The sequence below is a fragment of the Kogia breviceps genome, chromosome 1 (assembly GCF_026419965.1).
Source record: "Kogia breviceps isolate mKogBre1 chromosome 1, mKogBre1 haplotype 1, whole genome shotgun sequence".
In the NCBI taxonomy this organism is placed as follows: domain Eukaryota; kingdom Metazoa; phylum Chordata; class Mammalia; order Artiodactyla; family Physeteridae; genus Kogia; species Kogia breviceps.
In genome coordinates, this window is record NC_081310.1 from 106186190 (window position 1) to 106247137 (window position 60948).

Below are 60948 nucleotides of genomic sequence, written 5' to 3' on the forward strand. Positions count from 1 at the left end.
TGTGGAATCCTCCCAGACCAGGGCTCAAACCCATGGCCCCCTGCGTTGGCAGGCAGATTCCCAACCACTGCACCACCAGGGAAGCCAGTTTGGGGGGTTTTTTGAGGTTGAGGTAGAGGTTTATTTTATTTTATTATTTTATTTCATTTCATTTTATTTTATTTCATTTTATTTTGCATTTGGATATACAATTGTTTTTCCCTACCATTTGCTAAAAAGAGCATCCTTTATCCATTAAATTGACTTTGTACCTTTGTCAAAAAGCAGTTGACTATATTTGTGTCTATTCCTGGACCCTATTCTGTTCCACTGATTATATGTGTACACTTTCACCAATATCACACTGTGTCGATTACTATAGCTTTATAATGATTCTTAAAATTGGGTAGCATGGGACTTCCCTGGTGGCGCAGTGGTTGAGAGTCTGCCTGCCAATGCAGGGGACACAGGTTCGTGCCCAGGTCCGGGAAGATCCCACATGCCGCGGAGCGGCTAGGCCCGTGAGCCATGGCCTTTGAGCCTGCGCATCTGGAGCCTGTGCTCCACAACGGGAGAGGCCACAACAGTGAGGCCCACGTACCGCAAAAATGTGTCCAGTTCTATTAGGTTTAACACATGCATAGATTTATGCAACCACCACTACAGTTTTGTTCTTCAAATATTCTTTTCTGCACTAATTTCATTCTCCTTTCCTCCTGCCTCTGAAATGCATTAATGTTAGACAATTTGATATCATCCTACAGTTCCCTGAGGCTCTGTCCAATTTTTTTCCAATATTTTCTCTCTGGTTCAGATTGGATAATTTCTATTGATCTTCAAGTTCACAGACAATTTCCTCTTTTCCATTCTGCTATTGAGCTATTGAGTCTTGTTCTGGTAATTCTGACATCTGAGTCATCTCAGCCTGGGATATTTTTTTTCCCTTGTGAGTTGCTACAATTTTCTTGCTTCTGTTTTATTTATTTTTTTAACATTGAGTAACATTGCATTATATCCTGGATGTTTTAACTGCTATGTTATGAGACTCTAAGGTCTGTTAAAATCCTCTGGAAAATGTTGAGTTTTTCTTTGTTTTGTTTTAGCAGCTAGTTGTCTCAGTTGGGTTCAGGCCAAATGTCTTAGCCTGCATTCTTTGGGCCATGGTTCCAATGTAATTTCAGTTTTCAAACATTTGCAGTATTATTTGGATCTGTTCTATATGTTTCCCCCAGGGGCTAAATGGGCCTGGGTAGTAGTCTTTACCATAGACCAATGTTCAAAGCCTTTGGTCTTCTTTATCAGATTAGTTTCACACATGAGTTCCTGGGGTGATCCTAGAACTTCACACACGTATATCTATAGGATTCACTTTTTGAGCTCCCTCTTCTCAAAATCTCCACAACATTCTCTGGCTCCCAGGGTTTCTCCCCCTGGTCCTCTGGCCAGAATGCCTGGCTTTCAGTCTTCTGTGCTATCAGACAGACCTACCTCCCACAACTGGATCTACCTTCAAGGCAGATCAGCAAGCTCAGCTGCTGATGCACTCACTGCCCTCAGCCACTGCCCAGAGAGAGTGCAGCTTTGGAAGTGGAGCCCTGCAGAGCCAATAGAGGAAAACAAAACCAGGATATTTCCCCATTCTCTCCATTCTTCAGGGGTCCCTTTTCCTATTCCTCTTATTTGAGAGAGTGATTTTCTCTTGGCTGTTCCCATTGCAATGTTCCAGAATTTGGGTTGCCTTGAGACTAAACCAGGAAATAATAGAGGGAAAAAAATAGGGAACTCACTATTGGTCTTACCTTGAGTTTTGATTTCCTCCCTAATTTGTCTGCTATTATTTACTTTTCAGAGTCCTTAGTTTCTTTATGTATTCTGTTCAGGATTTTTATTATAGTCACTGGGAGAAATAGAATAGAGTATGCTTATGCCATTTAACTAGAGCTGGAACCTATACTTTTAATAATAATTCAATAAATTTTGCTATGTGGGTGTGACCTATTGAGATATACTTCCACAAGTTGTATGTTAGGTAGGCTGTATTGCTTTAAACATATTTGAAGTAGAATTCTCCTAGCTTAAAACTAATGTCTTTTGTGCTAACAAGCACTTTCATTTTCACAAGTCTTGTTATAAATTTGTCTTTTTACAAATTATGGCAATGCTTAAAGTCACATGAGTAGACATTCTCTCATACCATACACTTGATTTGTGGTACATAGCAGCAGGCAGAGATTTTAAAGATGGTTATGAAAGAGATATGCTTGACCTGATCCTTGCCTAAAGGCCTAGTTCTAATAGCCTTTTTTTGTTTCAAAGCCTACTCAGTTTTATAGTTTACCAATTGGAGACAAAAAGCCTATTCAATTTTGTAATTTACCAACTGAGGTGAAAAGCATTTGCCACTCCCAACCCTGAAAGTTCTTGAACTTCTCTGTTCTCTTTATTCCTTTCCATTTCTGCTTATAAAAAAGTCAGTTATTTTTTGAGTGCTTCTCTTTCGTGAAGCATCTTGTTAAATGCAGCCAACACTAACCAACATATACAATTAACATTTGTTTTCTACTTTCTTCTCCCAGAGCTACAAGACTACTACTACGTTCATTATTTACCTTCCAAGTTATTGTAGGTGACAGTTTTATCAAATATTCCAGTGCATAACATAATCATTCTTCCAGCCTATGAAATCAGCTTACCTGAACGCTAAGCCAATTCTACAAAAGGAAGGTTTTTATTAAAACACACCCCATCTCTGGGTATCAATTTCTGTATCAATCAATATATGCCAGGTTTTGTCAAAATTTTAATGACATATAATAACAAAGATTTATTTCTTGTTCATGCTGAATGTCTGTTGCCGGTTGCTGAAGACTTCACTTTATAGCTCCTCACTCTATGTAGGTTCATGGAATCATGATCATGAACATTGCCAGACTCAAAGCAGACAGAAAGAGAGTTCCAGAGGATTACAAAATAGCAATTCAATGCTATAGCCCTTGTTGACACACAATCTGCTTACAACTGATTGGCCATGTCGGGGAGAAAGAAATTTTCCTCTGCTCTTCCAGGTTCTTCTGGCTGGTCTAAGAATTAAAGTTGACACGAGAGAGATTAAAAGTAGAAAATCGGGTTTCCTTGGTGGCGCAGTGGTTATGAATCCGCCTGCCAATGCAGGGGACACGGGTTCGAGCCCTGGTCTGGGAAGATCCCACATGCCGCGGAGCAACTGGGCCCGTGAGCCACAACTACTGAGCGTGCGCGTCTGGAGCCTGTGCCCCGCAACAAGAGAGGCCGCGACAGTGAGAGGCCTGCGCACCACGATGAAGAGTAGCCCCCGCTCACCACAACTAGAGAAAGCCCGCGCACAGCAATGAAGACGCAACGCAGCCAAAAATAAATAAATAAAAATAAATATCTCATCTTAAAATAAAATAAAAGTAGAAAATCAAACCAAAGTTTAATAACATGTATACATGGGAGAGACCCAGGAAAACTGAGTAACACACCCAAATGGCTGAAATCTTCACCTTGGACATCATCTTCATCTAAAGATAAAAGAGGGTGTTGGGAGTTAGTGGTTTGGGACTTCAAAGGGGAGGAAAGCAATTGCCGTGGAGGTGGAGAAGCAAATGTTTGGTAAGCAAATGTTGCTGGATCATGCAGAGACAGTGGGACACAGAGAGAAATTTTAACGAACAGACTTTGCTAGGTTCCTCCCTGTCTACACGCCTAGTTCATACTATAGTCCTCTATCTATATTCTTCAGGCAGCTAGAGGGTAAATCAAAGTTTCTTCCTGAGTTTTTTGGGCCACGATTGTTTTCAACTCGAAATTATCCACATGCCAAAGAGAAATTTTGAGGTGGTAAATTTTGTTCCCCTATGCTATGGCCAGAACTAGTCATGTGGTCCCATTCAACTATAAGAGAGTCAGAAAGCACAACCTACCATATGTCCTGAAGGTAGAGAGCAGGAAGTATTTGTGAACAGCATAATCCAAGGGCATATGAACTGTATAATCAAATGTACTCTAGGACTATATAGAGGCCAAACTTCACTCAATTGCACCCCCTCATCCATTCTCAGACTTAAGAGGCCCCTGACCAGCTTTAATAGCACAAGTACATACTATGTACCTTTCTCCTAGACTTCCACAAAAGGATCTGTGGTGATTTTGTCAGGTAACTATGACAGGTAAAAGAGAATCTCCTGACTCTGAGATAAAACCAGTTCCTTGATGCCCAGACCACCAAATTTATCTACCAATCAGAGACTTAAAAGAACATCAGGTTATAACTGACACTTTGACCAGAATCAACAAGCTCCATGGGGCAGCAATCATCCAGGTTAATTTTCCCAGTTTCTGAATATATAGAGCAAATGGCATCACTTCCATTAAAACACCCCTTGATCCACTCCCCCCAGACAAAAGTAAGTCTGTTATAATAGGAAAAGCCAAGCAGAAGCCCCTCCTTGGAAAAGAAGGAAATAAAAAGTAAGTTCCTTTTTCAAACCTGTCAAATAGCTGTTCTATAGAGTGTTAAACTCTACAGATCTATCAGGAAGCAAAAGAATCACATGACTATTGAGCTATTGATGATATGGAAGTGACCTCATTCAACTTCTCTTAGAGGTAAATGATAGACAAGCAAATAACCTTTGGCTATTCTTTCCACACAGGTCCTTTGCCCTGAAGAACTAACAAGAACATGCCAGATTCAGCTAATTTGGTAGCTTGAGAGAACAACTGGTTTTTCCTGTTCGTGAGCTATACTTTCAATTCAATAGTTTTAAGAACTATAATAGCATAGGAACAAAGTATAAGTGACACCTGGAAACCTGAAGTTTAATTCCCTAAGCACTGAAATTTTTTGTATTTTAACTGTTTTGGTAAGCAATTCTTTAAAAATATAAATCGCCATAGTCCCTGCTCTCTTTCTTTCTTGTTATCTTTTCTTTTTTTCCTATGGAGTCTTAAGCCATTAAAGATTATAAACTATCAGCCTTGACTCTGCCTGAAGATACTGATCTGGGGAATGTCACTTTGTGTGCATAATGCTTGCAATATCATCTGCACCGCAAATAATTTAATTTAGTCTTAATTTCTCTGGGCCACTCTTGGAAACTGCAGTTATTGTGCAATATTATAACGCACTCATGCTTTCAATAGGTTTGCCAGATTTAGAAAATAAAAATATAGGATACCCAGTTAAATTTTGAATTTCTGATAAACAATAAATTCTTTTTAGCATAAGTACTGTCACTTGCACAACCTAAAAGTTGCAAGTTCAGTTTTATTTGTGGATCTTACTGAGGACTGTAGCCTGGGAGACAGCCTCTTCAGATAGCTCTGGGGAACCGCTCTGAAGAGGTAAGGGAGGAGCCAGGATATATAGGAAGTTTCTGCTGAAAACAAAACAAAACAAAATATGCAGTCTAACATCAAAAGATTACTGCTGATCACAAAAAAACAGACATCTAAAGTTAATTATGTTAGTGCTTTGCTCTCTATGAACCAATGCATTGAAATTATTCCTTAGATTTACATCTCAACTATTTAAGGCCAGTATCCAGAAGCCTAGACTGCTTCCTGTCTTTCTCCATCCTGAATTACCCTCAGGGTGCTAGGGGTGGGGTGCTCTGCATTGACTGGTGGCTTGATCCTTGTGCGGGCAACACTCTTTGTTTACTGGAATGGCAGGCAACATTCCCTTTCCACAGTATACACCACATTTTGTATATACTAAATAATTATTCATTGTTTACTTGGAATTCAAGTTAAACTAGGTGTCCTGTATTTTATCTGGCAGCCCTAAACAAGTACCAGTGAGATACATAGTCCTGTTTGGCTCTGGCTGCCCTTAGACTGATATGTTATTCTAATTTGTCTGTCTTTAGGGTGTCAAAGTTTGGCCTTTCAGACGTGTTATCATAGAAAAACCAAAGCCGGTCCTCTGCCCCAGTGCCCCCAGATTGTTGTTTTTCTCTCTTCCTTCACGGCCATCTCTGTTCTTCACTGATACTTCTACCCCTATTGCTACTTTTGCTATCTGCCACCTTTTTTCTATACTGTGCTCATTCCTTTTCTGTTCCATTTTTTCTTCCTATGACAGCTAAGTGTACTGTTTTAAAGCATTGACTTAAAGGCAGAAAAATTAAGATTTGAATCCCAGTTCACCTTTCAGTAGATATGGGAACTTCAGTAATTACTTAATGTCTGTAGGCCTCAGGTTCTCCTTCTGTAAAATACAGGTACTAATGTCTACTTTATAGGGCTGTTGTGAGGGTTAAATGAGATTGATACAGGCAAACTACTCAAAGGTACAATCCTTATTGGATTATTATTGCTAAAAGAGCTTCAGGCCTTGGGTGCTGACTTGAATCTTTAAATGTGTTGGATGCCTAGACTTGCAGTTTAGGCTCCGCTGGATGCTCTTCCCTGGTGAGCTTTTGTACTGTCTGCCTTGTGTTCACCATCATTACCAACCAGTTCAGGTCGGTTCAGGAAATACGTGTTAAGTTTCTACTATGTGCTAAGCACTGTGCTAGGTGCTGGAGATCCGGAGATAAATAGGATAGCACTGACCTCAAGGAGAGTGTTGCGCAGAAAGGATATATATAAATCAGATCACAATACAGTGAAGTAAAATATTTTGATATGCACAAGATGCCTCAAGATGTTATGGAACCACAGAGAAGGAGTTCAGACCCCTGGGAGGAAGGAAGCAAGAAAAGGCTTGAAGTTTGTGATTATATCTGAACAGAGAATTAAAAGATGAATGGGCTAACTTAAAAATATATAGGCAGGAGCAGTGGAAACATATTCTACCTTCAGTGAACAGCATGAGGAATAGGAAAAGGTACTATGAATGGTATATACAGGGAAACTCAAAACTGTTCAGTGCTGTTAGAGTATAAATTGTAAAGCTAGGAGAAGTTAATGAAAGTATTACTTTCTTTGGTCATCAGTTTTGGGACTCATATCTACATCACTTGTGGGTCTCATATATTTAACCCTCTATTTTCATTGTTGTTTTTGTTTGTCTGGAGTTTTGGTCATTTTCCAAGATGCCAAAGCACATGTTACTGTTTCGTAATTAATAAGTGCCTCCATGTCTCTTTTTTTCATTTTAAAGCTTTCTGAACAGACTAAAAGGTCTTTCTTTTCTCTAAAAAGCTGTACTTATGTCATAAGGTATACTTTTCCTGCTGGTGTATTTTTAAAATATTTAAAATCTTTTTTCCCCTTACAACCACACATAATTACTACTATTTAAAAATATATATATTCATTATATATTATCTGTATCTATCTATCTATCTATCTATCTATCTATCTATCTATCTATCTATCTATCTCTTAATCTTAGAATAGTGCCTAGCTGTTATTATTATGCACCAGGCACATTTTACTTCCAAAATATATGGACAAACATTAAGCATTTGATATATATTCCACCATCCAGGGAATTTCTCAAGATCATATTACAGAACATTTTAAAGCTAGTTATTCTACTCTAACACAGTTATTTAATTTTATTTTACTGCTCTCTCTCCGTTTGTCTTTCTTGGACTTAGTTTTAATCATTTGCAATATAAAGAGACACAGGCTTAATTCATAGCGGCATTGTGTTAAGAGGAAAGGGACAATCCTACTCTATCTACTATTTGGTGGCGCTGCTTTGGGTGCGGCTCAGCCTCAGGGTCTAAGCCAGGGTGGGAGAATTGGTCGTTTCCAACCGAGCAAGCTTTCCAGATGACTGGGTGGCAGCCTGCGCCACAGCAAATCTTGTTGGTTTTCACTGTCAGTGACAGTCATTTTTAGAAGCGGGTTTGTTTCCTTCCCGAATCCACCTCCTCACTCCCTCTCCGGGTCCTTTGCCCCCAAAGGAGTTTGACTTTACTTTCGCAGTCTGACACCCTGGCGCCCTCCGCCACCGGGCAGCCCGGCAGAGGCCCGCCGCTGGAGTTACTCCGTCCGCCAGGTCCCCTCAGGACACACCTAGCAGGAGGCACTGCCCCGGGCGGTGACACGACGGTAAAGCCGGCACCGGGGGTTGCCCGCGGGGCCGCCCTGGTGCCTCGCCTTCGGGATGGAGCCGGCCAGTGCCGAGCTGGGGCCACCAGAGCGGAGCCGGGAACGGTGTTCGCCCGGGCCGAAGAGGAAGCCGGAGCATTTGGGGGACCGGACCGCGGGAACCCGGAAACGCCTGGGCCGCACCGGGCCAGCGGCAGCGACGGCGGCGGGAGCGGGAGCCGCTGCGCTTCAGGGGTCGCGGGGGACCCGGCGGGCGCCGCAGCCTGGGGGGCCCGGCGGAGCTGAGCCGCCGCCCCCAGTGCGCGCAGCCGGCCGAGCGGCGCGGGAGGTGAGTCTGGAGCACTCCTGGGCGGCTGCGGGCAAGAGGAGGTCGGTGACCGCGGTTCCAGCCAGGGCAGTGCTGTGAAATCCGTCTGAGTGAAGGGGACGGTGTGGAAGACCTTAAATACTAGCTAAGTAGGGGTGAGAGTGGATGAAGTGGCACGTTGTTAAGTCCGAGGGAATATGTGAGGAATGTGCTGGGTGGAGGAGGAAAAAAGGGCCCGGGGAAAGGGGTGTGTCACGCGAATGAAAGCCGCAGTGTGTGCCTTAGAGGCTGGGGCGTGGGGAGCCGCGGCCGGAGGGCCAGGCTGGCGGTCATTCCGTCAGCGAACTGCCTCGGAGCTCCTGCTCGGTGTGTGGCCCTGTGGTAGGTACCGAGCCACCAGACGGGGACCCTGCGCTGAAGAAGCCGCAGGGACTTAAAAAAATGGAAAAGCAGTCCTTGGTAAGGCTAATACATAGGCAAGGGCTGTCTGAGGCCAGGTGGGATTCCTATCAGAACAGGTGTGTGTGTGTTGGGAGAGGGTTCTGAGTGTTTAGGAAGGGAGGAACCAACTAAACTCCGGGGAACGCTGGTTCAATAGTATTAAATGTAGTACTGGGCCTTGCTTAGTAAAACACGTGTCATTACTTTATGGTAGAAGACTGAATCTTTTATTATGTTCTATTACATGTAGTATTTGAAAATGGAACCAGAGTTAAGTTTTCTGTTTTCGATCAACATTCAACTTTGGTAGTTGAAGATGAAATTTTGGTACAGTTTCTCACTTCCTGCGCTTACTCATTTTCAGTGGTAAACTCAGGTTGTTTCCTTTAAAGGCATGACTTCTAAATTTACATTTCTGGTCCTAACTTTCCTCCCAAGTATTGATTTTACTTTTTCAGCATCTCAGTTTGCTTCTTCCCTTTTTCATTCCTGTACTGAACGTGGCTTCTCTTTCCTCTTCTTACTTGCACTATAGCAGTGGCTAGACTTGCTGCCCTTAGCCTGTCTCCCTTTCAATAACTCCACCCCATACTGCTTTTTAAAGCCGGAGGTTTTGTGTATTTTTTTCCCTCAGAAATACTCGGTGACTCTCTATTGAATCCAGAATAAATTTAAAATTATTTAGGGTAGTATCCAAAACTCTTCAAAATTTGTAGCTGTCCATGGCTCCAGTCAGATCAATATGTCCCTTTCATTCTTTTTTTAAAAATTACTTTAACCCACGTATTCTATTTTTAGCTAAACCATAGTAGTTACTTTGAAATGTAGTTTCTGAACATGTTCTATGCCTACCTGCCTTGGTCTTTGTTTACATCCTTTCTTCCTACAAGGAAGGCCTTCCTTAACATCTTCGTAGAAATTATACTTATTCTTTAATGCGACCTCCTTCTTTAAAAGTGTTTTAAAAATTGAGATGTAATGACATATAACTATTAGTTTCCAGTGTACAACATAATAATTTTTTAAAAATAAATTTATATATTTATTTATTTATTTTGGCTGTGTTGGGTGTTCATTGCTGCACACAGGCTTTCTCTAATTGAGGCGAGCGGGGGGCTACTCTTTGTTGCAGTGCGCTGGCTTCTCACTGCTGTGGCTTCTTGTTGCGGAGCACGGGCTCTAGGCGCGCAGGCTTCAGTGGTTGTGGCTCGTGGGCTCAGTAGTTGTGGCATGTGGGCTCTAGAGCACAGGCTCAGTAGTTGTGGCGCATGTGCTTAGTTGCTCCGCAGCATGTGGGATCTTCTGGACCAGGGCTCAAACCCGTGTCCCCTGCATTGGCAGACGGATTCTTAACCACTGTGCCACCAGGGAAGTCCCTCAGTTTTTTTTTTTTTTTTTTTTTGCGGTACGCGGGCCCCTCACTGCTGTGGCCTCTTCCTTTGCGGAGCACAGGCTCCGGACGCGCAGGCTCAGTGGCCATGGCTCACGGGCCCAGCCGCTCCACGGCATGTGGGATCTTCCCGGACCGGGGCACGAACCCGTGTCCCCTGCATCGGCAGGCGGATTCTCAACCACTGCGCCACCAGGGAAGCCCCATCCCTCAGTTTTTAAATCTGTAAAATGAGTGGTACCTCCTTTTACAGATTAAATGAGATTTAAATGAGATGATGCCTGTGAAGCACCTAGCACAATGTCTGATGGGTTGTAGGTGCTCAGTAAATGTTATTTCATTAATTTAACTTCTCTTGTGAAGTTGCAATTATTAGAAGATATTTAATGAGAACCAGTTTCAGCGTGCACTTGTCTTTTATGTACATACAGAGAGACTTGATTGATGAAATCATTCTTTCCTTCTGAGAGTTTACATATTGTGGAGTTTATTTATTCTTTTATAAATCCAACTAGAGTAAATGACTAATATGTGACAGGTACTGGTAAGGAAATACAGGAAATAAAATGATGAATAAATGTCAACAAATTAGTTTGGTATTATGAAAGATACCTGCAAAATGGCATGGGAGTATAGTAGAGGGAAGGCTTCAGTTTACTTACAAGACTTAGGAAAGCTTCACTAAGAGGAGTCTTGTATTGTGAGGTCTGTAGGATACATAGAAGTTCTACAGATAAAGAAAAGGAGGGTTTTTTGTTTGTTGTTTTTTTTAGTGAGGGATATTGTTCAAAGGTTGCATGAAGAACAACTGTTTGAGATCAGTAATATTTTATGACAGGAAATTTAGGTTGGGGCCAGATTATGAGGGGCTGTTTTAAGTGAAGGAGTTTGTACTGTATCTTTTATTTGGTAAGGAGTCAGTTTACCTTCGCAGTTAGGGAAGGCATGTGATCAGATCTACATTTTTTTAAGATACCTGCTGTATGCAGGATAGATTTAGAGTTGGAGGAGTCTGAAGGCTGTCCCCATCAGTTAGGAAGCAGGGCATGAGATGTATTCATAAACAGAAACAGAATCAACAGACACAGAAAACAAACTTGTAGTTACCAAAGGGGAAAGGTGGGGGGAGGGATAAATTAGGAGTTTGAGATTAGCAGATTACAAACTACTATATGTAAAACAAATAAACAACAAGGACCTCCTGTATAGCACAGGGACCTATATTCAATATCTTGTAATAACCTATAATGAAAAAGAATATATATAAGTATAACTGAATCACTTTGCTACACACCAGAAACTAACACAACATTGTAAATCAACTATAGGTCAATAAAAAAAAGTTTTTTAAAAACAAAACATTTGGAAACAAAATAACAAGAAATAAATAAAATAAAATGTATTCATATTCTATATAGTTAATAAGCCCATAGTATATCTAAACTTCTAAGACTATAGGTTTACCTGGGAGTGGTTGTACTCTCAGATTTAGGAAGGATTTGAATTTTAATATTGGAATTTTGTCCTTAGGGGAGTGTGGTAATCTTTCATTAATTACCCAAACACAATTAACAGCTAGGATTTTTAAAACTTTAAAAATCCTTGATAGTTTGTCAGGCCATAAATAAATAACAGCTCATTTTATGTGTTTTATTAAGTTTCAGTTAAATTATTTTCACTGATAAATACATTTTTCTAAAATTTTTACCATTTGTGAAGGCTGTAAAGAAAAATATTTTAAGGCCCCTTATCTTAAAGGTTTATCCTCAGGCTGAATTAAATAAATAGCTAAACATTATTCTTGATTACCCTAGTACATTTTAATAAACATAAAAAAATTGTTAGAAAATGCTAGAACCCTATTATTAATGTTACTGCTTGAGAATCAATACTATCTTATAGAATGATTATGTTTGACTTTCTGCATATAGGTAGATATATTTCAGATGGCATGTTTTGACACATGTAGTATACCTGAAATTGGGCAGTAAATCATGTTTAAAGGAGTCAATTTGAGAATAATCGAATATGGACAGAAAAGTTAAAATTGGAAATTGTTTTCTAGCTTATAACTTTTATCTCTGATTACCTACTCTTACTATTTCTGGTTATAAAAACAGACTAATAAAAATATCATCTGTACTTCCTTTTGCCATTATGTTCTTTAAAATAAATTGATGCTTTCGAAAATTGGCTGTAGTAGAATTACTTTGTAATGTTGGTCAAGTCTTTACCTTCCCTGTAGAAGTGTTATTATTAATCATTTAGTTTTGGGCTAAAGTGAATGGGCTTCAGATTTCCCTGATGGATGATCACTAGACTAATATCTCATTTTTTTTGGTATCCTTGATTTGTTACTGAGTTTGGCATTTATTTAAAAAAAAATTTTTTTTAGCACATACTATGTGCCAGGAACTGTTCTATGCACTTTTCAGTATAACCCAGTTTTCCTGATAACTTATTAATTCTTTTGAGTACTGAAAACTTAATTTTAACCAGTCTTCTTCCCACACATATTAAATGCATTCCTCCTGACTAGACATGGACTAGGGAACAATTACATTTTTTCAGTATAGACTCAGATGCTTGTATTGGTTTCCTGGGGCTACTGTAACAAATTACCACAGATTTGGTTGCTTAAAATAAGAGAAATGTATTCTCCCACAGTTCTGGAGGCCAGAAATCCAAAATCAGTATCATTGGGCTGATATCAAAGTGTCAAAGGGACTATGCTACCTCTGGAGGCTCTAGGAGAGAATCTGTTCCTTTTTCATCCAGCTTCTGGTGGCTGCCAACATTCCTTGGCTTGTGAGTGCATCACTCTAGTCTTCAAGCCTAGCATCTTCAAATCTCTTTTTGCTCCATCTTTACATTGCCTTCTTTTGAGTATCTGTATTTTCCTCTTCTGTCTCTTAAGAGGACACTTAACATTGGCGTTTAGGCCTCACTTAGCTAGTGCAGAATAATTTTCCCATCTCAAGATCCTTAACTTAATTTCATCTGCAAAATTCCATTTTCCAAATAAGGTAACATTTACAGGTTTTAAGGATTAGGACCTATTGCTCAGTAGGGTCAGCAGTTGGGAAGAGTTGACCTAAAGCAGGGAAGGGAGGATAACTGGAACCTGCCGGCACCTTTCTGTTTCACCACATTTAACTGAGAATCGTCTGGAGTAATGGCTGTTGCTTCACTTCTGCCTTCCAGATCATGTGCAGGTTTTGTGTTTAGCCAATTCTGACCTGGAACCATATAGAGAAGGGGATTTGTGGAAATGTGTTCGAGTTTAACCAAGTTGATACAGTAATAATACAAGGACCATAATTTCCTTATGATATTTTCCTATTATACACAATGTCATAGCAGTTTACACCCTTCTACTGTTTCTTAAATTATTTGAATAATATGTGTCTTCCATGCTAGAGGATAAGCTCTATGAAGAAACAGATTATATTTGTTTTGTTCATCATTGTGTATATGGTGCTCATCATAGTTCCTAACCATAGTTAGTATTTAAATATTGATGGTGAATTATGTGATACCTTTATTTTCTTTTTTTTTCTTTTTTTAAATTTTTTTAATTTTTTAAAACATCTTTATTGGAGTATAACTGTTTTACAATAGTGTGTTAGTTTTTCCTGTACAACAAAGTGAATCAGTTATACATATACATATGTTCCCATATCTCTTCCCTCTTGCATCACCCTCTCTCCCACCCTCCCTATCCCACCCCTCTAGGTGGTCACAAAGCACAGAGGTGATCTCCCTGTGCTATGCGGCAGCTTCCCACTAGCTATCTAATTTACATTTGATAGTGTATATATGTCCCTGCCACTCTCTCACTTCGTCACAGCTTACCCTTCCCCCTCCCCATATCCTCAAGTCCATGCTCTAGTAAGTCTGTGTTTTATTCCCGTCCTACCACTAATCTCTTCATGACATTTATTTTTTCCCTTAGAGTCCATATATATGTGTTAGCATACGGTATTTGTTTTTCTTCTTCTGACTTACTTCACTCTGTATGACAGACTCCAACTCCATCCACCTCATTATAAATAACTCAGTTTTATTTCTTTTTATGGCTGAGTAATATTCCATTGTATATATGTGCCACATCTTCCTTATCCATTCATCTGGTGATGGACACTTAGGTTGCTTCCATGTCCTGGCTATCATAAATAGAGCTGCAATGAACATTTTGGTACATGACTCTTTTTGAATTATGGTTTTCTCAGGGTATATGCCCAGTAGTGGGATTGCTGGGTCATATGGTAGTTCTATTTGTAGTTTTTTAAGGAACCTCCATACTGTTCTCCATAGTGGCTGTATCATTTTACATTCCCACCAACAGTGCAAGAGTGTTCCCTTTTCTCCACACCCTCTCCAGCATTTATTGTTTCTAGAGTTTTTGATGATGGCCAATCTGACCGGTGTGAGATGATGTCTCATTGTAGTTTTGATTTGCATTTCTCTAATGATTAATGATGTTGAGCATTCATGTGTTTTTGTGTTTGTTGGCAATCTGTATATCTTCTTTCAAGAAATGTCTATTTAGTTCTTCTGCCCATTTTTGGATTGGGTTGTTTGTTTTTTTGTTATTGAGCTGCATGAGTTGCTTATAAATTTTGGAGATTAATCCTTTGTCAGTTGCTTCATTTGCAAATATTTTCTCCCATTCTGAGGGTTGTCTTTTGGTCTTGTTTATGGTATCCTTTGCTGTGCAAAAGCTTTTAAGTTTCATTAGATCCCATTTGTTTATTTTTGATTTTATTTCCATTTCTCTAGGAGATGGGTCAAAAAGGATCTTGCTGTAATTTATGTCATAGAGTGTTCTGCCTATGTTTTCCTCTAAGAGTTTGATAGTGTCTGGCCTTACATTTAGGTCTTTAACCCATTTTGAGTTTATTTTTGTGTGTGGTATTAGGGAGTGTTCTAATTTCATACTTTTACATGTAGCTGTCCAGTTTTCCCAGCACCACTTATTGAAGAGGCTGTCTTTTCTCCACTGTATATCCTTCCCTCCTTTATCAAAGATAAGGTGACCATATGTGTGTGGGTTTATCTCTGGGCTCTCTATCCTGTTCCATTGATCTATATTTCTGTTTTTGTGCCAGTACCATACTGTCTTGATTACTGTAGCCTTGTAGTATAGTCTGAAGTCAGGGAGCCTGATTCCTCCAGCTCCATTTTTCGTTCTCAAGATTGCTTTGGCTATTCGGGGTCTTTTGTGTTTCCATACAAATTGTGAAATTTTTTGTTCTAGTTCTGTAAAAAATGCCAGTGGTGTAATTTGATAGGGATAGCATTGAATCTGTAGATTGCTTTGGGTAGTAGAGTCATGTTCACAATGTTGATTCTTCCAATCCAAGAACATGGTATATTTCTCCACCTATTTGTATCATCTTTAATTTCTTTCATCAGTGTCTTATAGTTTTCTGCATACAAGTCTTTTGTCTCCTTAGGTAGGTTTATTCCTAGATATTTTATTCTTTTTGTTGCAGTGGTAAATGGGAGTGTTTTCTTAATTTCCCTCTCACATTTTTCATCATTAGTTTATAAGAATTCAAGAGATTTCTGTGCATTAATTTTGTATCCTGCTACTTTACCAAATTCATTGATTAGCTCTAGTAGTTTTCTGGTAGCATCCTTAGTATTCTCTATGTATAGTATCATGTCATCTGCAAACAGTGACAGCTTTACTTCTTCTTTTCCTATTTGGATTCCTTTTATTTCTTTTTCTTCTCTGATTGCTGTGGCTAGAACTTCCAAAACTATGTTGAATAAGAGTGGTGAGAGTGGGCAACCTTGTCTTGTTCCTGATCTTAGTGGAAATGGTTTCAGTTTTTCACCATTGAGAATGATGCTGGCTTTGGGTTTGTCATATGTGGCCTTTATTATGTTGAGGAAAGTTCCCTGTATGCCTACTTTCTGCAGGGTTTTTATCATAAATGAGTGTTGAATTTTGTCAAAAGCTTTCTCTGCATCTATTGAGATGATCATATGGTTTTTCCCCTTCAGTTTGTTGATATGGTGTATCATGTTGATTGATTTGCGTATATTGAAGAATCCTTGCATTCCTGGAATAAACCCCACTTGATCATGGTGTATGATCCTTTTAATGTGCTGTTGGATTCTGTTTGCTAATATTTTGTTGAGGATTTTTGCATCTATGTTAATCAGTGATATTGGCCTGTAGTTTTCTTTCTTTGTGACGTCTTTGTCTGGTTTTGGTATCAGGGTGATGGTGGCCTCATAGAATGAGTTTGGGAGTGTTCCTCCCTCTGCTGTCTTTTGGAAGAGTTTGAGAAGGATAGGTGTTAGCTCTTCTCTAAATGTTTGATAGAATTCGCCTGTGAAGCCATCTGCTCCTGGGCTTTTGTTTGTTGGAAGATTTTGAATCACAGTTTCAATTTCAGTGCTTATGATTGGTCTGTTCATATTTTCTATTTCTTCCTGGTTCAGACTCGGCAGGTTGTGCATTTCTAAGAATTTGTGCATTTCTTCCAGGTTGTCCATTTTATTGGCATACAGTTGCTTGTAGTAATCTCTAATAATCTTTTGTATTTCTGCAGTCAGTTTTTACATCTCCTTTTTCATTTCTAATTCTATTGATTTGAGTCTTCTCCCTTTTATTCTTGATGAGTCTGGCTAATGGTTTATCAATTTTATTTATCTTCTCAAAGAACCAGCTTTTAGTTTTATTGATCTCTGCTATTGTTTCCTTCATTTCTTTGATATCTTTATTTTCTACTTCTGACTGCCATCTCCTGAGTCTTGAAACTTTACTCATGTTTAGTGCCCGTGGACCTGTCATGGAGGAGGAATTTTTCCTCTACTCTTCTAGGTTCTTCTGGCCCATCTAAGAATTAAATTGACCTAAGACACATTGAGGAGAAAAATCACACAAAAGTTTTATAACACGTATACACGGGAGAGACCCAGGAAAACTGAGTAACTTGTCAAAATGGCTGAAACCCTCACCTTACATACCATCTGCAGCTAAAGACAAGAGAGGATGTTGGGGGTAGTGGTTTGAGGCTTCAAAGGGGAGGAAAGCAATTGACACGGAGATGTGAAAGCAAAAGTTTGATAAATATTTGCTGGGCCATGCAGAGACAGTGGGACACAGAGTGGACTCTGATCTCTAGGCTCCACCTAGAGTTTCCCCCCACCACACATAGCCCATATTCTTAATTCTTTGCAGATATCTCTGGTGATACTGTGGGAACAGGTCCTCTATCTAATTTTTTTTTTTTTTTTTTTTTTATCAGTTAGGGGAAAGGTCAAAGATCTTGCTGAGTCTTTAGGGACTTCACTGTTTCCAGCTTGAAATAACCCACATGCCAAAGAGATAGTTTGGCATGACAAGTTTTGCTACCCTACAGATCCTACCTGGATTGTACAGTAGTCTCTGTTCTTTGTAGAATACCTTTAACATCAGCCTTTAGCTAAAAGTGGTGGGAAGTGACCATAGCAGAAAGTGGTAGAGCAGAATGGCACAGGGGTGGGGAAATGAGAGGGTGAGAAAGGAGTACATTTTTACATGGTACCTCACATTAGAAGGGGATCTTAGGGCTATATTTATTAGGTCTTTATGTTTTCCCAGTCATTGACATTATGTAAAGAGTACAATAATACTGAACAATTGATAATCTAAAAATTAGAATGCAAATATGTTTTATGTTTGTTAAGTTGAAGGAATATTTGAGTACTATTGATTTTATCTGAATGTAGGAGTGGAAATTCTGCAGTCTGTAAAAGAACAAGTTAAAAATTGACAGTACTCTAACTTACATCCAAGTGATATTGTCTTATGTAAACAGATACCTGACACCTTGAGGAAGAAAAGGAAGGAGAAACAATGAAAAGTTGTTTAACTAAGAATGTAATAGGAACCATAGAATGTAAAGAGTCAGTTGTTAAATGTTATGGAACAGGATTTTGCTTTTCTTAAGCACTTAAGAGTGAACTTAAGTTCACTAACTTAGTGGAGGTTATTATTTTTATCATAGAAACAAAATTGACTATGTCAATAATATAAAGTACCTTTAATTCATATTTCTTTCACTTTTATAAATAAGATTTTGGGTTTTCCACAGGATTATTATGGACTTCAAGTACAACATATTGTTGCTACTTTTGGAGAATACTGTCTCTACTTCTGAGATAGTTTGGCGAGAAGATATATAAATGCCAGTGTCAGAAGTAAAGCCAGTTGTGATGAATTTTGTCATTATTTAGCACACAGTTATAGGTTGCAGTTTTAAAGTTTTGGCATCATGGAAGATAATGAACAAAAAATTGCAGCTGAGGTCAGCATTACTTTTTCTGTTCATTTACTTGGAAAAACTTTAAAAGGTTTGTTTTTATACCAATAGCTGTTTCTGACTAGTGTAATGTGAATTTATATTTGCATAGCACTTTAAAATGTGTGTGTTTTCATATGTACTCTTGTGTCATTAACCTGAAATCGATTATAATATTATACTTAGGGAGTATATTTCAGAACTAATGTTTAGAAAATGTAAATATAGCTCACTCTAAAAACCTTAAGTTAGAAATTTAACCTTTTGTTTTTATAACAGAAGGAAAATCGATTTGCAGAATTACTTAGGTACTTAGTAGTCTTTAAAAATCTGTATATTAAAAAAAATCTGTATAAATTTTTTTTTTTTTAAGTTGCTAGTCTCTTTCCTGCCTAAAGGAGTTCCTTTAGCATTTGTTGCAAAGCTGGTCTGGTGATGCTGAATTCTCTTAGCTTTTGCTTGTCTGTAAAGCTTTTGATTTCTCTGTCAAATCTGAATGAGAGCCTTGCTGGGTGGGTTATTCTTGGTTGTAGGTTCTTCCCTTTCATTACTTTAAATATATCATGCCACTCCCTTCTGGCTTGCAGAGTCTCTGCTGAGAAATCAGCTGATAACCTTATGGGAGTTCCCTTATATATTATTTGTCATTTTTCCCTTATTGCTTTTAATATTTTTTTGTCTTCAATTTTTGTCAATTTGATTACTGTGTGACTCTGTGTGTTTGTTTCTCCTTGGGTTTATCCTGCCTGGGACTCTCTGTGCTTCCTGGAGTTGGTTGATTGTTTCCTTTCCCATGTTAGGGAAGTTTTCAGCTATTATCTCTTCAAATATTTTCTCGGGTCCTCTCTCTCTGGCTTCTCGTTCTGGGACCCCTATACTGTGAATGTTGCTGTGTTTAATGTTGTCCCAGAGGTCTCTTAGGCTGTCTTCATTTCTTTTCATTCTTTTTTCTTTATTCTGTTCGGTGGCTGTGATTTCCACCATTCTGTCTTCCAGGTCACTTATCCAGTCTTCTACCTCAGTTATTCTGCTATTGATTCCTTCTAGTGTATTTTTCATTTCAGTTATTATATTGTTCATCTCTGTTTGTTCTTTAGTTCTTCTAAGTCTTCATTAAACATTTCTTGCATCTACTCAATCTTTGCCTCCATTGTTTTTCTCAGATCCTGGATCATCTTCACTATCATTATTCTGTATACTTTTTCTGGAAGGTTGCCTAGCTCCACTTCTTTTAGTTGTTTTTCTGGGGTTTTATTTTGTTCCTTCATCTAGGACATAATCTTCTGCCTTTTCATTTTGTCTGACTTTTTGTGATTGTGGTTTTCATTCTGCAGGCTGCACAATTGTAGTTCTTCTTGCTTCTGCTGTCTGCCCTCTGGTAGATGAGGCTATCTAAGAGGGACTGGGTCTTGCTCTGGTGGGCAGGGCTGTGCTCAGTAAAACTTTAATCCACTTATCTGCTGATGGGTGAGGCCATGTTCCCTCCCTGTTAGTTGTTTGGCCTGAGGCAACCCAGCACTGGACCCTACAGGCTGTATGGCAGGGCTAATGGTGCTCTCTGGGAGGGCTCATGCCAATGAGTACTTCCCAGAACTGCTGCTGCCAGTGCCCTTGTCCCCACGGTGAACCTCAGCTGCCTGCAGCCTCTGCAGGAGACCCTCCAACACTAGCAGGTAGATTTGGTTCAGTCTCCTATGGGGTCACTCCTCCTTTTCCCTGGGTCCTGGTGCACACATGACTGTGTGTGCCCTCCAAGAGTGGTGTCTCTGTTTCACCCAGTCCTGCAGAAGTCCTGCAATCAATCCTGCTGGCCTTCAAAGTCAGAGTCTCTGGGGATTCCTACTCCTGTTGCCAGACCCTCAGGCTGGGAAGCCTGAAGTGTGCCTCAAAACTTTCACTCCAGTGGGAGAACTTCTGTGGTATACTTGTTCTCCAGTTTGTGGGTTGCCCACCCGGCGGGTATGGGATTTGATTTTATTGTGATTGCACCCCTCCTAGCATCTCACTGCGGCTTCTCCTTTGTCTTTGGATGTGAGGTATCTTTTCTGGTGGGTTCCAGTGTCTTCTCTTGATGGTTGTTCAGCAGTTAGTTGTCATTTTCTGTGCTCTCGCAGGAGGAGGTGAGCACATGGCCTTCTACTCCACCATCTTGAGCCAATCTCTCTATATAAATTTTATTACAATTTAAAGACATTGGGGGGACAGAAGATGGCGGAAGAGTAAGACACGGGGATCACCTTCCTCCTCACAGATACATCAGAAATACATCTACACGTGGAACTTCTCCTATAGAACACCGACCGAACGCTGGCAGAAGACCTCAGACCTCCCAAAAGGCAAGAAACTCCCCACGTATCTGGGTAGGGCAAAAGAAAAAAGAATAAACAGAGAGAAAAGAATAGGGACGGGACCTGCACCAGTGGGAGGGAGCTGTGAAGGAGGAAAGGTTCCCACACACTAGAAGCCCCTTCATGGGCGGAGAGTGCGGGTGGCGGAGGGGGAAGCTTCAGAGCCACAGAGGAGAGCGCAGCAACAGGGTGCGGAGGGCAAAGCGGAGAGATTCTGCAGAGGATCGGTGCCGATCAGCACTCACCAGCCTGAGAGGCTTGTCTGCTCACCCGCCGAGGCTCGGCGGGCGGGGCTGGGAACTGAGCCTCGGGTGGATCCCAGGGAAAGGTCTGGAGTTGGCAGAGTGAAAACAGCCGGAAGGGGTTAGTGCACCATGGCTGACCGGCTGACCCGGAGGGAGTCCGGGAGAAGTCTGGAGCTGCCGAAGAGGCAAGAGACCTTTTCTTCCCTCTTTACCTCCTGCTGCGCGAGGAGAGGGGTTTAAGCGCGCCACTTAAAGGAGCTCCAGAAACGGGCGCGGAGCTGCCACAGAGACAAGAGACTTTTTCTTGCCTCTTCCCTTCCTGGGGCGCGAGGAAAGGGAATTAAGGGCACCACATAAAGGAGCTCCAGAAACGGGCGTGAGCTGCGGCTGTCGGCATGGACAACAGAGACGGGTGTGGGACGCTAGGGTTGCTACTGCCGCCACCAAGAGGCCTGTGTGCGTGCACAGGTCACTCTCCACACCGGCCCTCCCGGGAGCCTGTGCAGCCCGCCACCGCCAGGGTCCCGGGATCCTGGGACTGCTTCCCCGGGAAAACGTGCGGTGCGCCTCGGGCCGGTGCAGCGTCACGCTGGGCTCTGCCGCCGCGGACTCGCCCCACATCCGTGCCCCCCCCACCCGCCTGAGTGAGCCAGAGACCACGAATCAGCTGCTCTGTTAACGCTGCTCCTTTGACCCCGCCCTGTCTGAGCGAAGGGCAGACGCCCTCGGACGACCTGCGCGCAGAGGCGGGGCCAGGTCCAGGGCTGAGCCCCAGGACCTGTGCGAACAAAGAGAGGGAGAGGTCCCTCCCAGCAGCCTCAGAAACAGCGGGTTAAAGCTCCACAGTCAGCTTGAAGTGCCTTGCATCTGTGGAAAACCTGAATAGACAGCGAAATATCCCAGGTGGAGGAGGTGGACTTTGGGAGCAAGATATACTATTAATTTCCCCTTTTTTCTTTTTGTGAGTGTGTATGTGGGTACTGCTGTGTGAGATTTTGTCTGTGTAGCTTTGTTTTCACCATTTGTCCTGGGGTTAGACTGACCCTGTTTTTTTGGGGGAGGGTTTCTTTTTCTTTAATAGAAATTTTTCTTCTTAATAATTATTTTTTAATTTTAATAACTGTATTTTACCCTACTTTATTTTGTCTTCTCCCCTTTCTTTCTTCCTTTCTTCCCTCCTTTCTTTCCTATTTCCCTCCTTCCTTCCTTTATTCCCTCCTTCCTTCCTCCCTTCCTTTCTTCCTCCCTCCCTTCTTTTTTTCCTTCCTTCCCTCCCTTCCTCCTTCCTTCCTTTCTTGCCTTTCTATTTTTTTCTCCCTTTTGTTTTGAGCCGTGTGGATTAAAGGCTCTTGGCACTCCAGCCAGGGGTCAAGGCTGTGTCTCTGAGGTGGGAGAACTAACCTTAGGACACTGGTCCACAAGAGACCTCTCAGCTCCACGTAATATCAAACGGCGAAAATCTCCCAGAGATCTCCATCTCAACACCAAGACCCAGCTTCACTCAAGGACCAGCAACGAACAGTGCTGGACACCCTATCCCCAACAAAGAGCGAGACAGGTCTACAGCCCCATCCATTAGCAGAGAGGCTGCCTAGAATCATAGTAAGGCTACCGACATCCCCATACACGCCACCAGACATGGACCTGCCCGCCAGGGAGACGGGATCCAGCCTCATCCACCAGAACAGGGGCACTGGTCCCCCCAACCAGGAAACCTGCTCAACCCACTGAACCAACCTCAGCCACTGGGGACAGCCACCAAAAACAGATAGAACTACGAACCTGCAGCCTGCAAAAAGGAGACCCCAAACACAGTAAGATAAGCAAAATGAGAAGACAGAAAAACACACAGCAGATGAAGGAGCAAGATAAAAACACACCAGACCTAACAAATGAAGAGGTAATAGCCAGTCTACCTGAAAGAGAATTCAGAATAATGATAGTAAAGATGATTCAAAATCTTGGAAATAGAATAGACAAATTGCAAGAAACAGTTAACAAGGACCTAGAAGAAATAAAGAGGAAGCAAGTAACGACGAACAACACAATAAATGAAATGAAAAATACTCTAGATGGGATCAGTAGCAGAATAACTGAGGCAGAAGGACGGATAAGTGACCTGGAAGATAAAATAGTGGAAATAACTACTGCAGAGCAGAAGAAAGAAAAAAGAATGAAAAGAACTGAGGACAGTCTCAGAGATCTCTGGGACAACATTAAATGCACCAACATTCGAATCATAGGGGTCCCAGAAGAAGAAGAGAAAAAGAAAGGGACTGAGAAAATATTTGAAGAGATTATAGTTGAAAACTTCCCTAATATAGGAAAGGAAATAGTCAATCAAGTCCAGGAAGCACAGAGAGTTCCATACAGGATAAACCCAAAGAGAAACACGCCAAGACACATAATAATCAAACTGTCAAAAATTAAATACAAAGAAAACATATTAAAAGCAGCAAGGGAAAAACAACAAATAACACACAAGGGAATCCCCATAAGGTTAACATCTGATCTTTCAGCAGAAACTCTACAAGCCAGAAGGGAGTGGCAGGACATATTTAAAGTGATGAAGGAAAAAAAACCTACAACCAAGATTACTCTACCCAGCAAGAATCTCATTCAGATTTGATGGAGAAATTAAAACCTTTACAGATAAGCAAAAGCTGAGAGAGTTCAGCACCACCAAACCAGCTCTACAACAAAATGCTAAAGGAACTTCTCTAGGCAAGAAACACAAGAGAAGGAAAAGACCTACAAGAACAACCCAAAACAATTAAGTAAATTGTAATAGGAACACACATATCGATAATTAATTAAATGTAAATGGATTAAACGCTCCCACCAAAAGACACAGACTGGCTGAATGGATACAAAATAGGACCCATATATATGCTGTCTACAAGAGACCCACTTCAGACCTAGGGACACTTACAGACTGAAAGTGAGGGGATGGAAAAAGATATTCCATGCAAATGGAAATCAGAAGAAAGCTGGAGTAGCAATTCTCATATCAGACAAAATAGACTTTAAAATAAAAACTATTACAAGAGACAAAGAAGGACACTACATAATGATCAAGGGATCGATCCATGAAGAAGATATAACAATTGTAAATATTTATGCACCCAACATAGACGCACCTCAATACATAAGGCAAATACTAATGGCCATAAAAGGGGAAATCGACAGTAACACAATCATAGTAGGGGACTTTAACACCCCACTGTCAACAATGGACAGATCATCCAAAATGAAAATAAATAAGGAAACACAAGCTTTAAATGATACATTATACAAGATGGATTTACTTGATATTTATAGGACATTCCATCCAAAAACAACAGAATACACTTTTTTCTCAAGTGCCCATGGAGCATTCTCCAGGATAGATCATATCTTGGGTCACAAATTTAGCCTTGGCAAATTTAAGAAAATTGAAATCATATCAAGTATCTTTTCTGACCACAACACTATGAGACTAGATATCAATTACAGGAAAAGATCTGTAAAAAATACAAACACATGGAGGCTAAACAATACACTACTTAATAATGAAGTGATCACTGAAGAAATCAAAGAGGAAATCAAAAAGTACTTAGAAACAAATGACAATGGAAACACAACGACCCAAAACCTATGGGATACAGCAAAAGCAGTTCTAAGAGGGAAGTTTATAGCAAAACAATCATACCTTAAGAAACAGGAAGCATCTCGAATAAACAACCTAACTTTGCACCTAAAGCAATTAGAGATGGAAGAACAAAAAAACCCCAAATTTAGCAGAAGGAAAGAAATCATAAAGATCAGATCAGAAATAAATGAAAAAGAAATGAAGGAAACAATAGCAAAGGTCAATAAAAGTAAAAGCTGGTTCTTTGAGAAGATAAATAAAATTGATAAACCATTAGCGAGACTCATCAAGAAAAAAAGGGACAGGGAGGGTGACACAAGAGGGAAGAGTTATGGGAACATATGTATATGTATAACTGATTCACTTTGTTGTAAAGGAGAAACTAACACACTATTGTAAAACAGTTATACTCAAAGATGTTAAAAAAAAATAAAAATAAAAAAAAAAAAAGGGAGAAGACTCAAATCAATAGAATTAGAAATGAAAAAGGAGATGTAACAACTGACTCTGCAGAAATACAAAAGATTATTAGAGATTACTACAAGCAACTGTATGCCAATAAAATGGACAACCTGGAAGAAATGGACAAATTTTTAGAAATGCACAACCTGCCAAGACTGAAGCAGGAAGAAATAGAAAATATGAACAGACCAATCACAAGCACTGAAATTGAAACTGTGATTCAAAATCTTCCAACAAACAAAAGCCCAGAGGCAGATGGCTTCACAGGCGAATTCTATCAAACATTTAGAGAAGAGCTAACACCTATCCTTCTCAAACTCTTCCAAAAGATAGCAGAGGGAGGAACACTCCCAAACTCATTCTATGAGGCCACCATCACCCTGATACCAAAACCAGACAAAGACGTCACAAAGAAAGAAAACTATAGGCCAATATCACTGATGAACATAGATGCAAAAATCCTCAACAAAATACTAGCAAACAGAATCCAACAGCACATTAAAAGGATCATACACCATGATCAAGTGGGGTTTATTCCAGGAATGCAAGGATTCTTCAATATACGCAAATCAATCAACATGATACACCATATCAACAAACTGAAGGGGAAAAACCATATGATCATCTCAATAGATGCAGAGAAAGCTTTTGACAAAATTCAACACCCATTCATGATAAAAACCCTGCAGAAAGTAGGCATAGAGGGAACTTTCCTCAACATAATAAAGGCCATATATGACAAACCCACAGCCAGCATCATTCTCAATGGTGAAAAACTGAAACCATTTCCACTAAGATCAGGAACAAGACAAGGTTGCCCACTCTCACCACTCTTATTCAACATAGTTTTGGAAGTTCTAGCCACAGCAATCAGAGAAGAAAAAGAAATAAAAGGAATCCAAATAGGAAAAGAAGAAGTAAAGCTGTCACTGTTTGCAGATGACATGATACTATACATAGAGAATACTAAGGATGCTACCAGAAAACTACTAGAACTAATCAATGAATTTGGTAAAGTAGCAGGATACAAAATTAATGCACAGAAATCTCTTGAATTCTTATAAACTAATGATGAAAAATGTGAGAGGGAAATTAAGAAAACACTCCCATTTACCACTGCAACAAAAAGAATAAAATATCTAGGAATAAACCTACCTAAGGAGACAAAAGACTTGTATGCAGAAAACTATAAGACACTAATGAAAGAAATTAAAGATGATACAAATAGGTGGAGAAATATACCATGTTCTTGGATTGGAAGAATCAACATTGTGAACATGACTCTACTACCCAAAGCAATCTACAGATTCAATGCTATCCCTATCACATTACCACTGGCATTTTTTACAGAACTAGAACAAAAAATTTCACAGTTTGTATGGAAACACAAAAGACCCCGAATAGCCAAAGCAATCTTGAGAATGAAAAATGGAGCTGGAGGAATCAGGCTCCCTGACTTCAGACTATACTACAAGGCTACAGTAATCAAGACAGTATGGTACTGGCACAAAAACAGAAATATAGATCAATGGAACAGGATAGAGAGCCCAGAGATAAACCCACACACATATGGTCACCTTATCTTTGATAAAGGAGGGAAGGATATACAGTGGAGAAAAGACAGCCTCTTCAATAAGTGGTGCTGGGAAAACTGGACAGCTACATGTAAAAGTATGAAATTAAAACACTCCCTAACACCACACACAAAAATAAACTCAAAATGGGTTAAAGACCTAAATGTAAGGCCAGACACTATCAAACTCTTAGAGGAAAACATAGGCAGAACACTCTGTGACATAAATTACAGCAAGATCCTTTTTGACCCATCTCCTAGAGAAATGGAAATAAAATCAAAAATAAACAAATGGGATCTAATGAAACTTAAAAGCTTTTGCACAGCAAAGGATACCATAAACAAGACCAAAAGACAACCCTCAGAATGGGAGAAAATATTTGCAAATGAAGCAACTGACAAAGGATTAATCTCCAAAATTTATAAGCAACTCATGCAGCTCAATAACAAAAAAACAAACAACCCAATCCAAAAATGGGCAGAAGAACTAAATAGACATTTCTTGAAAGAAGATATACAGATTGCCAACAAACACAAAAACACATGAATGCTCAACATCATTAATCATTAGAGAAATGCAAATCAAAACTACAATGAGACATCATCTCACACCAGTCAGATTGGCCATCATCAAAAACTCTAGAAACAATAAATGCTGGAGAGGGTGTGGAGAAAAGGGAACACTCTTGCACTGTTGGTGGGAATGTAAAATGATACAGCCACTATGGAGAACAGTATGGAGGTTCCTTAAAAAACTACAAATAGAACTACCATATGACCCAGCAATCCCACTACTGGGCATATACCCTGAGAAAACCATAATTCAAAAAGTCATGTACCAAAATGTTTATTGCAGCTCTATTTACGATAGCCAGGACATGGAAGCAACCTAAGTGTCCATCAACAGATGAATGGATAAGGAAGATGTGGCACATATATACAATGGAATATTACTCAGCCATAAAAAGAAATGAAACTGAGTTATTTGTAATGAGGTGGATAGACCTGGAGTCTGTCATACAGAAGTAAGTCAGAAGGATAAAAACAAATACCATATGCTAACACATATATATGGAATCTAAAACAAAAAAATGTCATGAAGAGATTAGTGGTAGGATGGGAATAAAACAGACCTACTAGAGCATGGACTTGAGGATATGGGGAGGGGGAAGGGTAAGCTGTGACGATGTGAGAGAGTGACAGGGACATATACACACTACCAAATGTAAATTAGATAGCTAGTGGGAAGCTGCAGCATAGCACAGGGAGTTCACCTCTGTGCCTTGTGACCACCTAGAGGCGTGGGATAGGGAGCGTGGGAGAGAGGGTGACACAAGAGGGAAGAGTTATGGGAACATATGTATATGTATAACTGATTCACTTTGTTGTAAAGGAGAAACTAACACACTATTGTAAAACAGTTATACTCAAAGATGTTAAAAAAAAAATAAAGACATTGACTAAAGATTTAGTTTTGTGGAACTTTTAGGGGCTGAAGACATAACAGCAAAATACATATATTATTGTCTCAGTAGAAAAATGGACTTCATACACTGACCTAAAGATTATACTTGTAACCTATTGGATATAATGTAGCCAGACTGATTTTCACATTTACCTACAAGTACCTATCTCTATTTGAAAAGATAAATAGGAATTATTAGTATATAGTGTTTTGAATATTTCAGAACTTAGTTAATACATATCTAGTGCAATAATGATGGTATAAACAACTAATTTCTCACTAACTCTGATTAATATAAGGGTGGAAGTAGTAGTAGTGTGCATTAATGATACATATACTTTATGTAATTTATATTTTTTAAATGTTTAAGGCCTGTTAAGTAACTCAGAATTGGCTGACAAAGCATTGTAAAAGCAAGGATCTTAGGGAGCAACTTTAATGGAAATGAGGGATATGTAATTAGCATATCAAATGTACTTAAATTATACCTTCTAGCATGTTTGAAAAACTTTTTTTTCCCCCTTAAGAGTAATAAATAATTACTGAGAATTTTTTGAACTCTTAATAAGCTTACTAATATTTTTTGCACACAATTCTAACCAAGTCATTATCAAATCCAAATGAATGGAGCTTATTAGATGAATGAAGTTTTTGTTGTACATTTTTCTTTCAAGAGGTGAGAAGGCATTTAAAAATAATAAAATTCAACTTCGTAAATATCAAACTTATCTAACAATACAGGAGAAAAATAATGATTGGAAAGCAAGTACAAGATCTTTTATAGTGACTAACCAAATCCTGAAATATTCCTGTGCAAAGGACTTTTAGAAGTACTAGCAGTGTGACTGTATCGAATAAGTATGATTATAGTATACACACATACACAAAAATTATAATTATACATTATTATGCAATAATCATACATTAATAATTTTACAATAGTTAATGATTACATATGTTACGTATTACTATATGTATACTCAATATTTACAATTTAAAAATTGAGACACTTATATGAAAAAATTGAAATTACTTTAATAAAATTGTGTGTGTGTGTTAGAATTGGAAGAGACCTGAGAAATCATATACAATATTAAATTTTAGCAAAATGGCTTGAAATATTTGTAGCTTATATAATATTTAGGAGCTACTTGTTGAAAATTTTTAAGAAAACTTTAAAATAAATATTTAAAAGGAAAAGAAATGATCTTAAATGTTCATCAGTAGGAGAATGGGTAAATAGAAGGTCTGTTCATTTGTTGGAACAATATAGAGTTATCAAAAGCAATGAACTAGGTCTGTATATCAATGTAGATGGCAAAACAATGCTGAATAAAGTAAGGAAGATGCTGAATAATGTATACAGTTTGACACCATGTATGTATATTAAAATATTTAGGCTTACGGATATTTCTATATAGGTGTATAAAATTTAAAAAGTGCACTGAAATACATACTCCAAATGCATGATAATAGGGGAGGGGAAAAGTAATAGGACTTAGAGTTTGGCTTAAAGGGGACTTTAACTGTAGTGTTTTATTCCTTTAAAAAAGGAAAGGTAAGCAAATGTGACAAGATTGACACTTGTTCTGGGTGGTAGAATCATGGATGTTTGTTATATTCTTGGTACTTTATTGTATTTTTAAAATCCATTTTTTCCCTCAAGAAAGATCTATTATTTTTTAGGAGAATTTGGAACTTTGTGATTACAAGACTAGTTTCTATATAACTAAGAATCCCCAAAAGTTGTTGAAATCCTTTCAGTGGGAATATGAAATGGTCTAGGTACTTTATTTTACCTTTGCTGCTAATGTCCTTGAGTTTAGGGATTTCCAAAAAACTTAAGAAAAATTGACAGAATCTATATCAAAATATCATTATATGTCTTTGAGTGGTGAGATTATGGTTCAGATTTTTACTTATTAATATAATTTTTAAGTTTATTAATTTTTTCTCACTAATAATATACTACTTTTTAAAGTAAATAAAATAATAAATGCTTTTGTAGAAAAACCAGAACAAACGAAAACAAAGGAAAGCAATCCGAATGAAATAGTGCCATGTACTCTAGTGATCAGGAAGAATACATTTTTCAGGTCTTAGCTGTTAAGGTAGAAGTGGAGCATCTAAGCATCCTGTCTCTTTGACACTGCTATAAATCTGAGAGCCTCTCTGAACTCCAAGTGGGTTTATGGAGCTTAGTAATTGGGGTCTTTAATGGAACATGGGTAGTAATTCGTTGACTGGTTCATGATGTTTTTGACGGTAAACTGAATGAGTCTCCATTTGTGAAAGAACCTAACAGTTTTTTATTATTGATATAAAAATTCCTTGGATAGGAAATTTTTATGAAACAATAATCTGGAAACCAGAGGATTGGCAACACCTGAAAGGATAAAAGAAGGGGAATTCGGTGGTAAGAGAAAAAAATGTAGGAGAGACTGAAATTAAATCTTAAACATGAAATTGGTAAAAGATTGTTTTCAATTATAATGAGAAAATATTGTAGACTTTAAAATGAAGAAACAATGTTAATCTTGTAAATTATAGAGGTAGAACACAATCTTTGTTTTGGTCTATTTTGTGTTTATGTATTTGCTTTGCATTTAGGGGTTGTATTAAGTGAAAGTACTAACTTTTACCTATATTGTACTCCAACCAAACTAAGTATTTGTATATCTTAGAAATGCTAGTATTTTGAATTTTTTCATTTTGAGTTTTTTCTTCCCTTAGGCAGAATTGTAAATTAAATTGTAATTCTTTACAGGTGATCTAGTGCAAATGAGCGTGTGTTTGCATGTATTTTACTTCTTGACTTCATATTAGAAAAGCAACGCCGTTCTTTCTTCCTATGTGTCTCCTCTACTCCTCATACAGAATACTTCACTTCTGACACTTCTGGTCATCACATGTATGTGAGGTTTTTCCCCACACCAAGCAATTCTCTGCAACACCAGCTGGATGTCTTACTTCAGTTCTCACACTGTCTGTCTGGAGATGGTATCAGATCCCACACATTAAGGGTTCAGCCCCACAAGACTGCTCCCACCCCACTTCATATGCCAATCACAAGTAGTAGGTGGGTCCTCAGGTTACGCACAACTTCTGTCTGACTTGGACTTGGCTACAAATCAGAGGTTCTCACGACCTTCTCCTCATGTTTGATTAAATTGCTATAGTGGCTCACAAAACTCAGGGAAACACTTATGTTTACCAGTTTATTAAAGGATATGATAAAGGATACAGATGAACAGCCAGATGAAGAAATACGTAGGGCAAGGTCTGGGAAGGTCCCCAGCACAGGAACTTCTGTCCCCATGGAATTGGGGTGCTTCACCTTCCCTGTGTGGATGTGTTCACCAACTTGGAGGCCCTCTGAACCCTATAGTATTGTGATTTTATGGAGGCTTCATCATGTAGGCAAAATGGATCATTAACTCCATTTTCAGCCCTTTTGCCTTCTCAAGAGAATGGGGAGTAGGGGAGCTTGGGGGATGGGGCTGAAAATTCCAAGCTTCTAATCATGGCTTGTTCTTTCTGGTGAGCAGCTCTCTTCAGAAGCCATCCAGAAGCCTGCCCAAATTTGCCTCACTAGAACAAAAGACACTTCTATCACCCAGAAAACTACAAGGGTTTCAGGAGCCCTGTGTCAGGAGCCAGCACCAGAGACCACTATATATGTTTTTCTATTATCTCACAGACTTAGAAAAACAAAACAAAACATTGTGAGAGACTAAAAATATTACGAACTGTATTATCACAGTGAATGTTTATATTGATGTTGTATGTACTTGGAAATGGAAAAGCAAAACTATACAAATAGTGTATCCTGGCTTAGAATCTGACCTTTAAATTTTCATTTGAAAAGAAATCAGAGTATTGCTGTTATAACACATACATTATGGTCTTAGTTGTACAGAATAAACAAGACTTTCTTGAACAGGTTTGAAATAATTGTTTGACATTTTCCAGGAAAATCAGATGCATGTGCCAAATGTAGATTGCTGGCAACTTGTTCTCCTTTTACACAGATAAAGGCCACCAGGAAGTCTTTTGAAATTCTACAGTAGCTTGTAATGGGATCTGTGGAACTTGATATTTAACTTTATAACTGTTACTTTCAGTTAATATAAGACCTTGAACAAGTCATCTAACTTCTCTGTTCACTATTTTCTTTATTTTAAAATGAAGATATTGTACTAGATGATTTCTAAAGCATCTTCCACTTCTAAAATGCTATAATTTTATTTCACATTAGGATTCTTCTGCTAATGCAGATTTATAAAAATGAGATAGTTGGTTGATAAAGTGGTTGTGGCATTTTACATTCCCACTAGCAAAGCTGAGAGTTCTATTTGCTCTAAATCCTCTTAAACACTTGGTAGCATCAAATTTTTAAGATTTCAGCTATTCTAATAGGTATATAATGTTATCTCATTGTGGCTTTAATTTGTATTTTTCTAATGACTGTGATGTTGAACATCTTTTCATGTGCATATTAGCCATTCATTTATCTTTTTTTGGTGAAATATCTATAGAAATCTTTTGTCCATTTTAATTTGGGTTGTTTGTCTTCTACTCATTGTGTTGTAAGAGTTCTGTATACATTCTAGATACAAGACCGTGGTCAGATTTTTGTGTTGAGAATATTTTCTCCCATGATGTGGTTTGCCTTTCATTATTATTATTATTATTATTATATATATTTTTTTGTGGTACGCAGGCCTCTCACTGTTGTGGCCTCTCCCATTGCGGAGCACAGGCTCAGCAGCCATGGCTTACAGGCCCAGCAGCTCCACGGCATGTGGGATCTTCCCGGACCAGGGCAGGAACCTGTGTCCGCTGCATCGGCAGGCAGATTCTCAACCACTGCGCCACCAGGGAAGCCCCAGCCTTTCATTATTTTTACAGTGTCTTTGGAAGAGTAGATTTAAATTTTGATGATGTCCAATTTTTCCATATTTTTCTTTTATGGTTTGTGCTTTTTGTATCCTAAGAAATCTTGGCCTATTTTTATGTGGCTGTGATTTTCTCCTATGTTTTCTTCCTGAATATTTATAGTTATAGCTTTATAAAAAATAAATTTATTTATTTAATTTATTTTTGGCTGTGTTGGGTCTTTGTTGCTGTGCGTGGGCTTTCTCTAGTTGCAGAGAGCAGGGGCTACTCATTGCGGTGGCTTCTCTTGTTGCGGAGCACGGTCTCTAGGCGCGTGGGCTCAGTAGTTGTGGCACCATGGCGCACGGGCTCTAGAATGCAGGCTCAGTATTTGTGTGTTGCACAGGCTTAGTTGCTCCGTGGCATGTGGGATCTTCCCAGAGCAGGGCTCGAACCCGTGTCCCCTGCATTGGCAGGCGGATTCATAATCACTGCACCACCAGCTAAGTCCCTGTTCTGGACTTCATTCTATCCCATTGACCTATTCTTCTGTCCTTATGTCAATATCAGTCTTAATTACTAGGGCTTTATAGTAAGTCTGGAATTTCAGTAGTTTAACTCCTTCCACTTTATTCTTCCTTTTCAAAATTGTTTTGCTGGTCTAGGTCCTTTGTACCTTCCTATAAATTTTAAAATCATTTTCTACCAAAAAAAACCTTCAGAGATTTTGTTTGAGATTGAATCTTTAGATGAATTTGAAGCAAAGGATGTTACCTGGGGTGGAGAGGCAGTTGACTGATCATGCACACTACATTAAGTCCTTCCTTGAAGGAGGATCTTAGTGGAGCATCTCCAAGTTTACAGAGTTACAGTGGTTGATAGTGTTGTTCAAATCTTCTGTATTCTTACTGGGTTTTGTGTGTGTGGATATTCTATCAATTACTGGGAAAGGTGGTTAAAATCTCACATTCTGACTGGATTTACCTGTTTTTCCTTTTAGTTCTGTCAGTTTTTGCTTTATGTACTTTGAAGCTATGTTATTAGCACATATACATTTATAATGGTTTTATCTTCCTGATGTGTTGATTCTTTTATCATTACAAAGTATCCTTTAATTCTAAAAATAATTCTTATGTATTCTGTTTCGCCTGCTATTAATCTAACCCCTCCAACTTTCTCATAGTTATTTTCCTCATGGCTTTTATCATTTTCCATCCTTTTACTTTTTAACATATTTGTATCTTCATATTTAAAGTGAGTCTCTTAGAGTTAATATTAAATTGCTTTAGGAAAAATACAGAAACTTTGCTACTTTTATTATTGGGGGAAGCCAGGTGGAGGGTACCTGAGAACTCCTGTACTATTTTTTTCAGCTATTTATAAGTCTAAAATTATTTCAAGAATGTTTATAATTGCCTGTTGATTGGCGTATTTTTGTAGTAACTTCTCTAAAATTCTTGTCTGATAATTCCAACATCTGTATCAACTATGTGTTGTTGTTTGTTGATTTGTCCTTATTCATCATAGTTGAGATTTTTTCTTCCTGTCTTTTGGAATGATGAGTATACTCATTTTGGATTGTATCCTGGACGTTTTGAGTGTTATGAGACCTTGGTTCCTACTTAAATCGTCTATATTAGTAGGCAGCCACTGGAGAGGGAGGAATGGTGCTGCGTCTTCGCTGACATTCACCTTATATAGGGCAGGAATGGTTGGTAGGGCTCTGCCCCCATAGTCTTTGTGGCTGCATCCTGGTGGGGGATGGGAGGGCCACCACCTCTGTTGTCATTTGTGCAGGGTTGGGATGGTCAGCAAGGCTCTGCCCCACAGATTATACAGCATTCATTTGGGAGGGTTGCATCCTTCAGGGCTGCTGTCTTCCCAGTCCTTTGGTTGGAGACAGTGGGTTTTTTCTTATGGCTTTTTTGTTGTTGACCTACACCTGTTGGTGGTTCCAGGTTGTAAACTGCTGTCACACCCAGGGTGAGATACATGAATGGCAAAAAATCTCAAGATTTTTAAATCACTCAAGATTTGCAGTCTCTAGCCAGTTTGTTTTATTTTTGTCAACTTTTCAGAGTCTCCTTGTAGTTCCTTTGTCTTTGGGCCAAGGTTTATAGTTGTAATTAGCAGGAAGAATAGGATGGAATGCACTTAATTTATCTTGTTTGGAACCAGACATCTCTTACTGGTTTTTAAAATATTTATAATTTCTGTATTTTCTAACTGTTTATTTGCCCTGTGTATTTTGTTTTTCAGGCAAATGAAGATAAAACAATGTCAGCCAACCTAAAATACCTTTCCTTGGGAATTTTGGTCTTTCAGACTACCAGTCTGGTTCTAACGATGCGTTATTCTAGGACTTTAAAAGAGGAGGGGCCTCGTTATCTGTCATCTACAGCCGTGGTTGTTGCTGAACTTTTGAAGATAATGGCCTGCATTTTATTAGTCTACAAAGACAGCAGTAGGTATCTAGGTCTTTTAAGTCATTGCAATTTATTTAATTATTTTGGAGTTATTCACATATTATATATATATATAGTATATATGTATAGGTACCTATATATATGACATATATATATAGGTAACTACACATTTGAACACTTGCATTATTTAAGAACATTTCAATTTTCATTTTATTAAGATGCTTTTAGTCTAGTAATAAAGGTATTGTATTCTTATCTATGTTATGATTCATGTCCTCTGGTTAATGCTATAAATATGAAACAAAGTTTCTTGCATTTATAATAATTTGAGAATAAGTAATTTAGAGGAGTAATAATTTTTTACAAAAGTCAAGGCTTTTTTATTTGCTGCATGATTAGTCCAGCAGTGACTAATTTGATATAGTTTTTTTTTTTGTTTTGGTTTTGGTTTTTTTTTTGCGGTATGCGGGCCCTCTCACTGCTGTGGCCTCTCCCGTTGCGGAGCACAGGCTCAGCGGCCATGGCTCACGGGCCTAGCAGCTCCGTGGCATGTGGGATCTTCCCGGACCAGGGCACAAACCTGCGTCCCCTGCATCGGCAGGCGGACTCTCAACCACTGCGCCACCAGGGAAGCCCTGATATAGTTTTTTTTTTTTTTTTAAATCTTTATTGAGGGAATTCCCTGGTGGTCCAGTGGTTAGGGCTCCATGTGGTTAGATTATTTGGGAGTACATTAAAATGAAAAACAGACTTTTTCATGTTTCTATATATCAAACCAAATGAGAAGACAAGCAACAGATTGAAAGAAGATATTTATATCACAGGTAATCACTAATAATTAATATCTAGAATGAAAAAAGAAGTCCCACATCTCAATAAGAAAAAGATAAGAAACTCAACGAAAAAAGGGACAAAAGATATAAATAGGCAACTCACAGAAGAGAAAACCTGGGTGGCCAATCAATGTATAAAAAGATGTTCAACCTCTAGAAATCAGAGAAATCAAATTAAAGCCACAAGACTCAATTCCACTACCCTCATACTGCTAATGAGAAAAATATGTGACAGCATTAATTATTTAAAAATTTAATTTTAAAGATGAGCTAATATTTTACATTTTTTCTGCTAAAACTAAAATCATCTTTTGGTAATTTCTGTTTTACTTACATAATTTTTTTTACCATTATTTTAGTCAGGAAAGGCTGAATATCAAGTAGCATTCTTTAGTTATTTATGTTTTGGAAACTAACACAACATTGTAAATCAACTATACTCCAATAAAAATTAATTTTAAAAAAGGTATTTTCATTTAAAAAGTTTTCATAGGGCTTCTCTGGTGGCGCAGTGGTTGAGAATCCGCCTGCCGATGCAGGGGACACGGCTTAGTGCCCCGGTCCGGGAAGATCCCACATGCCGCGGAGCAACTGGGCCCGTGAGCCACGGCCACTGAGCCTGTGCGCCCGGAGCCTGTGCTCCGCAACGGGAGAGACCACAACAGTGAGAGGCCCGCGTACCACACACACAAAAAATAATAAAATAAATAAAAATTTAAAAAAATAAAAGTTTTCATAAAGTTTGCAAGTTTTATGTTGGGAGAGAAAATCATCTGTGAAGTGTATATTGGTAAAGTGGCAGGGTTCCTTAGAATTTCTCCTATCTTTGGGGGTTTATATATCTCTTAAAGTTCTTTGGACATTTTTTTGTGATTGATACTGTGGGTTGGCTAGCTCAGAGTCCATTTTTAACACCTTTCTCCCTTTCTTATCTCTAATGTGGAGAATATAAAAGAAAAGAATTGATTTTCCAGCTCCCTTGCATCAAGGGGTAGTTATGCAACACACAGTCTTGGTCAGTGAGAGGGAAGAAGATGCCTGCTAGGCCACTATTTCCTCCTCCTCTTTCTTCCTTCTGGAAAGAAGAACCAGAGGTGCATCAGTAAGTTGGTAATCTGTTGCAAAAAATCACGTAGACAATACATGAAAAGCATGAAAATAAAAAGCCAATATATATACAGAGAGAGCTAGGTCCCTGATGTCATCACAGAGCTGCTGTAGCAGCTTTTGACCTGGACTCATGACATGTGAGACAAATCCCTATGGGTTTGAGCCACTGTTGGTGGGTTTTCTGTTGTTTGAGCCAAACCCACTTCCTGATATCCTTCTTTTTATGATTAAAGTCTTCATAATTATTAATTGGCATTAATGGCTAATGATAAAATACATTATAAAATACAAGTTATCAGTATTATAATATTGCTATGATAAAGTAAGAATACTTGGTTGACAAATTAATACTTTGAGGTTTTGGTTATCAAAAATACATGTGTATATATAATCAATTTATTTATTTCCCAATGAAAGATATATATATATAAAGATAATGCTCTTAATATGCTACCTTATAATATTTAATATTTGAAATATTAGCATCATTAAAGGTATAGGTATACCTTATTTTATTGCAGATATTGTGTTTTTTACAAATTTAAGATTTGTGGCAACCCTCCATTGTCAGATGATGGTGAGTATTTTTTAGCAATAAAGTATTTTTTAATTAAGGTATGCACATTGTGTTTTTTTTAGACATAATCTTATTGCACAGTTAACAGACTACAGTAAAGTGTAAACATAATTTTTATATGCACTGAGAAACCAAAAAAATTCTTGTGACTCACTTTATTGGGATATTCACTTTATGGCAGTGGTCTGGAAATGAACCTGCAATATCTCTGAGGTATGTCTGTATATTTTAGGCCTAAAAGGATCTTAACATGTAGCCAAATTTCCATTTTTTACAGGTGAAAGAAACTGAGGACTTGAGAGAGAGTATGTAACTTATTTGGAGTTACTTAATTACTGATTTTGCCCATTTCATGTTTTTTCTAGAATGTAGTCTAAGAGCACTGAATCGAATACTACATGATGAAATTCTTAATAAACCTATGGAAACACTTAAACTTGCTATTCCATCAGGGATATACACCCTTCAGAATAATTTACTTTATGTGGCACTGTCAAATCTAGATGCAGCTACTTATCAGGTATTTAAAATACATTTCTAGTAGTGTTTCTAAGAAAGAAAGAAACAAACAATAATATTAGCTGTTTTGTTTTTCAGGTCACATACCAGTTGAAAATTCTTACGACTGCATTATTTTCTGTGTCAATGCTTAGTAAAAAATTAGGTGTGTACCAGTGGCTCTCCCTAGTAATTTTGATGACAGGAGTTGCTTTTGTACAGGTAACTATTCAAGATAAGTATAACTCTTACTTTTATCACAGTTTCAGAACCTCATTTTGGAAAATACGGTTCTGTTATTTGTTGAAGAAAATTAATGCTTATTCTTACAACTGACATTTTTTGAGGGCTTCCTTAGAGCAAGATACTACATTGGAACTGTAAATGACACGAAGTAAAATCAAATTATCTGACGTAAATAATTGAACAGTCTATTTAGGGAAATAAGACACTGTGTGTAAAACAAAGCTGATTTTTACTGAGTATCTGGACATTTGAGATCAACCACTCCCTGTTGTCTCTCAGCTTCCCTGATACCACTCGCTCCTGCTTCTTTTCACATCTTTCTAATGATTCCTTATTGGTTTCCTTCCTGGGGTCCTCTTCCTTGATATTCCCATTAGATAGGCTTGTTATTTCTCGTAAATTATTTCCTTATTTTTGGAGATTTCATTCTTTCTGAAGGTTTTTATTAACACATATGCTGATAGCTTCTTGGTCTGTGTCATCAGCTCTGGTTATCACCTCTAGTTTCAGATTTATATATCTAAAAGCACATTGGACATCTTTGTTTGGTTGTTCAATAGGCCTTATAAACTCATTGTATCCAAAGCTACACTTTACCTTTTCCCCACCAAACCTGTTCTTTATTTCTGTTTTCTCCAGTCATGATTTACTTAGACTGAGAGTTGTCCTAGACTCTTCCTTTAGCCTGTACATCCAGTCAATCACTAAGACTTTCTGATTCTACTTTCTAATACTTGTTGATTCTGTCCTTGTCTGTCTCTACTAACACTTCCCCATTTCATGCCTTCTTTGTGTCTCATGTAATCTTTTACCTCCTAATTGATTTTTTTTTTTTAAACTTCTGTCTTACAATTCAGCCTCCACTTAGTCACCACTGTGGTCTATCTAAAAGAAATCCAATCATGTCAATCTCCTGCCGTCCAAAGCCCCCTCCCCTACAATCACTTTCCTCAGAGTGTGGTATGTATATTTTGAATAAATATTTTTAATAGTTATTTAAGTGGTTATTAGAAAAATATAATTGGCATATCAAACCCTTATTTTCATAGATCCTGCTTAAGGTAAGGTAAAGTCGGTATTCAGTTTTTAAAAGTGAGGTATTTTAGGGCTTCCCTGGTGGCGCAGTGGTTGAGAGTCCGCCTGCCGATGCAGGGGACACGGGTTCGTGCCCCGGTCCGGGAAGATCCCACATGCCGCGGAGCAGCTGGGCCCATGAGCCATGGCCGCTGGGCCTGCACGTCCGGAGCCTGTGCTCCTCAATGGGAGAGGCCCGCGTACCGCAAAAAAAAAAAAAAAAAGTGAGGTATTTTAAATTAAAATATCAAGTAGTAGTTTAGGGAGAACATACATTTGACAAAAACCATGAAGATGATAGGGAAATAAATGAAGTTTTAGGAACACTGATCTACAGAATAAAGCTGAGAATGGTTAGCATGAAATGGACCTTCCATAATGAAACAACAGCTCCATACTCATTTTTGCTGCTCCAACACTTCACACTCTGAATTTCTACAACTGTACTGCTTGTGGAGGCAATTTTATGCATCTGTGCGTTTATTATACTTGTTCTCTTTTTTAGGGTATTTTTGAAATTATAAATTATAACAGTAATATCACTATGGGAAAAAAAAAATGATTCTAAGTTTTTCTTTCAAAAGCTCTTCTCTGCAATCCCCAAGAATGGTATTGGTTGCATTTTTACCTTAAGGTCTAAAAGTGGACTCTATGTATTTTGTAAAATATTATGGGAATTAAACTTCAATTTTGTTTTTCTTTCTGTTCAGTGGCCCTCAGATTCTCAAGAGCTTAATTCTAAGGAACTTTCAGCTGGCTCACAATTCGTAGGCCTCATGGCAGTTCTCACAGCATGTTTTTCAAGTGGCTTTGCTGGGGTTTACTTTGAGAAAATCTTAAAAGAAACCAAACAATCAGTGTGGATAAGAAACATTCAACTTGGTAAGTTTTAAATGTTTTCTAATATTATTTTTAAAGGATTATATTGTTATGTTTAAAGATTTCTATGTTTTTCTGTTTTTTTTTTAAATTTTTTGGCCACACCACACAGCATGTGGGATCTTAGTTCCCCAACCAGGGATTGACCCTGTGTCCCCTGCATTGGGAGCACAGCGTCTTAACCACTGGACCCCCAGGGAAGACCTATGTATCTTTAATTAAATAAACCTTTTATAAAAGCTGCTATTGATGCAAATATCTGTCAGGGTTTTTGCCTTTTGAAAAAAACTGTATTTTAAGTGAATGTCTTTTATTCAAGAATATGGAATTTTGGGTCTGTGCTTATAAGAGTGTATGAAGCCTGTTTCTGTCCTCACCATTTGGAGCCTTTGTCTTTGGTTGCTATGTTTTCCACAGCTGTTGCAAATAACTTACATATTTTCCTCCTAGAAAAAGAGATTAAGATAGCAAATTTAATTTTATGATACAGTGTTATCAGCTACAGTCACGATGTTGTATATCAAATCACCACAATGTACACTTCAAATGTCTTAGAATTCTACTTATCAATTATACCTCAATAAAGCTGAAAAAATAGATACTTAAATGGAGGAAGTTTGAAATGAAGAAATTTTTGTCTCTTTAAAATCTTACTATGCTTTTTTATTTCAAATTGTTACATTTTAGCTTTTAAATACTACAGCATTTTTCTAACTGAAGGTGAATAGTTTAAAAGAAAAAAGAGATTGAGAGATTGCCTTTGAATAGATATTTAAACTATTTGTATACAGTACTGTAACATTTAACTCCTCATACAAAGATTTCAGAATTTAGTATTCTTGTCAAATTCATTTTGGAAGATGCTACATGTGAGAAGCAGCTCAATTGCAAATCAACATGTTCTGTTTTAAGCCTCTGTCCCTGTGACTTTGGAGCTCATCTTTGAAACCATTGTTTTTTTCTTTGAAGGCACTGTGTTGTTCTTCACATCAGCTTAATAGCTATACCATGTTTCATGATAGTTGTAACAGGCCCTTCCAGGCCCTATACAGTGAATTGTCTGTAATCCTAATGGCCTGTATTTTAAGACAAACCTTCAAAATTTGATTGAAGTCCATCCTTTCAGCTGTTTTCACATAATATGATAACAAACAGACTGAACCTTCATTTTATCACGTAGTATTTATTTGTTTATCTGCAAAATTTGTAGAAATGTATCATGTTTTTTTTTTTTAAGAACTTCAAGGTAAATATTTTTGAAAACAAAATTAAATTAGCTTCCCTTTGTTCAGTTTGTCTAGAAGGCAAGTTCAGACTTGAAAAGCATTCACCATTTCAGAAAGAGTATATCTATAGCATAGTGGTTAAGAACTCTTGGTTTGGTAGTCTGACCACTCAAATCCTGATTTTATTACCTACCACGTGTGTGGCATTACAGAACTTACTTAACCTTCCTCTCTGCTTCCTCATCTATAAAATATACTTAATTATGGTACTTATTTCATAGTTGCTATGAGGATTAAATGAGATAATACATGTAAAGTGTTTAGAATAAAGTGCCTTGTGCTTTATTAGTGCCTAAGCACTTATGTCAGCTATTTACATTAATATGCAAATATCAGAAAAGAAAGGAATATTCAGGTTTGTATGAGTTACCCCAAAGTTTCTTGATTATAAGATACAAAGGAAAGGTCAGAATTAATGATTCTGTAGTATTTCATGGATTTTGTATTCTTTGGTTTGACCTCATAACACAATCTAATGGTAATGGTAATAACTCAAAGTTTTGAAAAGGATACATAAATAAGTTATAGAATTCGAGATTACAAAAACAAAACAATGTATAGAAGTTTTCAAACATCAGCGGTCAAACATTAGCTAATTGATAAGATCCAACATTAGCCACAGAATGGAGAAACAGGAACTCTTGTTACCTAAGGTTGCTAGTACAGTCTTCCCTTGGTATCTGTGGGGGATTGGTTCCAGGACTGCCGTGGATGATCAAGTCCCTTGTATAAAATGGTGTATAGTGTTTGCATATAACTTATGCAGTCTTCTCATACACACTGAATCATCTCTAGATTATTCATAATACCTAAGACAGTGTAAATACTTTGTAAATAAGTTGCTGTGCCAGCAAATTCAAGTTTTGTTTTTTGGAACTTTCTGGAATTTTTTTTTTTTTTTTACATTTTTCATTCATGGATGGTTGAATCTTTGGATGCAAAACCTGCGAATATGGAGGGCCAACTGGAAGACTGATGTAACCTTATTGATCTCAATTTGGGAATATATAACAAAATTTTAAATAAATTATAGCTTTAATGTAAAAATTCCATGTCTGGATAAGAATTTATCCTACAGTTATAAATATTTATACAAGAGCACAAAGATAAATGTCCAAGTTTATTCATTTCAGCATTGGTTACAATTGTAAAAAATAGAAAACATTTAGAATACTGGTTAAATAAATTATCAATATGATTAAATGGATCATAGACTTCAAAACCACTCTGCCTGGATTAAAATCTTGAATCCATCACTAACCAGCAGCATGAGTTTGGGCAAGTTTATTTAACCTCTCTTTGCTTCAGTTTCTTCATCTGTAAAACGAGCTAGAAGTGTCCACCTCATAGGGTTGTTATGAGTTAACATACTTAAAGCACTTAGTACATTTCGTTGCATGTGGCATTATATGTGTATTTCATACTGTTATTGTCCGTAGGATGCAATATTATGCAACTGATAGAAAGAATGCAGTAGATCTGTACATACTGACATGTGTGTACTCTTCTGTACTCTACATTTTTTTGTAATTATCAAGTGTTATTTTTATAATTAAAAAAGAAATGAATAATACCCTTGGAAGTGTTTATTTTTGTGATTTTGTATTATGCCAGTATTATTTTCATGTTCTAAATTAGACATATTAAAATGATAGAGTTGGCATAAATAAAACTTTAGAAAGAACATTTCACATCCCTTTTAGTTCTTTTTCACCGTGGAATACTTTGAGTAGTTGTGGCTTTATAAAAAACTTGCTTTACCCTGCACTCTTTGCATATCTTACCACAGACTGCCCCAAAGAGATGACCCCTGTAGTATCCATTTCTTTATTCATAGTTTAGGATTGCTCCAGGAAACCTTAGATCCAGTAGTCATGTGATAAGCTCTGTGGTAGAAGTAAGGGATTCAGCAGTGAATAAGACACATTTCAGGCTCTCATTGAGCTGACTTTCCCTAACAGTGAGACTTCAATAACAACATTCTGATGTTGCCTATGGCTGACTATTTCTTAGCTCTAATTTTTTGTTTATTAATTATTGTATATCCAAAATTTCTAAATAAAGGAAAATGCTGGACCACGTACCTGAGCTATTTTATCTGCATGTATGAGTGTGAATATATGAAAATCTAGATCTAGCAAATAGGAAGATATACAATGAAATACACCAAAAGTGAGCATTTTACAAATATTTGAATGGGACAGCCATTTAGTCCTGGAATGTATACATTATATTTTTTCAGTCCTCCAAAGTTGGTAATCTCTGTTCTTTTTTATATTCCCATGTCTTTTTATTACAGTCATAATATAGTACTAAGTATACTTTTCTTAAGTTTATATAATTATACAAGTAAAAAAATTTTAAAGTAGTCCAATTTTATCCAAAAGGAAAAGTTAAGTTTAAAATTATTTGGAATGTTAATGGAAAAATATCTCTCCAGACAAACTAAATGATGTATGACATAGACTTTACTTTTTTTTAAGGTTTCTTTGGGAGTATATTTGGATTAATGGGTGTATATGTTTATGATGGAGAACTGGTATCAAAGAATGGATTTTTTCAGGGGTATAACCGGCTGACCTGGATAGTTGTTGTTCTTCAGGTAAAGCATTTAAAGTCTTACATTTATGCTAATAAATTTTATTTTAATATAGAGAATCAAAGTAGCTATGATATACTGATATGAGGAAGAAGGGTCCCTTCTATCAGTACTCTGATTATCTCTAGTTTATTCAGGGAAGTTAAAATAGAACTGATCTAAATGCCGTAATGAAAACTTATTTGAAAATGAATCATGAATGAACTTTATGGTATTTAAATTTAACGTAACGAAAATGCAAGTTTAAGAATAAAAGAGCTGAAAGCTGAGGACAAATATAACTTGTAATTTTTCTACTGTTCTGATCATTTTACAGGAAGTCTGTGGTCAGCTATTTCAGGCTCAAGAAGCAGATCTAGATATTTAAATCTCTAACAGTTTATAGTTTATATTTTGGTTACATATTGGAGTATTCCTATCAAATTACCTCGGCTTATAACTTGAAATTATTCAAGGGTTGAGTAATTTCATCTTCAAAAAATACTTACTGAGTACTCTGGAGGATACAAAAATGAAGATAGAAGTCTCTGCCTTCACAAAGCCTTTCTCTAGAGGTATTTGAAGCTGTAAGAAACAAGGTCCCTTAGGGAGGATGGGTGAAGGTGGCAAAGGATAGTTGTGTTTTGAAAGCAGGAAGGATACTTCTATTTTTAATATAGGAGAAAAGGAGACAAGGGTAAGTGAAAATTCAGAGAAAATTTGAGGTAGAGATAGGGTAAGTCAGGAGAGTTTATGTATGATGGCTTTTATCCTATCAAGGAGGGAAGCTCTCTTTCCTTAAGAGGGGCTAAAGACTTGAGAAAAATTTAAAAGGTTTGGTACAGTTGGTATGAGGGATTAAATAGGGGAATGAGAACACTGCTGAGAAATACCAGGACTCAAACATCAATTTGTAGTGAGCTCACTTGGCATAATTTGTGACTTTCTCTCATGAAGCTTCTGCCATTTGAAGAGGTGCAGTGAAAGTGGGTAACCCAGACTTGGGAGCTGATATGTAGGTTTCTGTAGAAAACAAAACTATGAGATATGGTAAAACTTTGTTATTTAAGTAGCCACGATTTGGAATTTGAGAGGGACTTGGTAGAAAGTTCTTCACTCTTAAAGAGAATGATTAAAGTGCTTTAGGAAGAGTAATCTGACAGCAATGAAAGGTAGATTAGAATGGGAAGAAACTAGAGGAAGAAATCCAAGTTAGGCTATTAAAAGGCTAGTAAAATAACTTTCAAGTTACAGTTTATTTTTAATCAAAAGTAAAAATATTTCACTAATCAGTGTGTCCAATTTTCCCACATTTGTCTGAACAAGTGATGTTTAATTGCTAAATTGGATGAGGATAGATGTTTTATTCATAATATGGTCAAACTCCATTATAACAAACTGCAGATTATGCTGGTAGTTATTTTATCAGATACCTTTTGAAATAAGGGGGCTACTGAACAAAACCTAGAAGTCCATTTGTTATGAGATGTTTAATAAAAATCACTTACTTTAATGGGATTAGGCTATAGGACAAAGCCTAAAGCTTCATTGAGATGTTTTGAAAAGCAGTTTTATTATGTTTATTTTTTAAAATAATCTTTTAAAACTTCTGCAGGCACTGGGAGGCCTTGTAATAGCTGCTGTTATTAAGTATGCGGATAACATTTTAAAAGGATTTGCAACCTCTCTGTCCATAATATTATCAACACTGATATCTTATTTTTGGCTACAAGATTTCGTACCAACCAGGTAGTGTATTCTTTTCTATTTCTTTAAATCTCCAAAAGTATATAGAAAAATAAGAGTCCTTCATAAGATCTAATCTGAAAAATTTTGTTCTATTACAACTTTTGAAGAAATATAGTAAGATTCATTTAACTATCTTTTTAAAAAGGTTTCAAACTAAATGCATAAAAGAAAATCTAACACTGGAAAGCAATTTATACAATTTGGCTCGCCAGAATTTTCTCAATAGATCTGAACAGGTTTTTTTCCCCAAAGTTAAAAGTCATATTTTTAAAAGTTAATAAGTCATAAAATAAGTCATATAATTACTTTTTTTTTTTTTTTTTTTTTTTTTTTTTTTGGCGGTATGCGGGCCTCTCACTGTTGTGGCCTCTCCCGCTGCGGAGCACAGGCTCCGGACGCGCAGGCCCAGCGGCCATGGCTCACGGGCTTAGTTGCTCCGCGGCATGTGGGATCTTCCCGGACCAGGGCACGAACCCGTGTCTCCTGCATCGGCAGGCGGATTCTCAACCACTAAGCCACCAGGGAAGCCCGATATAATTACATTTTTAAATAAAGAATTTATATAGCTAAAGCCAAGAGTAGGTGACATTCTTCAAGAGGATAGTTTGTTTATACAGAGAAGGTGGCTCATGAGAAAATTCAATTAGGTGGTGACAGGGAGAAGAATAGTCTGAAAAAGAATTGCAGAAGGAATGATGGGTGAGGCAGCAGACCCAGGATCATGTAGTGTCATGGATGCCAAGAGAGAGAAGACAGAGTGAGGAAGAGTAAAGTGTGATAAAGTTCTATTTTTTTACAATTACTAACTTGTAATCCCAGAGTAATGAGATTATATTTTAATGGATTCCAGGATACCATTCATGGTTTCTTCTAACTTCACTCCCCTCCTTATCTTCTAATTCTCTAAACTTCAGAGTACTCTCTTCATCTGTCCTTGGACTTCTTATATCTGCACTCACTCCCTTGGTGATCTCTATTCTCATGGCTTTAAATACCACCTATAGGCTAATAACTCTCAAATTTAAATTTGAATTCCAGGCTTTTATATCTAATTGTCTATTTGACATTTTCTTCAATGTCTAACTCATTCCCCATCTCTGTCAGGGTTCCCAATTTAGTAAGTGGCAGCACCTTCATTCTTTCAGTTGCTTAGGCCAAAATCCTTTTTGACTTAGATAGGAACACAGTATATACACAGTAACCTCAGAGAAGGCAAACTCTATAGATATGGATATAGATAGCTTTATAAGAGGAAGTTAAAATGTGTGGAAATTTTTTATTTTCTTAAGTGATGTAAGGTCATCAGCTTCTCTTTACTCTTCTCTCACATGTCATTCTAATCCAGAAACAAATCCTGTCAATTATTCCTTTTTTTAAAAAAATTTTATTTATTTATTTTTGGCTGCGTTGGGTCTTCGCTGCTGCCCGCGGGCTTTCTCTAGTTGTGGTGAGCGGTGAGCGGGGGCTATTCTTCGTGGTGGTGTGCGGGCTTCACATTGTGGTGGCTTCTCTTGTTGCGGAGCACGGGCTCTAGGTGCACGGGCTTCAGTAGTTGTGGCACTTTGGGCTCAGTAGTTGTGGCTCGTGGGCTCTAGAGCACAGGCTCAGTAGCTGTGGCGTACGGGCTTAGTAGCTCCGTGGCATGTGGGATCTTCCCGGACCAGGGCTCGAACCGATGTCCCCTGCATTGGCAGGCAGATTCTTAACCACTGCGCCACCAGGGAAGTCCCCAATTCTTCCTTTTCAATATCTCCAGAAGCTGACCATTTCTCACAACCTCTACTGCTACCACCACGATCCAAGTCACCCTCATTTATCGTCTGGATTAAGGAAATAGTCTCCTGACTTGTCTCCTTGCTTCTTCTCTTCACCTGTGTCCCCGAATTTTCTCCATTCAGTAACCAGAATGATTCTTTTCAGTATAAATCAGATCATACTCAGAAACCCTCTAATTGCTTCCCATGTCACTCAAAACTTGTCACCATCGATGGCCTATTTGCTTTGGCTTTTAGCTACCTTTCTATCCTTACCTGATATTACTTTCCTCTTGTTTACCTTTCTTAAATTTTTTTTTGCCATTGTAACTTCTTTGCTGTGGACTTTGACTTGCCCTATTTTTCTTGGAAAACACATCCCCTACATATTCACATGGCATACTCCCTCATGTCCTCAGATCTTGGCTCAAATATCCCTTTATCAAGAGATCTCTCTAAGAAAAAGCACCCCCTCTTCCAACATTCTTTCCTCCCGTCTTCAGAAGACTTACCACCATCTGATAATAAGTAAGCAAGGCTGGAGCTTGGCATATAATAGATACTCAGTATGTTTGTGGAATGAATGTTCAATACCTTAAAATTTTAATAGTTAGTAAAATTAATTTGTGTTAGTGAGAGTTAGTGAGATAGGATTGTGGGTGGAATTTGGTAGTAGAAAAATGTAATATGCTCATTCTGTTTCTATATTGAACATTTATGGTTTGGTTCTTCTCTAGCAACTTGGACAATAGGTCTGGGACATGCATGTTGAAATCTGTAATTTTTCTGAGGCATGAATTTGAAAGTATTTCTGTTTTTAACTTGATACAGGAATGAATTACTTACATTGAGATAACCGTAATAATTAGCACCTATGTCTTAGTAATGCTTTATTCCCTACGTATTAAATGGGGAAATTACATGCTTTAATATTATTTGAGAATGTTTGGAACTTGTAGATTTTTAGGGTAACTTAAAAAGGCATACCTTTTTCAAAAAAAATAAAACATCAAATAAGGCCAAAGTGTTAACTTTAAATCTTCAAATCATGCAGGGAATAAAACAAGTAAATGATCAAGTAAACCAGCAGAGGGACAAAAGAGTAGGAGTTGTTCAGTAAGCTACATACCTGCATTTGTAAATCCATGTTTCTGAGGGAGCATGTAAGGTATGTTGGGATGAAGCTAAAAAGAGAAAAGACAATGATACTGTTATTATTGAATGAATGAATGTTTTGAGAATATGCATAGGACACCAAGTCAGATGGAGAAGACAGGTTATTTTTCCTAAAATAGATAGCTAAGCCCTCCATCTTTACGTATTCTTACTTTTGTGGAGAACTTCTATTATCCAATAAATGCAATGATCTATATTGTGAATATAATAATATATTTTCCTTTGTTATCCCCATTTCACCTCAAAGTTTTTTGGTTTCTCAGAAGTAGTACCCCTGACCCCTGTACCTGCCTTTCTGATTGTTCCTTTGGTAACTGTCAGTCTTCACTCTCTCTTATCTATCTCATCCACTGCCATGTCTTATCTGTCCTCTCTATGAAGATAACTCTAGATCCCTATTTTCAACTGACTGCTAGACATCTCTACTGATATATCACCAGTATTCCCTTTCCTATTTTTTTGTGCTCATTATTTTGCTTATTGGTATTGCCATCCTTGTATTTAGGCTTGCTTATTCTTTTATCACAAATTTATTTTGTCCACTATATGTCTGCCTGCCAGTGTACTAGATCCTGGAAAAACAGGAATGCCTGAATAAGATATGATTTTCTATCTTCAAGGAAGTCACAGTGACTGGAGAGACGGGCATAAGAATAAATTACTATGATCAATGCAGCAATGGAAGTATATACACAATTCCATTAGAAAGAGGGGGCTGAAATCCTTGAAATATTAAATTCTGATAGCTTTTTCCTTAACAAAATTTTTTCGCTCAGAACCAACTAAAAAATAGCTGGCTTGGGAAGCAGGGGTTTCCTGACAGTAGATAGTCTAGTACAGTGGTCCCCAACCTTTTTTGGCACCAGGGACCAGTTTTGTGGAAGACAGTTTCTCCACAGCCTTGTGGGGAGGGATGGTTTCGGGATGATTCAAACACATTACATTTATTGTGCACTTTATTTCTATTATTATTACATTGTAATATATAATGAAATAATTATACAAGTCACCATAATGCTGACAAGAGGCAGAGCTCAGGCAGTAATGCGAGCGATGGGGAGCGGCTGTAAATACAGATGAAGCTTCGATCGCTTGCCTGCTGCTCACCTCCTGCTGTGCGGCCCGGTTCCTAACAGGCCAGGATTGGGGACTCCTGGTCTAGTAGATCCTGTTAGAGATATCATACAATGGGTTCCTACGGTGGGTAGAAAGTTGGATCAGACAACTTTGCAACTGAGCATGTTATTCTATGCAATTCCAGATTTCTGGAAAGTTAAGAGAAGCTCATAATGATTGACAAAGAAAGTGCTCAGTCAGAAGCTTATGCAGCCTAAATAGTTACCAAATACTCCTGTGGTAGTAATTTTCTTCAAGATATTTACATTACAGGAAGTTTTATATTCTCTTAATCTTATATGTATTTATGTATTCAAGGCTTTTGAAAAGTTACACATCTGCATCAAGTCAACACTTGATTTATCATAACAGATAATGATTAAGCTCTCTCTATATGCTAGGTACTAGGAATATAATGATGAATGAGGAACACATGGTTGAGCTGGGGAGCAGAATGTAAATAACACATTATTTACTACAGTGTGATAAAGTGTTACCATAGAGTAACTCTGATTAGCGGAGTTAGTCTTGGAGACTTAAGACCTGAGTTGTTATGAATAAGCAGTTTTCTTGGGAGGGACACTGCAGACAGAGGAATAGCATCTACAAGAATACTGCCCTGAAAGGCATGTTGCGTTCACTAAATGGAGTGGCTGAATTATAGATGGGGTGGGGTAGGGTGGAGTGTGGGAGATAAGTTTGGAAGGACCATATTATGAAAGGCCCTTTAACTCATAATAAGGATTAGTGATCTTTTTCCCTTATAGAACAATTTTTTTTTTGAGGCAGGGGAGTGACTTCAAACTGTTCATAAAAACTTTAAAAGCACAACTAATTCATGTCCCTGTAACAGCACTTTGAAGAATATACATATTAAAAGTTAACACTGATATTCCAGTTTACATTCAGTTTGAGTTCCAGTACCAGTTTAAATTCATTTCCTGTTTATAGTAAGGTATATTATATATATGGATAAACTAAAGAAGAAACCAAGTCTTCCTGCATTCAGTCTTATTTCCTTTTGTAAAGCATCCTATAAAAATCCTGAGTTTTGCTTATTACTACCTTGTATTTTAAACTGAACTTTACTGTGGTTTGAAAAGAATGCAATTTTCCCTTTATATATTCAAATTTAAAAAAATTGAGATCTCTTATTATTCAATATATTATAGGCAAAAGGCACATTACAGTGAAATACTATATATACATATATGTATAACTGAATAACTTTGCTGTATAACTGAAACTAACACAATATTGTAAATTAACTATACTTCGATTTTAAAAAATGGTTTTGAAAAAAATGAAATACATTTTATACATCTTTGCTTTGGGAGACTACAGTATAGCACAGTGGATGAAAGTGCGGGCTTGGCTCTAGAGTTAAACATACCTGAGTTTGAATTCCATCTCCCACTTCAAGCTGTGGGACTTTAAGCAAATTATTTAAATTCTCTAAACCTGTTTCCTCATATATAAACAAATAAGGACAGTGCTAGTCCTTCTTCATAGGGTTGTTGTGAGAACTAAATGAGATAATGCACGTAAAACACTTAGCTAAATATCTGGAATGTAGTAAGTACTCAGTATTTGTTAGCCATGTTACTGGAACATTGTGTCCCAAATTATATTTGTTTTTATAGTAAAGAAATATAACTTGTTTTGTTTTTAATCTGATTTTCTCTTTTTCATTTTTTTCTTCATCTATTTAGTGTCTTTTTCCTTGGAGCCATCCTTGTAATAACAGCCACTTTCCTATATGGTTATGATCCTAAACCTGCAGGAAATCCCACTAAAGCATAGTGGTAATACTGTCTTTATCTGGTTTTTCACAATGGTGCACTAGGAATCTCAACATTAATCCTGCACAGAGGACTTCTACAGATTCTAAGAAAAAAATCATCATGCTGAATCTGATCATAATGTTCAAATGGTTTGAAAAAATAAAAGTTTAAGGATAAAATATATGTATATGTAACAAAATGCCTATTGCATCTAGAAATCAAAACTTGAAAGTATTTCCAGGGATTAGAATAATTATTGGAGGAAACTTGAAATCTGAGTTTAAAAAGATTTTATGTTTTTGATTGCTGCAGAAATATCCTATGCATTCTTTGCAAGAGCACACAACAAATGTCAGACATCAGTTTTGCAAATTAGATATATTTAATCTTATTAAATGTTTTTTATCTTACTCCTTCTGTACAGATATATCAAATAACATGGATATTCAAAGTTTGAAAATTATAATTACCTATAAAGCTGTGAAGAAATAGAAGGATGATTTGAAAAACATTTTCATGTATCTCAGATTTTTATATTTATACAGAAGATTACTAAACAAAGGATTGCTATATGTTGTAAATGTTCAACTGCATAAAAATTGATAAAGTAACATTCTGGGTCTGCTTTGTCAGACAATAAAATTCATATTTAAATTTAATGTAAAGAAATATACAAATCTATTTCTCCATCTACATTTTAAGATCTTTTAGTGCTTCAGAACTGCTGGAAGCAAGCAATCCAGTTGTTCCTATGTTAGGTAGTAGCCAGTTACTTTTACACTAATGGAGTTTTGTCCTTAATCTCTTAATTGTATTTCTTTTCTGTAAATCAGATAAATCCTTAATATTACTTTAAAATAAATTTCTGTGTGTGTTAATTTCCATTAAAGTTTTAAAATGTAATTTAAATACTCATATAATAATTTAAAATAATTATTGTCTAATGTCTCCATTTGGAGAATTTTGAACTATCAAAGCATATACTGTATATAACTAGAGCATTTTTAGATGAATATTTTACTCATTGATCTGTAAAAACTTCTTTTAATCTACAACTGTTGACAAAACAACCAAAACAATAGTAGTACAGATGTCAATAAATTGAGACCAAAATGACTTCTCTTGGAGACATTCCAGGTTGCCATGATATTACATTATTTTAAATGGCACTGTAAGTATAAATTCAAGGCTGCTCAGAAGAACTTTCTAGGCCTCTCATTAACCCACCATTCCCAGGAATTCTCTGATGCATGTCTGGGAGAGGCAGCGGAATTCTGAATTCCCTTTCTGTGGCCCTACAAAAGCTGCCAGGAAGGAGCCACAGCTTTGCTCTACAATAGTGGTTTCCTTTCCATTTGATTAGCACTGGAGTTGAGATTGCAAATTACATGAGTTATTTAATAAATTGGTTCAGGGAGAGAAAATATAGCAGAAATGATCAAATGAACTGGTGGGCACAAATACTTTCTAAAATTGGAATATGGGTTTAATTATTAACTAGAGACAGAATTACCTATTATGTATAGGAAGTTTTTTTCTTTCATACATTATATATTTTTAAAAGTCTCCTGTTCTAATAGTATAAATCTGTAAAAAATAAATATTTTTATATAATTCTAATGGATTTTGTTAAACAAAATTTGGCTGAAAAATACTGTTACAAACGGTTGGCTACTCTTGGCTAATTAGGACTGGCTGTGTTAACTTTGCTGCGGCAAACCTAGCCTCTACAGGACAAAAGCCTAATATATTCCATACAGAGTTTTAAAAAATGCTTAAAATTACAAAGTATTTTAAATTAATTTGCTGGTGATTCCAAGTTGGCACCAAGCAAACTTTCTGAAACTCTGACTTACGACTTTCAGTGACCACCTTTTAGAGTATTTATTTAATAACTTTACCACAATTTGAGAATGGTGTTTTTAGACTGTAACAACATTCAGGCTTACATCTTATTACTTACTGCTAAGGGAAATCTAAATCCTATAATGAACAGAATTCAAGACTACATATAAAGATTTATGTTCAGCTCACACTGAAGTACTGGTTGGGTACCTATATGTTAATTCGGTGTGCATTCATAATTGTTAATCCAGGTTTAGTCTCTCAGTTTTAACACTTCAAAAATGATACAGCAAATTATTGGACATCAGACGTGTTAGTTACAATAGTAATACATTTTCAGGTGTCCAAACTAACACAATTTTCAAGATTCCCAGCAAAGTTTATAAAATATAATCAAGAGTTTTGAGAAAGGGCAAAATAGTCTATTTGCAAAGCAAACTTTTATTAGACAGGCATAATTTATATTTTGCTTTTCTAGTAGGTTTGAAAACATTATTAGAGATTTGGTTGTGTAGTTTGTGATTCATAAAGAAATAATCATTTGAGAAGGTGGACCTATATCCTAGATCATGTCACATATACAGATACTGCTCTTTTCTTCTGTGTGTGCTGTGTGTTTTGATGACCTCCAGAAGCCTTATTGTATCAATCTTTTATAATGATGACTCCTTGATTATTTAAATTCTTATACTTTTTAGAGTTTACATGTTACTACTTTGTTCATTATAAAAATGTGCTAACTCATGGGAGAAGAGTGCCAATTGATAGTTCTATAAAACTTAAGTATATGGTATTTTGGAAGAAAATTTTGAAATGCAACGTGTAGATGTATCAACACAGTAATATTATCAGTTCTATAATAAGTGATTTTTAGAGACATTGTAGACCAGTTTTATGGTGGAAAATGTAGTTTAGAGATGCAAAACTTAACTGTTTACATCAATTTATATTGAATGTCACAATTTCATAGAAGGAAAGGTGGTTTGATATTTAAACTAGATTCTAAGGAGACAGAATTTAAGTGGAAACTAATTGACTTTGTGCTCAGTAGACTTAGTGTAATACAAACTATTCTTAAGAACTGATACACTTTTCCTACATATCAAATTATTAGACATTTAAAATGTCATTGTATAGTCACTCACCTGAGTTTTGTTTAGTTTTTAAAAACAGGATTTAGCGTCACTCATTTTATTTACACTTTCATTGTTATAATATTTAATTACATGTGAATGTATGCTCTACATAAGAAAAAGTTTATAAAAGTTATTTATGCTATATTGAAAGTCATCTTAAGGATCTCCCAGATATGTAGCATATTTAAAGTAATTATAGGACCAAAGAAAAAGCACCTTTATAAAAATCTGGTCCTATGTGCCTTGCTTTACCAAATACCTGACTTTTCTGGAGGACATTACCGTAATTCACAATTTTGGACACATAGGCAAAATTAGGATGTTTTAAGAATAACTATAATTCAATTTTTTTCGTTGTTTCAACATTTGCTATTTAAATCCATTATCTAACAGAATATTAAAATAGGTATATTATACAAGTATTAGTGAACAGAACTTATTTAAATAAATTATGGTACTATTGCTCCATCATTGAAATTTTGAAACTTTAACAATTGTATATAATTGTCATTTTGGTTTTTTATTTTTTATTATAAGATATAATTTACTGTGATTTTTAAACTATTTTTTTAATGATTTGGATTCTGAATTTGTCTATATGTGTATTTCCTTTGTTTAGGAAGATTCTTTTGGGTTTGGGGCTGTGATTTGTATGTTTAAATTTTTTATGGACATAATTCAAAGGAATCTGTAAATTGGTCTTTTGTTAAATGGCTTTTTAATTGATAAATTTCTCTGTCATTTTTTGGTATCCAGTTATTATCTATTCAGTAGATTTATGGAAATAGATTATTTTCATAACTATGTAAATTTTTTCCTATATTTCCTTGTTTCCCTATTCACCTGTGCTTGACTTAACCATGAATTAGTCTCCTCTCTGTATATCAAAAATGACTCACTGAGGCTTTCCCTACCTCTCTAGTTACCTTTATCATGTGTGTGATCTTCCTTTTTACTGGCCTATGCCCTAGCATGAAAGACTGGATTTTATTTAAACTCGTTAGAATTTCTCTACCTGTATGATGATAACAGTCTAAAATCTTTTTGCTTTAAATAAATAATCTCTTTGCTAGCCTCAAAGTTAAGAAATTACAGTAATTGGTATATATTTTTTTCATATTTTTTTTGGGCCGCACTGCATGGCTTGCGGGATTTTAGTTCCCTGACCAGGGATCAAGCCTGTGCCCCCTGCAGTGGAAGCACGGAGTCCTAACCACTGGACTGCCAGGAAATTCCCAATTTTCTTCATAATTTGAATATAATTGCTTCTATTGTGACTATCAATTCAATGCATAGAGATCAAATGATAAGCAATATAAAGGATTTTATTTCCACCTTTATTACTGAAGTAACCTTGTACAAAATGCTGTTTTAAAATGTTACTAAAATAAGGATAGCAGCATTAAAATGTATACTCTTCTTTGGTATCTTCTCAGAAGCACTAACTGAAAATCTTTAAATATTTTTTTATTGGAATACTTTTGTTGAAAGTATATCAAAATCCTTGAATCCTGTGCTATGCAAATATGCCTCATAATCTAAATCTTATAGATACCACTGCCATTCAACAGTCAGATAGTGACCAGCGTTAGTAATCATAATTGTCTTTCTTACTGTTCTTAAAAGGAGAATTTTTTCAAAGCAGGATTGATTACATACACATTACAGAGGAGGAAATATCAGAGGAAATAAATTGCCAAACTTCAAATCCCAAAGATTTGAAACTGTACTATAGTAGAGTGTCTTGGTGACTATAAATTCAGAGGTTTCCCAAATTCACCTTCAGGTTCAATAATTCACTAGAAAGAACTCACTGAAAGCTATTATACTCATAATCACATTTATTCCAGAGAAAGAATACAAATTAGAACCAGCCAAAGGAAGAGACACATAGGGGCAGAGTCTAGGAGGGGTCCAAACTCCAGTCGTCCTTTCTAGTTGTCCATTCCCTGTGGAGTCTTAGACAATGTTATATACTCTTGCCACAATTTATGATACTACACGCGAGTACTGCCAATCAGGAAAGTTCCGCTTTGGTGGTCAGATTTTTACTGAAGTTTTATTACTTGGCATGATTGATTGATTCTTTGCACACATGGTTGAACTCACTCTCCAGCCCTGACCCTCCCTGGAGAACTAGCTGACATCAGGCTCTAGGGGCTCATGTTAGCATAAATTATCAGATGTGATTTGAGGAGCCCAACATGAATAACAAAGACACTCCTCTCACTGGGACCTCCTGACATGTAGGCCAAAACTCTTTGGGTAAGGCCAAATTCCTTACACAGTAGCCATTCATCTCTAATACACATTCTTCTGAACTAATGAGGGTGACACAAGCAATGACAATTGTTTATGGAGACATTTATACATTGTCATTTTTAATTTCAGAAATTCTGTGAAATGATTCTGAACATATGACTCGAGGGCAGAAAAACAATCAGATACAGTGCTAAGCAGCATATGTAGTATTTATTTAGTTTTCAGTTCTGATATTTAATTACAATTTTATTAAATGTTGGAATATTTAAAAGAAATTTAAAAATTAATTTATAAACTTTTAATCTATGATGTATATTAACATACAATTTTGATCTAATTTTATTTATTTATTTAGAAGATCTAATTGGCTTTTTTGATGATTCATGAATTGGGCAGCATCCCATCTAGCAACTAGAAGGGTGCTCCCTGAGCTAACTGTAAATTACCAGTAGCCATCACTTTAGTTTGGCTCATAATAGGCTTTCATTGTTAACTGACAGCTCCACATTTCCAGTCATCCTTTATTGGGGTTAAGTATCAGCCCTCCATTGGATCTAATCAGGTTTTTTCATTTATGCATTTATTTACATTTATTTATTTAGGGTTTCTAATATGTTAAAAGTAACTTCTTTAAAACAAACAGTAATGATATTCCTTTGGGAATAGTTTACCTAAGATACACACTTTCATCCTTTAACTTGAAGATTTAAAAGAATAATGAATGCTGTTACAGTGTTTTGGGGTAATCATCTGAAAATTCACTCTAAAAAATGTACTTTAAATGTAAAATATTTAAAAGGTTTAGTTAAATGTGTTAAATCAGACTTCACTTGTATATTTTAAACAAAATCTGTGGATGTGAGTTTGTGTTCTTTTGTTGTTGTTGTTGTTCTTCCTTTTAAAAAACATTGTATATACAAAAACACAATTTCTGGGCTTCCCTGGTGGCGCAGTGGTTGAGAGTCCTCCTGCCGATGCAGGGGACATGGGTTCGTGCCCCGGTCCGGGAAGATCCCACATGCCGCGGAGCGGCTAGGCCCGTGAGCCATGGCCGCTGAGCCTGTGCGTCCGGGGCCTGTGCTCCGCAACGGGAGAGGCCACAACAGTGAGAGGCCCGCGTACCGCAAAAAAAAAAAAAAAAAAACCACAACACACAATTTCTAATAATTGAGGGTTTAAGTTTTCTCCTTTAGGCTGAAGTTTTATTATGTTCCATTTTATTTATTTTGCTTGGATAGTAAATACAGCAATTAAAAATTATGATGCTAAGTGCTTTTTCTAATATATGCAAGCTGCTTCAATAGGTTTTTAAATATAGCAACAGTAATAGTTCTTGGATGCTAATAGTATTACAGAAAATGACAGGTGAGTTTATGTTTCATTTTACAGCTGTTTCAAAATATTGCTATGAATTCTAAAATTTTAAAATCTGAAGCTTACTTTGGATGTTATATATATATATAATGCCCCAAATTTTCATTACTTTTTATTCGTCTCCATTCACCTTAAAGGCCTTTTTGCCGTGCCACACAGTTTGTGGAATGTTAGTTCCCTGACCAGGGATTGAACCTGGGTCTCGGCACTGAAAGCGTAGAGTCCTAGGCATTGGACCACCAGGGAATTCCCCTGTTTTTGCTTTTAATATTTCGTTTTTATACTATTATTGCCGTTTTTAATGACTTCAATCATGCTATGATAGATTGTCAGCCTAGTTTTGAAAAATTCATGGGTCATCTCCGTGTACTCACAAAGTAAACATTGTTAAAAGACCTTTTTTTTAAATTTAAATTTTCCCTAACTTATTTGGAAAAAATTTTAAAGTATATAAAAGTTGAAATAATAGTATACCCATTTGCCCTCCACCTGAATTCAACAATTATTAACATTTTGCCATACTAGCTTTATCAGGACACTTCTAAAAATATGGACATTTTTCTAATTAAATTCAATCCCATTATCACACTTAAAATTTAATTTTATTGTATCATCTACGTTCATATTCAGATATTTCCAGTTGTTTCAAAAAATGACCTTTTACAGTTTTTTTGGCTTTGACCCAGGATTCAGTTGAGGTTCATACTTTCTATTTGATTGTCTCTTTTAGTCTAGAAGATCCTTCCCTGTACCCCAATGGCTTTTTTTTCCCCATGATGTGACTTTTTGAAGAATCTAAGTCACTTGGCATCTATCCATGATCTGTCAATATCCTTGATTTGTTCCCTTTATTCTTTGCATTTCCTTCAAACTGGAAGTCTGTAGGTTTAACTTCAGGTTAAATGTTTTGGGAAAGAATATTTCATAGATTATCTTGTAGGTTTTATATTGTATCACATTAGAAGACACATAATTCTAGATTGTCTCATTATTGATGATAATCATTTAGTCAAGGTGGTGACTAACAGATCTTTCCATTGTAAAGGTCATTTTCTCCCCTTAGTAATTAGTATTCTTTTGGGTAATATTTTGGCACCATGGGAATGTTCTTTTTCCTACCAGGCTTTCATTCAATGGTTTTGGCATCAACTGATGATTCTTAACTGAATCATTTATCACACTGAGGTGCAAAATAGTGATATAAAATTTTTTAATTCTCTAATTTTCTTCTACATTTATTATATAGTTTCTATTCCTCTATTTTAAAAAGATTATTTTCCCTCCTTTCTTGTTCCCAAAGCCCTGTTTTTTTTTCCAGATATCACTGTCCTCAATCTTCAATGTAAATATTATAGCTAATTATAGTCACAGTTTTGTTGTTTTGTTTGTTTTTTTTTAGCTGCACCTCACGGCTTATGAGATCTTAGTTCCCTGACCAGGGATCAAACCCAGGCCCTTGGCAGTGAGTGTGGAGTCCTAAACACTGGACTGCCAGGGGATTCCCCAGTCACATTTCCTTTTGATGTTCATATCGTAAGCCAGTAGCCAGTGGAGGTCACTAGAAGCTAGCTTCTGTTCTGTTAGACGTGACCACATTAGTCTTTGAGGTCCTTCTTGCTTCAGGTACAATAATATGTTACAGGCTTGCCTCATACTCGTCCTGTTTAAAGATGGGGAATATCAGCTATTTCTCCAAGGAGCCCTATCTGTTCCTTTTAGGGGGAATGGAATTTGAACTCCATTTGCTTATGGGCCATATATCAGTGGGCAGAGCTAGGAAATAACATTTTTAAGAGTTCATGAATTTATATCAATGTTTACAACTAAAAATTAGTATTACAAGCTTTTATCTTATTTTATATTTGCCTCTCTTTTCTCTTACAGTGAAAATATTGGTTCTGAGTAACATTAGCATATTTGCTTATGTTTTATTATATAGCTTATGTTTCAGCACTACAATACCAGTATTACTAATGGAAAACATACTGAATAAAATTTAAGATCTCTTTGCAGTTCTCTTTGTCCTTAGAATAGCCCACTAAGAGTATGTGTTCAAAAGTTAATGTAAATTACTACTTTCTCTACATGATTAAGCTATCACTGTGATATAACTAGTTTCGTTTGTTTTTGTTTGTATTCAATTTTATATTTAATTTAAAAATTTTATTGCTTTTGAATGCGTGAAGCAT

At 36.9% G+C, this 60948-nt stretch overlaps 1 protein-coding gene across 3 annotated transcripts; it reads left to right on the forward strand.

Annotated features, from left to right (window-relative positions):
• The first annotated feature begins 8068 nt into the window (after positions 1-8068).
• Positions 8069-58247, forward strand: SLC35A3 (solute carrier family 35 member A3). Of its 3 annotated transcripts, none has more exons than XM_059077684.2 (8): positions 8069-8341; positions 35316-35520; positions 38368-38522; positions 38600-38722; positions 40531-40702; positions 44469-44587; positions 46179-46312; positions 52071-58247. In XM_059077684.2, the coding sequence occupies exons 1-8, from the start codon at positions 8069-8071 to the stop codon at positions 52159-52161; spliced, it is 1272 nt and encodes a 423-aa protein (XP_058933667.1). In that variant the 3' UTR covers positions 52162-58247. The 3 variants fall into 3 exon arrangements, with proteins under 3 accessions (XP_058933667.1, XP_066896652.1, XP_066896648.1); XM_067040547.1 differs by lacking the exon at positions 8069-8341 and adding an exon at positions 31183-31257; XM_067040551.1 differs by lacking the exons at positions 46179-46312; positions 52071-58247 and adding an exon at positions 44901-44980 and having other exon boundaries at positions 8260-8341.
• The last annotated feature ends 2701 nt before the right edge of the window (positions 58248-60948 follow it).

What these genes read in the sequence shown, in the direction of transcription:
- SLC35A3 (XM_059077684.2), top strand. Translation starts at nt 8,069, where the DNA reads ATGGAGCCGGCCAGTGCCGAGCTGGGGCCACCAGAGCGGAGCCGGGAA. An exon ending in CCGGCCGAGCGGCGCGGGAG is followed by an intron (nt 8,342 to 35,315) that starts GTGAGTCTGGAG and finishes TTTGTTTTTCAG; the next exon opens with GCAAATGAAGATAAAACAAT. An exon ending in ATTAGTCTACAAAGACAGCA is followed by an intron (nt 35,521 to 38,367) that starts GTAGGTATCTAG and finishes TGTTTTTTCTAG; the next exon opens with AATGTAGTCTAAGAGCACTG.